At 41.2% G+C, this 71,504-nt stretch overlaps 5 protein-coding genes across 6 annotated transcripts in view; 1 reads left to right on the forward strand and 4 right to left on the reverse strand.

The window, feature by feature from the left end:
- Window positions 1-13,704: 13,704 nt before the first annotated feature.
- LOC117488594 lies at window positions 13,705-15,448 on the forward strand. Its single transcript, XM_034137592.1, has 2 exons — window positions 13,705-14,406; window positions 14,588-15,448. Exons 1-2 carry the CDS (start codon window positions 13,705-13,707, stop codon window positions 15,446-15,448), a joined length of 1,563 nt encoding a protein of 520 aa, XP_033993483.1.
- A 2,086-nt stretch (window positions 15,449-17,534) lies between these two features.
- LOC117488410 (sodium- and chloride-dependent GABA transporter 2-like) lies at window positions 17,535-29,958 on the reverse strand. Its single transcript, XM_034137283.1, has 15 exons — window positions 29,747-29,958; window positions 28,737-28,871; window positions 28,480-28,620; window positions 28,222-28,306; window positions 28,013-28,145; window positions 27,756-27,890; window positions 23,404-23,507; window positions 23,182-23,306; window positions 22,406-22,518; window positions 21,551-21,688; window positions 21,304-21,406; window positions 20,703-20,803; window positions 19,601-19,771; window positions 18,895-19,030; window positions 17,535-18,055 (listed from the first exon to the last, which is right to left on the reverse strand). Exons 1-14 carry the CDS (start codon window positions 29,946-29,948, stop codon window positions 18,920-18,922), a joined length of 1,797 nt encoding a protein of 598 aa, XP_033993174.1. The 5' UTR covers window positions 29,949-29,958; the 3' UTR covers window positions 17,535-18,055; window positions 18,895-18,919.
- Window positions 29,959-41,956: 11,998 nt separating this feature from the next.
- Window positions 41,957-45,467, reverse strand: LOC117488411 (sodium- and chloride-dependent GABA transporter 2-like). 2 transcript variants are annotated; one of them, XM_034137284.1, is made up of 6 exons: window positions 45,374-45,467; window positions 45,127-45,229; window positions 44,512-44,612; window positions 43,407-43,577; window positions 42,701-42,836; window positions 41,957-42,267 (listed from the first exon to the last, which is right to left on the reverse strand). In XM_034137284.1, exons 1-5 carry the CDS (start codon window positions 45,383-45,385, stop codon window positions 42,726-42,728), a joined length of 498 nt encoding a protein of 165 aa, XP_033993175.1. In that variant the 5' UTR covers window positions 45,386-45,467; the 3' UTR covers window positions 41,957-42,267; window positions 42,701-42,725. The 2 variants fall into 2 exon arrangements, 1 of the variants encoding a protein (XP_033993175.1); XR_004556521.1 differs by lacking the exon at window positions 44,512-44,612.
- Window positions 45,468-54,938: 9,471 nt separating this feature from the next.
- Window positions 54,939-57,863, reverse strand: LOC117488596. Its single transcript, XM_034137594.1, has 4 exons — window positions 57,135-57,863; window positions 56,852-57,013; window positions 55,750-55,842; window positions 54,939-55,256 (listed from the first exon to the last, which is right to left on the reverse strand). Exons 1-4 carry the CDS (start codon window positions 57,645-57,647, stop codon window positions 54,939-54,941), a joined length of 1,086 nt encoding a protein of 361 aa, XP_033993485.1. The 5' UTR covers window positions 57,648-57,863.
- A 9,310-nt stretch (window positions 57,864-67,173) lies between these two features.
- The window catches only part of LOC117488598 (sodium- and chloride-dependent GABA transporter 2-like), a 6,673-nt gene continuing 2,342 nt past the window's right edge, over window positions 67,174-71,504 (reverse strand). Inside the window, 3 exon segments of the mRNA XM_034137595.1 lie at window positions 67,174-67,397; window positions 67,498-67,622; window positions 67,720-67,823. Of these exon segments, the coding sequence (XP_033993486.1) occupies window positions 67,174-67,397; window positions 67,498-67,622; window positions 67,720-67,823 (453 nt within the window).

Raw genomic sequence — 71,504 nt, forward strand, 5'->3', positions numbered from 1 at the left:
ACTTTCCCCCTATGAAAGTATGTACTCTTAATATTTTATTCATCAAATAACATTATTCAACAAAAATAACATTATTCAACAAAAATAATTAAATAACGTGCTTTAACCACTAGGCGGTGCACACAAGGTACACACAGTATACTAATAATAACTTTGTATTATTAGTGTAGGACACTTATGTATGTATAACATCTGAAGATGTGTAGTTGTATTCATGTTTTTACATAATTGTACAGGATATTGCTATATTATTTCTCATGTTTACTTCTACACATTAATATCTGATTTGTAAAACATCACAGACAGAAAGGTATATCCGTCATTTAATGGTAAGCTATTGAAATTGTGATTCCATAGATGTGTCTCCTATCACCCAAATCCCCTGACTATTCTCTCAACTCAGTATTTACATTCTTATATTCAAAGAAAATCAGTAATATCTTTAAAAACTACAAGTCCTTTTCTATCAGCTGTGCACCGTTATGGTGTAAATATAACCTATCTACCAATTGGATCAAATATAAAAGTCAGCCGAATTAGTATTGATACTGCAAGGAGACGTATTTTGTGAAAAGAAATGTAAGATGTTGTTTAATTGTTGATATATTTATGATCCACGTCACGTATTCAGTTTCGGCGGCAGTTCTTCCTGTTTGTCCAGAAGTCTTCTCATCAGGGCTCTATAAATAAAGAACTATGGCAGATGTGTAATATTTAATGCAGCCGAACCGTGTATTACAATGCCGTTATGTGATGACTTTCAAAGAGAAAAGCAAGAACACTCGGAATAAAGTATTATTATTATTTTTTTTAATGTTTTCGGATTTCACATCGCATAAACACCATATCCCAACGTGCATTACGCCTAAAACATCCAATCAGCGAGCTGAGGATCTTTCCTACGTCTGTTTTCGGTATTGTTCCTGGAATGAGAGTTCACATTTATGCTACATTGAAGGGTGGAATTGACTACACATCTTCAGAAACATAATTTGCTTCAGATATATTGTAACTCATAGCAATATTGTAACCATTAAGAAAAGCCAACTGCATTAAAAACCCAGTTAACAAACACAAGGTAAAGTATTTTTCCTTCAGTAATGAAGATGTAATTCCAATGTAGACACACCTGGGGTCGCTGTTCAGTCTGTTACGCTGAGCCATGCATTGTCTGGAACGTAAAAGGGACGAAGAAGACAAAGTGAAGTGACGTACTTCCGGTTCAATGTGAAAACATTCCCAGTTAAACCATAGATATATATAAAAACATATGTTTATATATATCTATGAGTTAAACAACAGAAACAAATCGCTTAATAAAAAGATAAAACACTGGCATGTAATTTACGTTAGAATAAATAGAATGGTTTTGAATAATAGATGAGAGTAAAATCTACGTCACTTTACAGCCCCACCCACTTTTGGGGAAACCAACGCTGTCATTTGAACGGCGATCAAGCCTGAAGCCACAGAGCTCTTCTGCTGTCCTTAGAGGAAGTTTGAGGTGTTTGAGGTGCAATAAACGACACAGCAGCTTTTTGGGATGTTAAAACTCTGCCTCCAGCTGGCGAAATTACAGCCTCGCCTACTCATTTTAATTTAACCATAGGATATCAAGCCCGATCGTCGATTTCAAATGTGTGCTCTAAAATTATATTAATAAATTACTATTATCATTATTATAAGCTAGAAAAGAAATGTCAAAGATAGGTAGAAAGCAAACGTATTTAAGATATGTTCAGAACAAACGTAACGTGGGACAAAATACGTTTCTTGTTAAACGTAATTGAGAATGCTGTATGAAACGACTACAAACAATATTGTGATTATTAACCATTAACCAGCATAATAACGGATTTGGTAAACTGAACAGTGAGCCGCCAGCCAGCGCGAAAATAAGTTTGCTCTAAAATGATATTAATAAATTACTATTATCATTATTATAAGCTAGAAAAGAAATGGCAAATATAGGTAGAAAGCAAACGTATTTGAGATACGTTCATAACAAACGTCATGTGGGAGAAAATAGGTTTCTAGAAGATATGTAGAAAATAAACGTATTTAAGATATGTTCATAACAAACGTAACGTGGAAGGAAATACGTTTCTTGCGAAACGTATTTGAGAATGCAGTTTAGTTTTGTGGGAACGTAATTTCTAGGAGACAGGGTTGGTCAGGAGGAAGTTGCTTGAGAGGCGGGGGGGGCTTATGGATATACAGAGTTGAAGAGATGGGTTTTGAGGCGGGAACAGGGTGAGGGACTCAGACTCACGGAGGTCCTGGGGGAGGGAGTTCCAGAGCTTCGGGGCTGCCACAGAGAAGGCTCTGTCCCCAAAGCTCCGGAGTTTGGCCTTGGGGATGGAGAGCAAACCGGCTGAGGTGGATCTGAGGGACCGGGGTGGTTGGTAGAGGATGAGGAGGTCAGTGAGGTAGGGGGGGGGGGCAGGTGGTGGAGGGCTTTGTAGGTGAGGACCAGGAGTTCGTATTGGATGCGGTGTGAAACGGGGAGCCAGTGGAGTTCTTTGAGGTATGATGCTATGATTTGGTGTGGGTGAGAAGTCTGGCGGCTGGACACGCTGAAGTCTATTGAGGGATGTAGTGCTGATGCCGTAGAGGAGTGAGTTGCAATAGTCCAGGCGGGAGGAGATGAAGGCGTGAATGAGTCGTTCGGCTGCGGGGCGGGTGAGAGAGGGACGGAGTTTGTCAATATTGCGGAGGTGGAAAAATTTGGTTTTTACAACTTGGCGGATGTGGGGCTCGAGGAAGAGGGTGGGGTCAAATATAACGCCAAGGTTGCGTGCCTGGGTGGATGGGGAAACAGGGGTCCCATCGATGGTGAGTGTCAGGTTGGGGGTTTTGCTGAGGGTGGATTTGGAGCCGATGAGGAGGAGTTCAGTTTTATTGCTGTTGAGTTTGAGGAAGTTGTGTGCCATCCAGGATTGTATTGCAGTCAGACAGGATTCGATGTGGGTGAGGGGGGCTTGTGGGGGGGATTTGGTGCTGAGGTAAATCTGTGTGTCATCAGCGTAACAGTGAAAGTCCAGGTTGTAGTGGCGGAGAATCTGACCAAGGGGGAGGATGTAGATGATGAAGAGGAGGGGGCCGAGTACTGAACCTTGGGGAACACCTTGGGTGACTGAAGCTGTGGCAGAGGAGTGGTTGTTGAGGGAGATGAAGTGGGATCTGTCAGAGAGGTAGGACTGGAGCCACCTGAGTGCAGACCTTCGATACCGATATCCTGGTGTCGGGTAAGCAGGATGGTGTGGCTCACGGTATCGAAGGCTGCACTCAGGTCGAGGAGGATGAGGATGTTAAGGGAACCGGTGTCAGCAGAGGTGAGGAGGTCATTGAGGACTTTGATGAGTGCCGTTTCTGTGCTGTGGTGAGGACGAAAACCAGACTGAAGGGGTTCAAAAAGGTGATTTGTTTGGAGATGGCGGTGGAGTTGTTTGCAGATGATGCGTTCTATTGTTTTTGAGAGAAAGGGGAGGTTGGAGATGGGGCGGTAATTACTGAGGGAGGAGGGATCCAGACCGGGTTTCTTGAGGATGGGAGTGACAGCAGCAGTTTTGAAGGCAGAGGGAACGGTTCCTTGGGACAGGGAGGAGTTGAAAAGGTTGACAAGGTAGGGGCAGAGGACGGGGAGGCAGGACTTCAGTAGAGGGGTGGGTAAAGGGTCAAGCGAGCAGGTTGTGGGTTTCGAGGAGCTGATCAGTTTGAGTATTTCAGGGGGGTAACCAGTAATCTATCTACGGTCACTTTTCACATTGAACATGTGCTCTTTTATTAAAGTGGACCTATCATGCTATATTTAAATGATATATTGTAGGGCCATACCTATACAAGGTATATTTATACGTTTCTGTTTTCAAAATACCAAACAGATCATGCATTTTAGCCATGCCTCATTTCGCTCTATTTGCTGTTCTCCAGCCCTGTTTTTGCAGGGGGCTGATTCTGTGAGCTGCAGCTGACCACGCCCCCCTGCAGGAGAGGGGAGCCGCTCTGATCAAGTCAGAAGAGGGGGAGAAAAATAGATCTCCGTCCTCCGTGTTTTATTATAGCCTATTATTATATAGAGTCGTTATTCATTTGTTTTAAAGCTCAATAAATAACAAAGAAGACCTTTGACCGGCACTTTTCTAATTTTGTCCGGAAGATTTAAACTTTAACGGACATCTTGACCGGCGAAAGAAAACCTAACTGAAACTCTGCCGCACGGTCCCCTCGTTCCTTGGAAGAGGCGGACAGGTGGGTGTTTGTCATCTGCTGGTGGACTAACCGGAGAGAATTACTGTGCTTGCCTCGACGGGGAGGGATTGCATTGAATTAAAGCAGCAGGAGCAAACGCTTGCCTCGGGGAGGGAGAAAAAAAGCCACAGCGGAGAATAAACAGAAGGGTAACCATGGTAACCATGCGCGGGAAGTCTTCTTCGCTACTTTTGTGGCAGACTACAGCGCCACTTACAGGCCTGGCATATGTACTATAGCGTCTCCAGCGCTTTCGAGCGGCAATGGCCGGCCGCGGCCCAACCCCACATTCCCCTGATAGGTGGAGAGTTGGCCCAATAGCCATAGCGCCACCGTCCTGACGTCAGGACAGTGTTCAACTCTGGATCAGTTTTTATCAGATCCGTTGCAGCCCCTTTTTTAGAGATTTGGGTATGGAGGAAAATAGAGAGGGTTGTGTTTTCTAACACTTGGTGAGTTCACTGGAACACCGGGGACACATATTCATGTATAAAAGACGTACAAAAGTGCATTTTGCATGATAGGTCCCCTTTAAATAAACTAAACGCCTATGTTATTTATCCAATGTTAGTGCATGTTTCAGTGTCCACTGCTTTGCGTATTCACATTCTCCCTTCGCCCCCACACACACACACACACACACACACACACACACACACACACACACACACACACACACACACACACACACACACACACACACACACACACACACACACACACACACACACACACACACACACAAACGTGCATGATGGCTGAGAGAAAGAGGAGCGTTGTGTGGAGCTATTTCACTACTGTCAATTAAAACTTAGCGAACTGTGATGTGTGTAAGAAGGCAGTTCGCTACTGTGGCCACTTTGTATTGTTATTTTTCATGTTTGCACTTTAAATTTGCAAAAGTAAAATGTTTATTTGTCTATAAAAACTGTCCTGTCTTTAATCATGAAAATGAATTCAGATTTAGGGAACTCACCAAGTGTCAGAAAACACTACCCTCTCTCTTTTCCTCCATACCCAAATCTCTAAAAACGGAGCTGCAATGGAGCTGATACAGATTTGAATTTTTCTGACGTCAGAAAAGGGGTGCTCCGCCTATATGGGTAATAATAATAATAATAAATTGTATTTTTATAGCGCTTTTCACAAACCCAAAGACGCTTTACATTTGGGGAAGGGTAGACAAACAAGGACAGGCAATAAAACAAAAAACAAAACAGAAAAATTGGTGCTGAGGTAAATCTGTGTGTCATCAGCGTAACAGTGAAAGTCCAGGTTGTAGTGGCGGAGAATCTGACCAAGGGGGAGGATGTAGATGAACCTTGGGGAACACCTTGGGTGACTGAAGCTGTGGCAGAGGAGTGGTTGTTGAGGGAGATGAAGTGGGATCTGTCGGAGAGGTAGGACTGGAGCCACCTGAGTGCAGTACCTTCGATACCGATATCCTGGAGTCGGGTAAGCAGGATGGTGTGGCTCACGGTATCGAAGGCTGCACTCAGGTCGAGGAGGATGAGGATGTTAAGGGAACCGGTGTCAGCAGAGGTGAGGAGGTCATTGAGGACTTTGATGAGTTCCGTTTCTGTGCTGTGGTGAGGACGAAAACCAGACTGAAGGGGTTCAAAAAGGTGATTTGTTTGGAGATGGCGGTGGAGTTGTTTGGAGATGATGCGTTCTATTGTTTTTGAGAGAAAGGGGAGGTTGGAGATGGGGCGGTAATTACTGAGGGAGGAGGGATCCAGACCGGGTTTCTTGAGGATGGGAGTGACAGCAGCAGTTTTGAAGGCAGAGGGAACGGTTCCTTGGGACAGGGAGGAGTTGAAAAGGTTGACAAGGTAGGGGCAGAGGACGGGGAGGCAGGACTTCAGTAGAGGGGTGGGTAAAGGGTCAAGCGAGCAGGTTGTGGGTTTGGAGGAGCTGATCAGTTTGAGTATTTCAGGGGGGGTAACCAGAGTGAACTGGGAGAGGCGGCCGTGGGGAGGAGGGCTCGGGAGGTCCAGGGAGATGGAGGGAGAAATTGTGGCGGTGGGTGTTGGGGGAGATGTTTGTGTGTCAGATTCAGTGGATAGGGAGTGATTAATGGCAGTGATTTTGTCAGAGAAAAACTGGAGGAATGAACTGCATAAAGTGGAAGCGGATGAAGAGAGGGTGTCAGCACGGGGTTTGAGGAGCTTGTTGACGGTGGAGAAGAGGGTCCTGGGGTTACGGGAGGGGTCGGTAAAGATGGTGGAGAAGTAAGCAGATTTTGCGGCAGTGAGGGCGTCTCTGTAGGTAGTGAGATGGAGTTTGTAGGATTCGTGGTGAACTGTGAGGGATGATTTCATGGTTAGGCGTTCAAGCTGGCGGCCGGTTTGCTTCAACTTACGGAGTGCACGGGTGAACCAGGGTGAGGAGGTTTTGAAAGTGACATTTTTCCTTTTGAGGGGGGGCCAGGCTGTTGAGGGAGGTGAGTAGGGTGGAATTAAGGTGGTTGAGTTGTTCATCGGGTGAGCTGAGGTTCGAGTCCAGGGGGAGAGTAGAGGATAGCAGGTCGGAGAGGTGCTGGGGATCGACAGAGCGTAAATTACGGAAGATGATGTTCCTGGATGGGGGGGGGGGGGGGGGGGGGGGTGGCGGACGGGGGAGGCGATGGTGAACTGTATGAGTTTGTGGTCAGAGAGGGGAAAGGGGCAGGGGTGGAGGTTGAGTACTGGGAGGTTGGTGGAGCAGACAAGGTCAAGGATGTGTCCTTTATCATGGGTGGGGAAGGTGACATGTTGGGTAAATGAGAAATTGTCCAAAAGGGAGGAGAATTCAGAAGCGAGTTTGCAGGTGGGGGAGTCCATGTGGATGTTGAGGTCGCCGAGGAGTAACAGACGTGGGGAGAGGGATGAAGCAATGGTGAGGAGTTCAGTGAGATCAGAGAGGAAGGAGGGCTGTGGTTTGGGGGGGCGGTAAATGAGGATAACTGTCAGTGAGGGAGGGGTTTTGAAGGTGAGGAATTCGAAGGATGATACTGAGGGGAGGGTGAGTTCTGTAGTCCGGATGTTCTGGTTGTAGATGACAGCCAGCCCACCACCACGGCGTGAGGGGCGGGGTTTAGTGATGTAATTAAAACCAGGGGGGGATGTTTGATTGAGGGAGAAGAAGTAATTGGGTTGTTGCCAGGTTTCAGTGAGCAGAAGGAAGTCGATGGATTTGTCCAGAATAAGTTTGTGGAGGATGTGGGCTTTATTGTTGAGTGACCGGATATTGTGGGGGGTTGGAGGGGTGGTGGCAGGCTGGAGAGGTATGAGGTTGTCTAGGTTAGCAGCGCGGATGTGGGCACGAGAGGGGAGGCAGTGGGACAGAGGAGGGGGGCTTGATGGTGGGGAGAAATGGCTTGTTATATGTGTTGGGAGGCGGAGGGGCGTGGGATCCGCTCCGGGTATTTCATGCAGCTGGAACTGTACAGATGGAGCATCTTATTTCAGACTCCAGCTTACTGCTTCCTGCCTACTACCTGCCAGTTACCTGCCTAAGACCTGCCAAAGACCAGTATCTGGGAATGTTAAGCCCTCCCGCGTTGCCAGATTTTCAATTTCAGGATTTAACCAGGAGATGGCGCTTCCTTCACAGAAACAGGAAGACAGCTTTTCATGGACTTTCAGTTTTGTTTAGAAGAGCATTTGAACACATCAATATTTTAGATCAAATAAATTATATCTAATCTTGTAATTCAATAATATATAGTCTTTATATATTAAATAACTATGGCCAAACTAAGACTTCGTTTTTCACAAGAGAAAATGCAGATATTATATAAAAACTAAAGTTAAAATCTTGTTTTTAATGCCCCAAGAGCAATAAAAACACTTGGTAAAAAAATCCTGAGTGAGGCTTTCATAAATTGCATTTAGCTGACGCTTTTATCCAAAGCGACTTACTATTTAATAAATGATAAATGATTATTCATAACAAATATGAGTGATGTGTGATTATTATTCATGCTATATACTGATATAGGGCTAAATAAGCAATCAATCCTGCAAATTAACCCTTAGTTGTTCAATATATTTATTCAGACAATGTGAGTAGAAATACAGAAATTCTGCTCCCTCCCACCTAAGGCCAACGTTGCAATATTACAACATTTCCCTAAAAACTTACCAAAACGTAAACATTTTTAAAACTCTTTCATTTCTGCTCCAGAGGCCAGGGGTTAAATTGGGATTTGATATGTGGGGGGGGGGGCTCTGTTAGAAGGTGCGACGGGGGGGGGGGGGGGGGGGGGGGGGGAGAGAGTTAGACGCTCATGAATTGTCAACGGGGGGGGGTGTTGTCGGCCGTAAGCGAACCGGGCCGTTGGCGTCCGGCCGTTCTGTGATTCTCCAGAACTCACAGCTGGCCAGGGATAAGTCAAAAATCAACATACAGTAGGGGGGGTGGGGATGGTGAACGGTATGTGGGTATGTGGGACACTGAAAAGTCTATGTTAAAAAGCCTCAGTCACCTTAATTCATGTAATAAAAACATCTCAGGTCAGTAACACTGAAAGCTAAATGTGCAATACCATGTTCAGCTATGTTACTATTTATAATGTTATTGTTGTTACAACAGAAGATGTTTTTCTTTATATTGAAGTTAAATGCATCAATCTGGTGCACTTTGAGGTCAAAATTAAGAGATTTATGGATACCGCTGGAAAAAGCTGCATATGCCGAGCCTGTACGTAGCGCTGTAACTTCCTCCACAAAAGCAGCCTTCTGTTTATTCAACGTGGTGGGGGCCGAGGGAACCGGGCAGAGTTTTTCGCCGGTCAACGTGTGTGAAAGTTTAAATCTTCCTTATTGAGCTTTAAAACAAATTAATAACGACTATATATAATAATAAAATAAACACCGGCTGTTGTTATGCCTGCTGTAACGTTAAATTACTCCGTTCTCCGCTTAAGTAATTATGCCGTTACAAGCTTCATAGTTGTATTTATCATCTAAATTTGCCGAAACAAGTTTAATATTCTGAAAGCCAAGACTTTGTTTCAGGGGAATGGGGGGTTGGGCCACTGCCACGGCCATTACCGCTCGAAAGCGCTGGAGACGCTGTAGTACATATGCCAGGCCTGTAAGTGGCGCTGTAGTCTGCCACAAAAGCAGCGAAGAAGACTTCTCACAGAATCAGCCCTTACAAAAACAGGGCTGGAAAAGAGCAAATAGAGCGAAATGAGGCATGGCTAAAATGCATGATCTGTTTGGTATTTTGGAAAAAAACCTTCACAGACATGTTTTATATAGGTATGGCCCTACAATATATTATTGAAATATAGCATGATAGGTCCACTTTAAAAGAAACAGGAGGGCAGATGAGGGAGATCCAGAACATGTCTCATCTGAGATTTGATATCAGCCCCATGTGCAACCATGCCCACAATCTGTAGCAGACTTGATGGAATGGCCTCCTCAATACATCCCTCATGAAAAGTCCCATCAAATGTGGATCTGTGGTTAAGCATTTGCCTTCGTAATATTTTGTCTGCCTTACCAAGGATGATTGCGTCACTGTAGTCAGAGGCTTGTGATAATTCTAAGCCGACATTGTTATTGAAAGCCAGAAGTACATCCCTACCCTGCTTGTGAGCTTCCTTCTTGTGAGCTTCCAGTTCTGGTGTTTCAGCAAGCAGCTTCTCCTTTAGTCTGGTGGAATTGACCTCAGGTACCTCAACCCCTAGCTACTGTAACCGTTGCCGGGGCAGTTTAACCATGACTGCAAGTCGAAAGACTGCAGGACCTTCTGTGCTTGATTTTGTCTCCACTAAGTAAATTATTAGTTCAGAAAATGCTAGTTGGTAGGCATTCTGTCCTGGTGTCTGTTCCCGTTCCTTTCTTTGGATTGTTTTGCTATAGGTTCTCTCTCTGTTGTACAGGTCTGCTAAGCATTCAACATGGTACCTACATTCCAGTGCAATGGCATGTCCAGCACTTAGCTTTGAAATAAGTTTTCCATCACAAAGCTTTTTGGCACACTCATTCAACCTTTTGTTAAGAGACATTGTCATGACTTGTCTGAATTCAGATACTGGAGCTTCTTTTTCACAGAGAAAGCACTTAGGGTTTGTTCACACCGGATGCGATGCGATCTTGGGGCGCATCGCGATTAAATGTAAAGTCAATGCAAAGACACGGCGAGACGTGAATTTGCTCCAGGCGACGAACATGACGGGGCGCACGCATGACGGGGCGCACGCATGACGCGGCGTACGCATGACGCGGCGTACGCATGGCGCGGCGTAAGCATGACGCGGCGTAAGCATGACACGGCGTAAGCATGACGCATGACGTGGCTGACGCATGCGCGCGAATGACGCGATTGAAGGGGTCTGTGGCAATTGCGAGAGTTCAATTTGTTCAACTTCAGCTCCAAATTCGCGTGATGTGTTCTCGCGTAAGCCAATCAGCGGTAAGTATCTCAGCCTGCCGTCACCGATGTTGAATCAGAAAACCAAAACATCAGCCGTTAGCACACAAAGCTCACAGTTCCTCATATCTATCAAGAAACTGGTGAAAAGTTTAACATGTACAAACAACAGACTCAATTCAATTCAATTCAAAACCTTTATTTATCCAGGGGAAATCCCATTGAGATCATTGATCTCTTTTTCAAGGGAGACCTGCAGCAGTAGGTTCCACATGAAGACATAAAAACATAAACAACAGAACAACAAAAGGACATCATACTGTCTATGGCATGGTGAATACAGTCCCTGCTTTATTTCTGTCTGTATGACGTTGTTGTGAGTGTGGACGGAGCAGCTACATTGTTAGCTTAGCCTGATCGATCCGATCTCCATTCAGAAAACACACATTTTAAAAGTGTTTTGCCTGCCGTCTTGTCTGCACATTTGTCAAAGCATTAACTCGTATATTTTACAAACCGGTATCACTATGTTGTTATTTCGGCTTCATTTTGAAACGTTAAAACGTTAAAATATGTTCATCCGTGTTGTCGTTGGTATCTATCAATGACAACACAGATAGTAACGACATGGAGATAAGCCCCGCCCCCTTGCCAGCGCGTCTTGTTTGGCGGACTTGAGTAAACATAGCTGACAGCCGCTGTGTGTACGCAGCATTAGACTCTTGACCTTCATGGCTGGTTCTTCGCAGCTTAGTTTGGCCTTCTGCTGTCTCAATACTCTGTGCATCAACTCTTCTCTTTCTCACCCTTTCAAGTTTTGGTGTTATTGAACTGAAGGTAACAGCTCTGGTATTACTTGGCCTTGTTCCTTCTCAGTGTTTCCTCTATTCCACCACCCTCATCCAGTCTTGCCAGATCCAGAACAATGGGTAGGCAGTGGCGAGCCGTCAGGGCCCTCTAGGCCCTCTGTGAGGGCCTAAGATATTCCAAAAAATAATATTTAAAAACATTAAAAAAAATAATATTTTTTTTAAATATATATTTTTTTAATATTATTTTTGTTATCTTTTTCATTAGTTTTACCGAAAAAAAACTTGATTTAATTGTATTTAAAATAACATTTCCAAAGAAATAAATCCTTCGAATCTGCCTGTTCATTCTCTGTTTGAATGTAGGGGTTACATGAAAGAAGCTGTCTGGCCCTCTCTGCGATTCACAGAGGGCCCGCTATAGTAACTGAACGAGAGAGTAATGTCAAATGACAGTACAATTGACCAATCATATCTTCCCTCTAAATGGGTGGGTTTTATTATCGCGGACATTATGACAAGTTCCGCCCGCTGTGAAACTTTTATTGTTTCCATAGCAACAACAACTTCCTGTCAACAGCGTGAACTCGCCTTCAAAATAAAAGCATGCCAAATTACACTTAAGACATACAACGGCAACGAAAGTAAGAAACACAATGCAATATCATTTTCAATGTCAAAGAACACAAATTGGGTTCACAGGTGTTGTTTTGTGTGTCGCTGTCATTGATGCGTTTTGCACCCTGGGCCGTTGTTTTGATATTCCGCTGAAGTATACGCTGTGACGTAATAACTATTTTTTTTTCTTTTTTCGAGGGTGGGGTGGGGATCAGAGGGCCTAGGTATAAAGCTCACGGCTCGCCACTGTGGGTAGGTCAATCAGGGCGTAAAACAGAAGAACATTGGTTGCAATAATTTTGTAGGCATCATATTCATGAGTATGATTTGTGTTGATTTGAGATCTTCATTTTCTTTTTTTCGGCATAAACAACATTTCTTCCAGTCAGTTTAACATTGAGATGAAACTGGAACTGAATTTGCCATCTTGAGTGCCAATTAAGTCCTGTGTGATTTTTGCAGGCCTCGGGCCTAGGGGAGCCTGGGCCAGCAGCAGACTCCACCTCTCTCTATGAGAAAAGAGGCAGAAAATGTTAGCTTTATGTTGAGCTCCACAAGTCACTCCAAAACAAAAGCACTCAAAACTATGCTCATTACAGCATCAGGCAAAAGCATTTTCAAATATGTAAAAGTATTCTAAGATACAATACAAATTTACATTGAGTAACCATTGAATTTAGGACTCATATTATTCCTAGCTAACTCCATTGCCTAGTCAAAAGTACTGTGTGTGCGCCTTTTCCAAGATATTTAAATCAAATGTAACATATACCATATGCATAAACACTTAATATTTCTCACAGTCAATTAACATAACACAATAAGCACACATTTATCTAATTAGCATTTCCATTGTACTGTGTTACCTTAAAGGGGACCTATCATGCAAAATGCACTTTTTGATGTCTTTTATACATAAATATGTGGAACTCACACGAGAGAGAAAAGCAACTAGATCAGCGCCATATAGATTATTATAGCCTACTATTATACTATTATTATTATATACTATTATAATTATACTATTATACGGCTCTGACCAAGATGAACAAATCGAATCCATCCCATTTGCCAACGAACATTTCTGCAAAAGACCGGGCTAAGCAGTACGCAGATGTCTTGCACGAAAGTGGGGGGAAACTATTCTGCACCCCGTGCAACTGTGTGTTGGAACATAAAAGAAAATCGACGGTGACGACCCACTTCGGTTCATTAAAACATTCTAAAATGCTTTCTGCTGCTGCGGCCAAGAAAATAAAACAACTCACGTTCACCGAGGCATCAACCTCCAAAACCGTTTCGAGGGCCACAAGAAACGAGGTGAGTAGCCTACAAGATTGAAGCTGGTCAGATAACGAACGGGTAAATGAAAACAGAATGAGGCGGAGGTGTGTGTGTGTGTGTGTGTGTGTGTGTGTGTGTGTGTGTATGTGTGTGTGTGTGCGCCCAATTGCTTTTACAATAAATAAACATTGAATGTGTTTAATTGAATAGTAAAGGGGTTTAACGGTAGTGGCAGGTTGTGTGTGAGAGAGAATAAATAAGACAGCCCAATATTTAAAAAAAAAATCTATTCTTTTTTTGGTAGATTTGTGAGACCTGGGTCGCCACCTGCACTGCTGTCAACATTCCACTGTCTAAGAGCGACCATCCTGCAATGAGGAAATTCCTGAATGAAAAAGTAATCAATGGTGGAGCCATTCCAGGATTTCACCAACTTCAAGAGAAATACTTGGGAGTAGTATATGAGAAGGAAAAAGAACAGTTGAAGACACTTCTTGCAGGAAAACCTGTTGCTGTGATATTTGATGAGACTCCAGATGTAGAGGGCAGATGCGTGCTGAACATCCTGCTTGCACCACTCAAGAAGGATCATTCTGGTCGGATCTTGGCCTACCTTGCAGACACCGTGTTCCTTGAGCAGTGCAATCACTCCACTGTATCTGTGGCTGTCGTGAAGTGCCTACAAGAATACAGCATTCAAAATGAGGATGTGATTGTGTTTGACACAGATAATGCAGCCTACATGAAGAAGGCATTCAAATCTGCTCTGCAGGCGCTGTACCCCAACTCACTGCACATCACGTGCATGGCACACATAATGAACCTCATCGGTAATGCCTTCCGCAAACCTTTTATTCAGTTGAACAGCTTCATGATGAGTTTCTCCCAGATGTTCTACAATGCTGGATCACGCAAGAGAAGATATCTCTGCTTCATGACAAACAAGCTGGCAAGAAAAAAGGTGACCATGCCTCCAAACCCCTGTGCAACACGGTGGAACTCCTGGTTCTTTGCAGTACAATACCACAGAGAATACTTTGGACTGTACAAGGAGTTCATCGAGATGGAAACACAGGTAAATAAATGTGTAACTTCACATAACAGTAATTATCCCTTTCTCCACCAATTAGGCCCCTTACACGTACACACACAAACATGAATGTGTTCATTATATAAACGTAAAATGTAGTAACATTTAAGCCTTACTGTATGTTTGACCTAATCACTTTCTTTCTCTTTGTGATTTTTATTCACAGGTGTGTGGCAGAAGTGTACCACATTCTGTGGAGAGACTCCAGGACATGCTTCAAGACCCAAACCTGACTCAGTCCCTGAATGTGCAGATCAATATCATGGCTGACAAGTGCAAACACATCCTCAATCTACTAGACATCTTCGAGAGCAGACGCCCAGTGACGACAAAGATCTTCAATTATCTGGAGGATCTGCAGGTGGTCATTGCTGCCAACAAAGAGATGCAGTATGAGGTATGTGAGGAATACTTCAAGGAGTTTGACCTGCCACACCGCACGAAGACCGAGATCCTCCGCACAGTTGGCGAGGCATACGTCAATGCTGAAGAAAAGCTCACCAAGTACATGTCAGATGGGCAGCCAGCCATAGAGTTTCTCCAGGAGGTCAGGGTGTTTGATCCTCGTCACATCGCATTCCTAGATGACTCTGTAGAAAGCTACAAGGCCATTCCAGGTTTCACTCACGTGCCAAGACATGAATTTGATTCTTATTTCACAGCCCTGGGTCCAGCAGCACTCAGAGTTGCACTGTCTGGCGTGGTGGATTTGGATGTGTTCTGGGATGGCGTACAGGAGAGACTTCCTGTACGGTCTTCCTTGGCCCACCGATACAAAGATGCTGTCTCCAACTCAGCCGATGCTGAACGAAGCAACAGCATCTACAAGCTGGTGTTGTCCAGCCGAAGGAGATCAACGACCAACCAAAACCTCAAAGCCTTGGTCTTCTTATGCCATAACCAACGGATCCTCAGTGGAGCGTTTGAGAGGGACGAGAAGGAAAAGGGAAAGGTGATAGAGGGGGAGGATATGGAGGAGTGGGAGGACATGGATAGTGAGGGAGAGGGGATGGAGGATGATGAATGATTGGACAGTGACACAGACTATGCAGTCGTTTTCAAACACAGTGGACTCTCATTTAATGCAGGAATTAATACAACTTGAGAGTTGTAAGATTGCTCTTGAAAAAATGTTGGTAATCTGTGTTCATTTTTCATACACTGAACTATTGTTAATGCATTCAGTAGTTAATACAACTTTTAAGTTGTAAAATTGCACTATTTCTTGTGTGTGTTACAGTTGTGAGAGATTATTGCACTTTGTTTTGTTTTCTTATTGCATAGCAATACAGTATTGTGTTACCTACGTTTTATAGAACCATTCAATGGTCAAGTAGGTTTGCCTCATTGAGAGATATGTTATTTTCAAAATCCTGTGATTTTGGCGAGTTGATGTTCAACAGTTACTCAGTTTCTGTCTTTCTGTCTTTGTAAATATTATTGTAGCATAACAGATGGTCTGTTCTACCTCACTTTTATAAAGCAGGAAGCATTTATTTTATTTTTTGAAAATGTTGTGACTCAGGAATGTTTAAGCCATGCTTAAGAAAATAATAAAAAAGAACTAAAACATTACCAGCACTTTCTGTGATGTAGCTTGCTTCTAGTATGCTTGTTTATCATAGGAACTCTTTAAAAGGGCTTCCTTTCATTCAGTAGTAGCCTAGTAACAGGGTGTGGGAGAAGAATCACCTTTTTTCCGCCTCCCGCATATTTCGCAACTTTTCGCATATTTCGCACATTTCCGCATATTTCGCAACTTCTCCGCATATTTCGCATAAAAACCCTGCATGTTTAATCGCATAATCAAGGATTTTAGCCCGCATAATCAAGGATTTTAGCCCGCATAATCAAGGATTTTAGCCCGCGTTTTTCTGGAGGGTCTAATTATACTGGGCTACAATTGTGAGATTTTAAGGACTTTAAACCTACCTGTTTAAGAACACGAAGAGACAGAAGATGTTTCTTTGTGTTGAGCTTGACTGCAGTGTTTATTCTGCAGCGCCTGCCTTTATAGTGTTTGGTTCCACCCGAGCGCTATCGCCCTCTAGTGATCAGTCTGCATATCGCACAATATAGTTACAATGAAATTGGTATTTTAATTATTTTTTAAGACTCATATAAATAAATAAATATGAGGGGGTGAAACTTTGTCGACTCTGTTGCTAAGCTTTAATAATAATACAATTTTTGTTTTTAATCCAGTTTCTACGTGGTCCAAAAAGTGTGATTTGACCCCAAAATCATTTATACAGTATAGGGCAAGTGAAAGAGATTTTATAGCAAATAAATGATATTCTCAAGCCATCAGTGGCGGCCCTCTTGAAAAATGGTGGAAAACACAGGGGCAGCAGGTGAACATAATGAGACCATCAGGCACAGGAGGTAAATCACAGGAAGTAAGACACCAAGAGAAAATAAATGTCAAAATAAAACAGGAAAACAGACAGACTGTGATACATTTTCCCTTTGGCATGATTTACAAGCATTTGCCTTGAAAACATCACTAGTTACTTTTAGAATATAGCAGATTTAGAATATCAGCATTTTATCAACAAATATAAACATTTTATGAACGAATCAAATATACTGTATGATTCATTACTATCAGCAGTATATTAAGTAATCATCTCAATGGACTGATACAGCAATTGATCTTGGCTTTATTAAAATGTCAGATTTCAGTTATGGAAATATATGCTAATTAGCACACATTCAATGAGCTAATGCCTTATTTGAATATTCAAGAAATAATTGTCTAATTGTAAATGATCCACTGGGTTAGCTTTTTGGTGAGATGTATTCTTTAAACCTTACTATATTCACCTGTAATGTCTTCCCTCAAACATGATTAGTCACTTTTTAAACAGTTTTAACATTAAAGAAAAGGATTAAAGAAAAGGATTTCCTTTTGGCTGCATCCCAATGCCTATAGCATGAGCATTCTATGGTTGGTAGGCTTGGTGAAGGTGGCTTTCTGCCTCGACCTTTTACAGCACCCTGCCGCCCAGACCTCGCTGCTTTCCGTAGCGAGCTGTCCTCAGTGCCAGGGGGCTGAGGTGGTGTCCTCAAACCACCCGACCGTCTTTAAACATGGAGACCCTCTCGTTAAGCATGCTTTGTAGGTGTCTACTTTATGATGTATTATGATCATTTCTACACCAAATCAATTTGGGATTGATTTGTTTACTGCACCATATTGTCTTTCCTTTATTTGTCACTTTATCAAATGCAGTATACGATCATTTTGGGTAACACTTTGGATAAAAAAACAGCATGGGTATACTGAGGGGTTATTGATTACATAGAAGTCGATGGCAAAGTTAACATGGAGTTTCAATCAAGATTCATTTATTTGCACAACCAAAACCCGTATAGTTTAAAAGGAACAATTCAATTAATAATATCCACCACCAAAAGTTATATAAGATGATAAGGTCTTTTTACAATTGTAACTTTTTAATACGGCTGTCCACAAAGTATTCATTTTAAGTCAAGGGTTGGACTTTTTAAAATAAGAACATTCAGACACCAAGGATGTAAAGATCTCCTGCGTTGAGTTTGTAACTGGCTGTAGACTCTTCTTTGGTGATGCATTCATCAGGTAATAAGGGATTAAAAATCCAATCAGTTTCTGTGAGGATGGAGATACAAAGCAATTGTTACTATACTGGTCAATTAATTTACTACATGTACTGGAATTTCAGTTTCAGGGTATTTAATAATCAGAACAAAATTATATAACACTGATCCCAGGGTAGGAACAAAATAATTCAGTTTTTTCATTCACTAGATCTATGCTTAAAGGTGGGGTAGGTAAGTTTAAGAAACCGGCTTGAGATACACTTTTTGTTATATTCCATGGAATGCTCTTAACATCCCGATAGCAATGAATATCTTAAGTGCTTTGACAAAAACTCCATAAAAAAAATTCATCTGTGGAAGCCGTAGTACTGTCAAAAGCACGACCAATCATTTTAGCCGGCCCGGCTAAAATAACTGGATGGCCGACCTGCCTGTCAGCCTTCCATCTGTGCACACACTTATCTCGTGTCCTCATTGGTCATGTGCGCGTTCGTGTGTGTTGGAGGAGGGGCTCTGTAAGGAAGTGGCAGATTTTTTCCGGCTGTGTATTTTCAAATCCTAGCGCACTCGAGCTGGTTTCTCCAACAGGACCTACTGTACCCCACCTTTAAGCGTCAATAAATATATACTGTAAGACATAACATGGGCATGCAAAATCGAGATTCGATCATCATGTGTGGATCAACTCAAATTGCAGGATGGTTATTTTACTGTCCCAGTGTTCAAGTTGTGTTTAGATGAGTGTCAGCATAGTACATTAGAAGCGTAAGTGTACTAAGAAACAATGAAGGTCCTGAAACATAAAAGCTGAAATGTTCAGTCCCCAACACCATGGTGGTTTAATCTGAGAACATCAATCACTGTTGTCTCTGATTAAAGGTGGCTTACCTTCAGTACTGCCATGTTTTAGTTTTTAAGTTAAAGCATGCAGCTCTGTATCAGGAGTAGGGGTTTCAGGGTAAAGAGTCTTCTTTGGTGGAGAAGATTGCAGATCGGATGCAGGAGTGCATAACGTTTTCAGTCTCTATGGAAAGAAAATAAATTGCCAGATAATTGCCTAAAAAGCATAAACTACAACATAACAGTACCCCACTGAAATCCACCAAGTTAGCTTCTGTAATGATTCAAATTTCGGTCAGTCCATTCACATATAACATACTGTATATATCGACAGAGTATCGAAGTAGACCTTAATGAAATAAACCTAAACCTAGACTGTTAAGCAGGTCTCTGTAATAAATCACTCAGAAAACTGCAACTGATCCAGAACGCCAGAGTCCTGACAAAAACCAGAAGAGTAGAACACATCACCCCAGTTCTTAGATCTCTGCACTGGCTACCAATAACTTACATAATCGATTTTAAAATTGTATTACTAACTTACAGTATAAAGCACTAATTGGTTTGGGACCCTAATATAAATTGGACATGCTGCTCTGTTACGAGCCACCCAGAGCTCTCAGATCTTTGGGGACGGGCTTACTCATTGTTCCCTGGATCAGAACCAAACATGCCGATGCTGCATATAGTTTTTACGTGCCTTTGTATCTGAAAATGTGCTATATAAATAAACTAACCTTAACCTTAACCTTACCTGTCTTAGTGTTCCCGGGGTTACAGCCATACGATAGATAATCCACAGAGGAGTCAGGAGAACTGAAGATAAAGCAAGACCCATCCCAATGGCAAAGCCCCACCAGGGGTACTCGTAGGTGTTGTTGTATTTCAGCGGGGTGAACTTGACCAGAGAGAATATCAGTGTTCCCTATGACAAAACAAGTGGAATAAAAAGAAAATCAGAGGAGCAGCTTACATTTTCATCAATGGATATATATATATATTTATATTTGTCTTATTGTCATTCTGATATTTTTCCGGTGAATGTCTTAAAGGTCCCATGACATGGCCATTTCTACTGATCATAATTCCATTGTTGAGGTCTACTAGAATAGATTTACATTGTTCAATGTTCCAAAATCACATTGGTTTCTCATACAGCATCTCTGTATAGTATGTGTATTCACTCTCTGTCCTAAACGGCTTGTTGGAGCTCCTGCCCCCCCCTCCCCATGAGCCCACTGTGCTCTGATTGGTCAGCTCGCCCACTCTGTTCTGATGAATCCACCACCGTTACAGCGGAACATCAGTGTTATGTGTTACAATGCCGTTTGTTAGCAACCAGAAAATGACACCAGTAATGACAAACAGATGAGAATGCTGCGTGGGGTCTGGGTGCCGTGTTGGCAGGACGTTGCGGGGCTCGCTGCTGCGCCCTTTGAGGCTCGAGGAGCGGCCAGTGTGAGCTGGATTACTGGTGTCGTTTCCTGGTTGCTGCGTGGGGTCTGCGAGACAGCGAGACACCGCGGAACTCAGCCTGAGCACACACACACACACTCACAGCCTGCGGAAATCCGTGGAGCTGCATTACGTCACTATGACCGTTACGTCACTATACTCAGGAAGAAAAAAATGGAAAAAGAAAAATCTCCAACGAGGCGTTCTGGGGCAGCATAGACAGGTCTTTTCTGTGTTAGAGTTTTACTCGCTACAGGGTGTACTTTGAGGGTTTGTGACTTTGCAGACCATTTACATGCATAAAAAGATGCATAACACACAAGGGGACGGGTAATAACCAGAAAATCATGTCATGGGACCTTTGAAAAATAGATACACCAATACTCAATACATTTACTTACAACACAGAGACATGGTGTGATGAACTTCCAACAATATTTCATAAGCGATGAGGGGTAGTAGCCAATCATTTCCTTTATATTGTCATAATAACGATCAGCACCTTGTAGTCAGGGAGTCATTCAAGAATATGATCAAACACTGGGATTCATCTACATCACGATATAACAGGGCAAGGTCTGATGCCTGGCCACGTGCTCATAAGGACAAGGGGGAAGAATTTCAGCACTACTACTGAGTCCATTACATTCCTGAGAACGGTCTCTAGTCTTTCTTCTTTTGGTCCAAGAGGAATGAAAGCTAAGTTATGTGTAAGATAGTACTGGCCTCACAGATAGGCGGGAAATGTTCTGCCCTCCAGGCAGTTGTTCAAATGTTTTAATGGCTTTAGCAGTGCCCTCTGGTTACTTATGCAGTGCAGATGAAAAAAAACTTGATAAGTGAGTAAAATTAGCAAATATCAATACAATGATTTGTAATATTTTACAGTATCACTGTTATTCATAATGGTATAGTTTTAGGGGCTAACATTACTTAACATATATATACTGTATGTCTGTTGGACTCCTAATTTTCCTTGCTTAAAATGATCTTGTTGCTTACCATATATCCATCCCACACAGACGCACTCCAAAATGGCAAAAATCATTAATGGTATTCCACTGCAAGCATAGTAATCAAACAGCAGAAATACATAAAGTCCTCCCTACAGCACATGACAGAGAAGACAGAAACAGGAACACAAAATAGATTGTTTTGTTAAATGCACAAGATATTTAACACGGAAAGAGAGACTTAATGGTACAGCCTTTAATTCTTAATGTTATAGATTAAAAAAGTAGACTCTCACCTCAGTCACCATAAACAGGCCAATAACAAAGGAAACACCACAGATGATCAACAGAAGTAGTTTACGTCGATGACCAATGAGAAAGAAGGATGGAAACATGTCTGATATGGCTGTCACCAGGCCTTCCAGACACACAAACTGTGGGTAAAAGATAAATGTCACATTTACATTTTCTACACTGATTATAACAATTACGTTTCTAACCATTCTCAGGTCTTAAAGGTCTCCTATTATGCTATTTTTAGGCATATATTATGGGTCTCAGATATATAAAAATATATAAAAAACATGTCTATGATGTGTTTTGCTCAAAATACCAAACAGATCATGCATTTTAGACATCCCTCATATCCCTCTTTTTCAGCCCTGTTAGAGAAGTGCTGATTCTGGGTCAGTAGCTGCTGGTTGTCTGACACTTGGTGAGTTCCCTTACACACCTCGGACACATATTTATGTATGAAATACATCAAAAAGTGCATTTTGCATGATAGGAGACCTTTAAGACTTTTGGAAATGTTTTAGTCTTCATGACTTCAACCAACAAGGCAGTGCATATTCTGTCCAAGCATTTACTGTAACTTAAGCCTGATTGCTTATATCTTTTATGTATTTGGATACTTAATATCTCTAGATCTAGATATCACAAGACACAACCATTGAAAATATCTTATGGAATATTTGCACATGAAAAGCAATACAAATCAATCAAAAGTAAAAGGAAATAGAGATATATTGATGTTGTCTTTTCATGCAGGGATTTAATTATAATTAAAGTATCAGGGGGGCTTATAACCAAATGTTATACAATTCTTATGTACAGTATATTTTAAATACAGCTGAATGTGAAAACTTTACCTCACTGTCCAATCCAAGAAGGATAATCATGATGAAGAAGAAGGCAGCCCAGAGTTGAGGTAAAGGCATCATGGATAAAGCCCGAGGGTAAGCAATGAATGCCAGGCCAGGACCTGCAAGTAGATAGCCAAATGTCTTAGGAATTAGTACACTTATAATTTCTATATATAGCACCTGATTTTAAGGTTGGAATTAGACCAGAACCTGCTTAGTTTGAGTGATGATGAGTTATTCAAACTAAATCTTTTATTTCCGGCCCCATGTACACCAGCTGGTATTCAGTAGGTTGCAATATGCAATCTAACCACGAGATGGCACTATCATACACACTGGTCGTAAAAAAGGTGATAATATTTCTGTGTTGTGTTTACAGCGAGTTTCTGCTGCCGCCAATGGGTCAAAATATCAGGTGCTGCAGGATTTGATTTATTAATAGATTTTATCTTGGATTATGTTTAGGAAATAAGGAATACATTTAGAGAGTAGAGGGTCCTCATAAGTACTTTACAGGTACAAGAATTATGTTCTTGTGAATTATAATTGAAAGAACCCTGCAGCACACATTGATGTGAGGTCCCACATGACATATGGGGACCAAAATCCAAGTGTTTCTTCTCACATGTTATTGTGAGACTTGAATTTGTTAAGTTTTGAATTATATATTTGTTCTCTTCATCTGAAAAAATCAAAACAATTTATTCATCACTTAATATTTTTCATAGGAACACAACAAAGCTAATATACACCACAATGTTTTTCCTCAAACCATCCCATACCTGATTCAGCTACTGTTGAGATGTCAACACCCAATTCATGCGACATGAAGCCAAGAACAGAGAAGACTGCAAAGCCAGCAACAAAGCTGGTTAAACTGTTCAGTGTGCACAAGGCGAAAGTGTCTCTGGAAATTAAAAAGGCCGATTATCTATTTTATCCTGCATGACATAAACCGTTAAATGCATATAATGTACAAACATAGGATACAATGTTTTCCTTACTTGTAGCAGTTGTTGTTGTATTTGTTGTAGCTTCCCATCGCTTGCAAAGTGCCTACGCAAATGCCATAGGAGTATAATACCTGGCTCCCAGCATCCATCCACACCTTAAATCAGTTAAATGTGCAGTGCCAGTGATTTTTAAATGCTTTCAAATATTGATACATATGATGTTTATACTTGTATAATATACAACTATACTTTGTTATACTGTGTACTTGGTTCAGCCATTTAGAATTCTACCTTTCTGTCCCTCTCTTAAGCCACATTTCCACTTCCATGCATGACTTAGAAACTCTCTAACACAATTTGTATCTTTCTTCCGGATGTACTCAGACTTTCCCACATGTCCTATCTGACTCCTACATCCTCCTGCTCACATGTTCCTCTTTCCCTATTACTCCCAATAGTATGTTCACCTTCTCCACCTTCTCATTGGCAGATCATCAATTTTGCTTTTTTCCTCTGGTAGACCTGAAACCTAACTTGTACCTGCTTGTATTCCATGTTAATGTGTCTGTCTGTCTGATTGGTCAATTCTCCGCCTCTGGGCCCTGACGGCAAATACCCTGTTCCCTTTCGTTTTCAGCCAAGCCTTTATAATAGACAAAAACACTTCTGGTCATTAATTTATGGGTACAGCACGTAATGGTGAATACAAAGGTGTCAAAGATAAAAGCATCAGCAATATTCTAAAATATTTTCTTTAACATATTTGGAGCCATCAAAGACGGAAAAACAGGATTGATCCGAGTCCTGCAGTCAATAGATACATTTTTTGTCTGGGCAAGGAAAAACTATTTTTCCCGTTGCAGATGTGGCCAGATGAAGGCGTTTTAAATAGTCTCTGTGTCTTTAAAATCTAAGATACATATTCCTAAATTCCTAAAAACATGATTTAAAACTTAAAATGTTTGTCATGATCCAATGGGAAAACAGCATATTTCAGAATATCTCTGTTTTGACATCACAAGGACAGTCATTCGTTGAATACAGCATTCCAGGGTTTGTGAATCTTAGGGCAGGTACATCTGCATATAATCAGCATCAAATATAATAAAAAAAACATATTTATAAATAGTGTGCCAACGGGGGAAAGCTTGTATAAAGAAAACATAATTGGTACCAAAACCAACCCCTGAGGTACACCAAACTTAAAAGGGACCTATCATGCAAAATGCACTTTTGTACGTCTTTTATACATGAATATGTGTCCCCGGTGTTCCAGGGAACTCACCAAGTGTCAGAAAACACAACCCTCTCTCTTTTCCTCCATACCCAAATCTCTAAAAACGGGGCTGCAACGGATCTGATACAGACCGATACAGATTTGAAATTCCTCTGACGTCAGGAACGAGGAGCTCCGCCTATATGGCCAACTCTCCACCTATCAGGGGAATGTGGGGTTGGGCCACGGCCGGCCATTGCCGCTCGAAAGCACTGGAGACGCTGTAGTACATATGCCAGGCCTGTAAGTGGCGCTGTAGTCTGCCACAAAAGCAGCGAAGAAGACTTCCCGCGCATGGTTGCCAAGGTTGCCATGGTTGCCCTTCTGTTTATTCTCCGCTGTGGCTCTTTTTCTCCCTCCCCGAGGCAAGCGTTTGCTCCTCCTGCTGCTGTAATTCAATGCAATCCCTCCCCGTCGAGGCAAGCACTGTAATTCTCTCCGGTAGTCCACCAGCAGATGACAAACACCCACCTCTCGCGTCGGGCCGAACCACGCCCCTTAGCTGTGATATAATGAGCATATACCACGGCCTGAAGTGAGCTATTGCTTTTATAAATTGGTTACCAAGTGTGGCAATATGAAAGAAAAATACACACTCTAATTTAAATAGTTTTATTAGTAAATTATGATGTTCAAAATAAAATAGTCCCTCCGTTGCCTTCTGCACGAAACATAGTGCGAGGTGGTTGCTATGCAACAACACTAAAGCGAACATATTAGACAGAGAGCGTTGATCAATAATTTGGCTATTTATTTACATTAATGTGTATGTTGCCGTTTATTGTGCACCCACTGAAAAACTGTCCAGCATCAGTAGAATGGCTTACGTGGTTACTTGTATAGGTTGAGGTTATTCTAGGCTGTTGCTTGGCGTGGCGAGAATATTGCTCCACTTTCTCCGGTCCCCGAGATTCGGCTTCCAGTAGCTCTGGAGAGAGCTTTCGCACCTGTGGCCACTAACGGTCATAATTGCTCTGCTTTCAAGATATTTTCTGCATCAGAAAGCTTTTGAATGGGGGTACTTTTCCAGTTGGTCTACCTCAGGGCTATTCAATTAGTTTGGAATGGGGGCCGGTTGATGAAAATGATCCAAAGCAAGGGGCCGGGAAAAAGATGGCTTGAAACATGAGCAATCATATTTAAGAGCTTCAGATACAGTAAATACTACAACAGCATAGTGGAGTGCATATATTGTGTTTAATTCAATCAAACAACATAGCCCCAAGGCCTTTATAGATCTAAATGGCAAGTTCAGAACTCAGTAGGCCTACATGTTTCATTTGATTTCATTTAGGTGAAATGATCTAATCATTCACGCAGGATGCAATCAATGACAGGAGTTGTCACTACAGTATAGTAGGTGGGTTCGAAACCCAAGCCCGTCGAAGTTTTCAGGCATTGTCTACCCCTCTATCTCTCAATGTAACACCCTCTCTGGAATAAAGGCACTATGGCACAAAAAAAAAAAAAAAAAAAAAATCTTAAAAAAAAAAAATTGATTACCTTTTAACATTATACTCAAAGGGCCAGTAAATATCACCCCGGGGCCGGATTTGGCCCGCGGGCCGCCAATTGAATAGCCCTGCCCTACATGTTTCATTTGATTTCATTTAGGTGAAATGATCTAATCATTCACGCAGGATGCAATCAATGACAGGAGTTGTCACTACAGTATAGTAGGTGGGTTCGAAACCCAAGCCCGTCGAAATTTTCAGGCATTGTCTACCCCTCTATCTCTCAATGTAACACCCTCTCTGGAATAAAGGCACTATGGCACAAAAAAAAAAAAAAAAAAAAATCTTAAAAAAAAAAAATTGATTACCTTTTAACATTATACTCAAAGGGCCAGTAAATATCACCCCGGGGCCGGATTTGGCCCGCGGGCCGCCAATTGAATAGCCCTGGTATCTACCTGCTCTTCACGTAGCTCTGCATGTCGTCGTTTAGGTGCTTTTTTTTCTGGAGATAGGCACTCCTCAATCCACTCCTCCATAGTAAGACCCCCCCGGAGGTCGAAGTTAATCTTAAATGTTTCCATCTTATGCTTTGTAAGTTTGTTTCGTAACAGAAGAAATGTAAATATATTTATAAAACGGACAAGTCAAATCAAGCTATCTGATTGGTCGATAGCGTTTTTGCGGACCTTTTTGATTACAGATTTGAAAACATCGTTGCTTGCTTTAAAAGTAGCACAATTCATTATGTCAAACCTTGGAAAGTATCTAAATATCCCTGCCCTAATGCCAAAGGAACTGCACACTGAATATGTTTTGCCGTTTGATGTCTATGTCTGGACCGCTGCGTAAAAAGGAGGGTTTCTGCCCCGTTACTTCTCCGCTGTTTTCTTGTCCCAGTCTGAAAAGCATTTGCTTTTCAGCCCAACTGTATACAGTTTTTCTCAGACGCGGAGGGATACTGACTTGTTGTGAAAAGTAACTACAATTCTACCCGTGGTATATGCTCAGTATATCACGGCTAAGAACCAATCAGATTGCTTGATTTGACTTGTCCGTTTTATAATGTTCAAATATAGCATGATAGGTCCACTTTAACAAAAGAACTATAAAATACATTGTTTTCCCCAGAAACAACGAACCTCCTATTAAAAAGCTGTGTCAAATGCTGCGTTAATGTCCAGAATTACAATGACTTGGCCATGTGATTAGGTGAGAGGCTGAATTACACAGATTGGTTGAAAATAAAAACAATTCATGGCTGCTCTGCCCACACCTTTGTACTGTGTCTTTAAGGGACCAAAAGTTTGTTGAGCTCTGGTGGGCTTTGAAGTGAATTCAACTTTGCAAAGTGAATTTAAAATAAATGGCACAACTTAGTACAAAAACGGCTTGCACACTTGTATGATGACCTTCCTTTTGAACTGATCACCTAGAGCCATCTGAAAGTGGCATGCTTATCTTCCATCTAGTGTCTCTAATCCAAGGGTAAAACCGGAGCTATTTAATATCAGCCTTTGGCTTCACAAGTAACATTTGCTAGTATGATTAACCAATATTTAGTTTTGGTCTAAGTTAAAGTCCATACATTTTAGTATTGCAAGTGTTAGCCAAGTATTGTTCTGTGCAGTGTGTCACTTACACATCACTCATTAGTCACACAAAAACCTCACCTGAGGATCAGTCAGACGGGTCAGATCAGGATAAAGGTAATATCTAATTCCAGTTAAAGCTCCTGGCAATGTCAGCCCACGGATCAGCATCACAATCAACATCACAACTGGAAAAGTGGCTGTGACGTACACAACCTGAAAGAGGAGCACCAATACATACTGTTATTAATCGTGGTCAATAAGCCCATTCATTTTTAGGTTTTAATTATAATTTTAGGTTTAAATTACCCATTTAATAATAAGCGTATACATCTCACCTTTCCTGTCGCCTTGATTCCTTTCCAGATACAGAAGTAACAGATGATCCAGCTTAGCAGAAGACATCCAGCCAGGTCCCAGCGGATACTGCCCATCTCTTCAATTCCTCCAGACAAGCCCAAGACTCTCCTCCTGAGTGCAAGAAGAAAGTTATGTCAAGAGACATTTTAGTGACTCTAAAAACTGTTTTGCGAATGTGAGTACTTACTGCCAGAATTCTTTCACTGATGATGTTGCGTTTTCATTGATGTGGCGATAAACTGAATCATTCTGTCCACAATCAATGCAGTTATCTTGAAGCGAAAGAGTAAAATGAAACAAGTTGACATTTTCAGAATGTGCAACCATGTTGATATTAAGGGTTCTCCATACATAATTGAGCATGCATTAATTGCCTCCATATGGCCACTCACAGTCATTCTGTACCTACATAAGGCCTTTGCACTAACATCAGTGCGATGTTTACCTGTGTTCCAGGTGTTGTTGCAGCTGGCCCAGGGAAGTACAGTGTGGAAGGAGGAGAAGAGGTAGAGGAAGGCCCAAGCCATGATGACAATGTAATACACCACACTGTATAACAATGTAACTTGACTGCCGTAGCCTAAACCTTTGAAAAAAATAGAACTGCCATTTTAACATTTGATACACAAAAGTAATGTAACAATATACACATATTTCAAATACTTTGGCACTCTATGGAATATGTAGTTATGTTAGTAGTACCTCCAAATATGGGACATATTTTCCTCCAACATGTGATCCCACCCTGAGCCGTTAACTGCCCCAGAGATACCTCTAGAAAGAAGATGGGGATTCCACACGTGAACAGGAACACCACATAGGGGATCAGGAAAGCTCCTAAAAGGAAATAATGTATCCAAGTAATAAACTATAGTGACAAAAATACAAAGAATAAATGATTCAACCCTTTCACGCATAGAGGTCACTACAGTGGACAACTATTCAAAAGGTGTTTTTTTTTTATATGCATGGGTTTTGATGGCATAGTTGAACACCAGCCACTACATACTGTAGGACCCTATTGCATCATCCCACACACTGCCACTCAGTGCCAAGTCAGTGTAAGTGCATGATACATTTCTCTAAACCAAGATGGACGACAGAAAGCCAGATGGACCGAATCACTCGTCGATATCTTGCCAATCCTTTTATGGAAAGTGCCCCCTGCAGGTATAACAATGTTGGTGACATCAAGGAACAACTAAGGAATCATATAATTCATAAATTGTCAAAGTATTGATTTTATGTTTGCAGGAAATTATGATTGATCACCTGTCCACTAAAGTGGACGTCTCTAGTGTTACTGGCTATATTTCAACTACAATTCATACTGTTACTGCTATTGTTCTTGAAAATACTTCATCTGCAATATCTTTGTGGGCCGTAAATCAATATACTTATGTTAATATAATGTAATTTTAAGTTTGCACATCTTTATTTATAATTTTTTTTTAAATGTACATGTCTTAAACTTAAACGCATACTGTCCACCTGAGTATAAAAAATCTTTTTTTCAAAATTTTAAAAAACTAGATATAAAAAAAATAAAGTTCAAATCTTGTTTTTCATGCCCCAAGAGCAATAAAAACACTTGGTAAAAAAATCCTGACTGAGGTTTTCATAATTCATGCATGAACGGGTATACATTTTCCAGCTTTTACTTATCTAACTTACTCCTGGGCAGTACAATAAGATGTTTTAAATGCTCTTACCACCTCCATTTTTGAAGCACAGATATGGAAATCTCCAAACATTGCCCAGACCAATGATCTGTCCGGATACTGACAAAATGAACTCCCTCTTGTTGGCCCACTGACCTCTCTTTGCACTGTAAGATGGAGCATGATTTTGATTGTTTTCATCTTTCATTCTTATTTTATTCTTTAGATTCCCTGGATAACTTGCTGGCTCCATCAGGACACATCTGTTGAAATGTAAGTACAAATATTCAGTTTAGCTGTTTTTTGGGCGTGTTATACTTAAAGGTAGGGTAGGTAAGTTTGAGAAACCGGCTCGAGATACACTTTTTGTTATATTCCATGGAATGCTCTTAACATCCCGATAGCAATGAATATCTTAAGTGCTTTGACAAAAAATCCATAAAAAAATCTCATCTGTGGAAGCCGTAATACTGTAAACAGCACGACCAATCATTTTAGCCAGCCCGGCTAAAAAAACTGGATGGCCTACCTGCCTGTCAGCCTTCCATCTGTGCACAAACTTATCTCGTGCCCTCATTGGTCATGTGCACGTTTGTGTGTGTTGGAGGAGGGGCTCTGTAAGGAAGTGGCAGATTTTCTCCGGTTGTGTATTTTCAAATTCTAGCGATCTCGAGCCGGTTTCTCAAACTTCCCTACCCTACCTTTAATGTGCATGTTCAAAAGTATCTTTTTGTGCAAAGTCTTCAGAACACTAAACACATCTAAAGCACCAGATTAGATCTTAGGGTAATGCTGTTTCTTATTGTTCATCTTAAATAGCTATGGTGCTGACCAATTCATTTGAAAGATTTGGTACCTTCAAGTTGATAGATGTAAAGGTATCAAAACCTTTTAAAGTGTTGATTCATCTTGCTAAATATGGTGTTGGTGCCTCTGTGAAACTCCGTTGATGTACATGCAAGTTCAACAGCCTGCGCTGCCTATCCCACAAATAATTTTCTCTAAAATGAATTATTACATTAGTTTTCACGGCTCGCCGGATTTGTTTGCTTTACTCTTTGTACTCATGAATTTGAAACAGGTCTAACGTGTAATTTAAATGCTCTGAGTGTCATTGGTGTTTCTTGGAACCAAGGTAGACACGATAGGTTTAATAAGCAGCTGCTCTTTGTGCTGAAAAAAAGGCCCAGGGACAGTGTTGCAGTGGAACACGGCCAAAACCAGAGGCGTCGGGTAATGAAGGTTAGAGAAGGTGAAGCCTTCCCTGAATTATTAGTCCTGTTTCTGTTGTGCACAACAATGTTCCCTAAACAGGCTACTGCTACGATCCATTATGTTTAGCGGCTCCAAATATCAGGCTGTAGTATAAGGCTAGGTTTTTTATAATCAACACATTTAGTGAATGATGAGATAATAATAATGTATCACTGTCAGGGCACTAACTATGTCAGAAGGATCAGGGGGACGCGTTTAGAAACTGTAACAGCATGTCGCGTGTGGCGTACTAGCCTAACGTTACTCATAAAATGCTGCCTTAGAAACTTGTCTTTGTCTCATGAGCTGCATCAACACTGTCAGTTAGTGCCGCAGGGTCAACAAATATTTCTCAAGTTCTCTCATGTGCTGTGTGCCTAGGGCTGCATATTAGTCCGGCATTGTAGAATCTCATCTTTCTGTATCCTAGTAAGCTATTATATAATATTATTATTGCTGTTATTTGTGTCAAAATGCCTTAGCTCCTGCAAAAAACATCCAGTCCCCTGTCGCTCCAGTGCTGTCCCTTATTGGGTCAGCAGCTGCATTTAATTGCTGTTATAAACATAAAAACATCTTCTGTTCCGTTGTAAGATGTTGTAACAAGTAGTTGGTCAACAGCGACGTGCAGTCAGGGGAGGCAGGGGAGGCAGAGCCTCACCTGTCATACTCCAATGTAACGGAAAAAACAACTAAAGAAAAACTAAATAGTAATAATAATAAAATGTCTCCACTGATCTGTGTTGTAAGTGTGATTTATGTATGATTCCAATCGCTTTTTATAGTCAAAATCAGCAAATTTGCCAAGCTCCGCTACGGGAGCGATGAGAAGTGAGGCAGGGACGAGCTCTGCCTCACGTAAGCCCACAGTAACGTGCTGGAGCATGGGCACTAATTTAGCGCGGGCACTTATATTGTGAGCGCGCTCAAGCCATTTACTGTGGGGCGAGGTGAGGCACAGATGAGCTCTGCCTCATCTCAGAATGCGTCACCCCACAGAAACTGTCTGGAAAGCGGGCCCTAAGCGCATGCCTGTTACCCTCTCACTGTATGTCACCAATGTAATGTTTGGAGATCCCTTTATTACATTTATCCTCGCCATCCATAGTCTCTAAATAACTTATTTCACGTATAGATATTTAGGCTCGCTGGTCTCATCATACAACGGCAATGAAAAAAGCACCAGGGGAGGCAGCCATAACCTCTGCCGCACTGAAGGGGGCGCACGTGAGCCCACAGGTTCTTGTTGCTACTGTTATTCTACACAGAGACAGTAGACGCAAACAACAAACTAGACTTTTGAAACTAGAGGAAGATAAGGAGGACTTTTACAAAACAGTAATAGAGATTGTTGTCCAGAAGGATAGCACTTCTTCAAGTCAAGGTAAGACCACATTTCTAATGAAAATGGGATCTTACTAAGAAAGAACAATCCAATATTTAGATTTTGGGTATCCTTTTGTTGAATGGTCTGTTTAAAATGAATCGAAGCATCAGACTAAAAAAGCTTTTGAAAATAACCGAATATTTCGATTAAGGTCAAAATATAATATTTGTAAATCTGACTCAGTGAGTCAGTGCCTCACCAGCCATGAACCTCACCGCACGTCACTGTTGGTCAAATAATAGCCTACCCTATCTTGAGCTCCACTCGCCGCCTATGGCCAAAACCCATGTCACAAAACATTCCCTAAATTGATGCAGCCTTGCTTAAAGTAACCTATTGTAGCTGTGGATTATTTATGAGTATTAGCAGAAGGCTACACATGTATTCATTTGAGTAATTTCTACATATAGTATATAGTTTAAGCTTACATTCCCAATACATACAAATTGTACCAGTTATTGTAACAGTTAAGCAGGAGATTTGTAACAGTGAAGCTGATGTCAGAATACTCACAGAACTGAATGAATGACAGCAAATATCCACTGGACCTGTAACTGAAGGTTTTCACGTGTCTCGGCACATGTCGACTGAAACTTTTCCTGCCAAGGTTAAGATTATGGTTATAAATGGTAATGTAGAGAGCAGAATTGACACCTCCTCCTGAAGCAATCATGCATTTCACAAGTTTGATTTACAATATTTACTTTATCCTCTTGGCTGGCAGTTGATACTAATGATTTAATCTGGGACACTGGCTTGAGATTATTTAATGTTTAAAATGTTTCCAAGTCCACTTGTTTGGCCTGTGTGCGATTCAATATAACATTCAACCAATTATGTCACAGTGAGGGTAAGGATGCAGGACAAAAACATTGGATATAGGAATACAAACAAAAAGCGAGCTTTTATTCAGGCGGATGGCCGGAGAAGGTGGTTTCGGGCAGACGGCCCGGGGAAAGGCTGAGAAGGGGGTCTCGGGCGGACAGCCCGGGGGCAAGGCAGAGGCAGAGAAGGGGGTCTAATGGCGCATTTCCACTACAGTGCGGAGCTCGCTTTAAGCATGCCGTGCCGTGCCCGGCCCGTTTTTGGTTGCGTTTCCACTTGGCGTAGTTCCGGCTAGTGGGTACTATTTCACAGTTTTTCTGGCCCCATAAAATCGAGTGTGTGTGTGTCGCACGAAATGATGGCCATTTATAACTGCCTGATGCTGTATCCCACTGCCCCACACACACACACACACACACACACACACACACACACACACACACACACACACACACACACACACACACACACACACACACACACACACACACACACACACACACACACACACACACACACACACACACACACACACACACACACACGTGCATGATGGCTGAGAGAAAGAGGAGCGTTGTGTGGAGCTATTTCACTACTGTCAATTAAAACTTAGCGAACTGTGATGTGTGCAAGAAGGCAGTTCGCTACTGTGGCCACTTTGTATTGTTATTTTTCATGTTTGCACTTTAAATTTGCAAAAGTAAAACGTTTATTTGTCTATAAAAACTGTCCTGTCTTTAATCATGAAAATGAATTCAGATTTAGTCTATTTATGATGCATTCAGCTAACAAATCATGTCATGCAGCTCTCCCCTACATGAAAGTACATAAGACGCTTTTCATTAAAAAAAAGTATCGGTATCGGCGGTACTGGCCCTGAAATACTTGGTATCGGATCGAATCCAGATTTTGTGGTATCGCCCACCCCTAGTTTGTACTTGTTTAACTTTTGTCTAGTTTCTGAACAGATATGAGGAGCTGTGAGCTTGAGTGCTAACAGCTAACGGCTGATGTTGTTTTTCTGTGGTTCTCATTGAAAATGACGTCACGGCTCCGCCAACACTGCGTTACTGCACTTTTGTACGTCTTTTATACATGAATATGTGTCCCCGGTGTGTCAGGGAACTCACCAAGTGTCAGAAAACACAACCCTCTCTCTTTTCTTCCATACCCAAATCTCTAAAAACGGGGCTGCAATGGAGCTGATACAGATTTGAATTTTTCTGACGTCAGAAAAGGGGTGCTCCGCCTATATGGGTAATAATAATAATAATAAATTGTATTTTTATAGCGCTTTTCACGAACCCAAAGACGCTTTACATTTGGGGAAGGGTAGACAAACAAGGACAGGCAATAAAAAAAGAAAAAGAAAAAAAAAAACAGAAAAAAAAGAAAAAGAAAGCAGTCAGGAGGAAGTTGGTTGAGAGGGGGGGGGCTTATGGATATACAGAGTTGAAGAGATGGGTTTTGAGGCGGGACTGGAACAGGGTGAGGGACTCAGACTCACGGAGGTCCTGGGGGAGGGAGTTCCAGAGCTTCGGGGCTGCCACAGAGAAGGCTCTGTCCCCAAAGCTCCGGAGTTTGGCCTTGGGGATGGAGAGCAAACCGGCTGAGGTGGATCTGAGGGACCGGGGTGGTTGGTAGAGGATGAGGAGGTCAGTGAGGTAGGGCGGGGCCAGGTGGTGGAGGGCTTTGTAGGTGAGGACCAGGAGTTTGTATTGGATGCGGTGTGAAACGGGGAGCCAGTGCAGTTCTTTGAGGACCGGGGTGATATGATGCCATGATTTGGTGTGGGTGAGAAGTCTGGCAGCTGCGTTCTGGACACGCTGAAGTCTGTTGAGGGATGTAGTGCTGATGCCGTAGAGGAGTGAGTTGCAATAGTCCAGGCGGGAGGAGATGAAGGCGTGAACGAGTCGTTCGGCTGCAGGGCGGTTTGAGAGAGGGACGGAGTTTGGCAATATTGCGGAGGTGGAAGAATGAGGTTTTTACAACTTGGCGGATGTGGGGCTTGAGGAAGAGGGTGGGGTCAAATATAACGCCAAGGTTGCGTGCCTGGGTGGATGGGGAAACAGGGGTGCCATCGATGGTGAGTGTCAGGTTGGGGGTTTTGCTGAGGGTGGATTTGGAGCCGATGAGGAGTTCAGTTTTATTGATGTTGAGTTTGAGGAAGTTGTGTGCCATCCAGAATTTTATTGCAGTCAGACAGGATTCGATGTGGGTGAGGGGGGGGGGTTGTGGGGGGATTTGGTGCTGATGTAAATCTGTGTGTCATCAGCGTAACAGTGAAAGTCCAGGTTGTAGTGGTGGAGAATCTGACCAAGGGGGAGGATGTAGATGATGAAGAGGAGGGGGCCGAATACTGAACCTTGGGGAACACCTTGGGTGACTGAAGCTGTGGCAGAGGAGTGGTTGTTGAGGGAGATGAAGTGGGATCTGTCGGAGAGGTAGGACTGGAGCCACCTGAGTGCAGTACCTTCGATACCGATATCCTGGAGTCGGGTAAGCAGGATGGTGTGGCTCACGGTATCGAAGGCTACACTCAGGTCGAGGAGGATGAGGATGTTAAGGGAACCGGTGTCAGCAGAGGTGAGGAGGTCATTGAGGACTTTGATGAGTGCCGTTTCTGTGCTGTGGTGAGGACGAAAACCAGACTGAAGGGGTTCAAAAAGGTGATTTGTTTGGAGATGGCGGTGGAGTTGTTTGGAGATGATGCGTTCTATTGTTTTTGAGAGAAAGGGACCTCCCCTTTCTCTCAAAAACGAGATGGAGATGGGGCGGTAATTACTGAGGGAGGAGGGATCCAGACCGGGTTTCTTGAGGATGGGAGTGACAGCAGCAGTTTTGAAGGCAGAGGGAACGGTTCCTTGGGACAGGGAGGAGTTAAAAAGGTTGACAAGGTAGGGGCAGAGGACGGGGAGGCAGGACTTCAGTAGAGGGGTGGGTAAAGGGTCAAGCGAGCAGGTTGTGTGTTTGGAGGAGCTGATCAGTTTGAGTATTTCAGGAAGGTTAACCAGAGTGAACTGGGAGAGGCGGCCGTGGGGGGGAGGGCTCGGGAGGTCCAGGGAGATGGAGGGAGAAATTGTGGCGGTGGGTGTTGGGGGAGATGTTTGTGTGTCAGATGCAGTGGATAGGGAGTGATTAATGGCAGTGATTTTGTCAGAGAAAAACTGGAGGAATGAACTGCATAAAGTGGAAGCGGATGAAGAGAGGGTGTCAGCACGGGGTTTGAGGAGCTTGTTGACGGTGGAGAAGAGGGTCCTGGGGTTACGGGTGGGGTCGGTAAAGATGGTGGAGAAGTAAGCAGATTTTGCGGCAGTGAGGGCGTCTCTGTAGGTAGTGAGATGGAGTTTGTAGGATTCGTGGTGAACTGTGAGGGATGATTTCATGGTTAGGCGTTCAAGCTGGCGGCCGGTTTGCTTCAACTTACGGAGCGCAGGGGTGAACCAGGGTGAGGAGGTTTTGAAAGTGACATTTTTCCTGTTGAGGGGGGCCAGGCTGTTGAGGGAGGTGAGTAGGGTGGAATTAAGGTGGTTGAGTTGTTCATCGGGTGAGCTGAGGTTCGAGTCCAGGGGGAGAGTAGAGGATAGCAGGTCGGAGAGGTGCTGGGGATCGACAGAGCGTAAATTACGAAAGATGATGTTCCTGGATGGAGGGGGGGGGGGTGGCGGACGGGGGAGGCGATGGTGAACTGTATGAGTTTGTGGTCAGAGAGGGGAAAGGGGCAGGGGTTGAGGTCGAGTACTGGGAGGTTGGTGGAGCAGACAAGGTCAAGGATGTGTCCTTTATCATGGGTGGGGAAGGTGACATGTTGGGTAAATGAGAAATTGTCCAGAAGGGAGGAGAATTCAGAAGCGAGTTTGCAGGTGGGGGAGTCCATGTGGATGTTGAGGTCGCCGAGGAGTAACAGACGTGGGGAGAGGGATGAAGCAATGGTGAGGAGTTCAGTGAGATCAGAGAGGAAGGAGGGCTGTGGTTTGGGGGGGCGGTAAATGAGGATAACTGTCAGTGAGGGAGGGGTTTTGAAGGCGAGGAATTCGAAGGATGATACTGAGGGGAGGGTGAGTTCTGTAGTCCGGATGTTCTGGTTGTAGATGACAGCCAGCCCACCACCACGGCTTGAGGGGCGGGGTTTAGTGATGTAATTAAAACCAGAGGGGGATGTTTGATTGAGGGAGAAGAAGTCATTGGGTTGTTGCCAGGTTTCAGTGAGCAGAAGGAAGTCGATGGATTTGTCCAAAATAAGTTTGTGGAGGATGTGGGCTTTATTGTTGAGTGACCGGATATTGAGGAGGGCAAGATTGGTCAAGTGGGGGGTTGGAGGGGTGGTGGCAGACTGGAGAGGTATGAGGTTGTCTAGGTTAGCAGCGCGGGTGTGGGCACGAGAGGGGAGGCTGTGGGGCAGACGAGGGGGGCTTGATGGTGGGGAGAAATGGCTTGTTATATGTGTTGGGAGGCGGAGGGGAGTGGGATCCGCTCCGGGTATTTCATGCAGCTGGGAGTGTAGGTGAGCAGGGGAGAGTGTAAGAGGAGCAGTAGGAGTTGCATTCTGATGACGCGTCAGGTGTGCGTTGGGTAGAGCAGATGGATGGTATGGATTGTCCGTGCTGAAAGTAAACAAAACTGCGGCGGGTGCTTCAGTGAATGTAGCGGGGTCGACGAAGGAGTCCAAGATGTCTGATGACTGAGATGGAAGACGGGGTGGAGGAGTTGGTGAATGACAGAAGCTGTGAGATGGAGTATTTCAGCATGATGACAGGCGGAAAGGCTGGGAGCAGTGTGTTAGCAGCGATAGCGGCTAGCAGGCTAGGTGCACAGAGGTGGAGGATTGTTGTGGAGACGAGGAAGATCCACGACATGGCAGGAGGATGTGAACAGCGGGACGGGTCAGATGCACCCCAGAGATGAAGACAGGAGGCAGAGAGAGTCCACGGTTGTTGCGTGGGATGGAGACAGACAAGTAGACGATGTAGCAGATAGCAATAGCCACCCGGCACTTTGATGGCTGAGTGAGGGCAGCCGACTACAGCCAGCAACGGAGGCAGAAGGTAAGCTCATCAGCATTAAAAGCACAGTTCACATCTAATTTACAGATCGGAGAAGCATTAAAAACATCAGAGAACTGTGAGGCAGTCAAGGGGTTAATCGAACGCAGACGACGCGCCGGGGCACGTGATTCGACTCCTGCGGAAGTGATGGAGGTTGTAAACAGAACCGGTAAATGGTCTGAGATACGCGTTGCTGCACATATTTCATCCACAGATACAGACAGTCCAAACGATAATACTAAGTCCAAAGTGTGTCCTTTTTCGTGTGTTGGGCCAGCCACGGACTGAACGAGACCAACAGAATCAAGGAGATTTAAAAAGTCCCTAACCAGAGGTTTGGACTCGCAACACACATGGACATTGAAGTCTCCGGAGATCAAAACACGATCATATTTCACCATGATCCCGGACAGGAAGTCAGAAAAGTCATTTATGAAATCCTTATTGCACTTTGGCGGACGATACACGACTGCGCAGAGTATAGGCGAGGCCGGGTTCAGTTAAAAAAGCTGCAACTCAAAGCTAGCATAGCTAGTTACAGGGTGAAGCAATCGGCATTGGAGGCTAGCTCTAAACACTTATGCTATGCCCCCACCATGGCCGGTGGCACGGGGGGAGCTGAAGAATGTACAGTCAGGAGGAAGAAGTTCAGAGAACGGTGTATACTCGCCAGCGTGGACCCAGGTCTCCGTCAGGAACATAAAATCCAGTTCACGAGAGGTGAAGAAGTCGTTTAGCAGGAACGTTTTGTTTGCTATCGACCTAGCATTTAGCAAAGCCATGCAAAGTTTTCGCTCCGGGCTTGCCGAAGGTGTAGTGCGTCTCAGCTGACGAAGATGTGCGTGTTGAACGCCGCGCGGGCCGGGAGCAGTCAGTCGGGCAGGAGGAGCTGCCAGCGGGCACAGCAGAGTCCGCAGCTCCGGAAAAACAGGGCGAATCCACCGATCCCTCACATGGCGTGCAGCGGGAGGGCCATGACATCCGAGGCGTGGATAAGTCCCAGAAGAAGCCGTCAGGTATGCCTTAAGATGGACCAGTGCACCACCACGCTTTCCCCATTGTCTAAAGCGCTTTCGGCGAGGCAGGATGCAGGGCAACCGGCGCAGGTAGGTGGGAATATTCGACAGTAGAGGGGGGGGGACGATTTATGGTTGCCAGATGTAGGTTTGGGCAGTGTTAGAAATTAAAATCAATGTTTAATAGCGTAATTTAGTCTAAAACATATCGTCAGTTTAAAAGCTGTTTTATTGTGAAAAAACCCGGAAGTTCTCAGGAAATCTCAATGCCAAGCTTTTATTCTGAAAATCCTTCATATCCGGTTAGCAGTTAGCATGTGGCTAATAATAATACGTTATCTGAATGTAAAGTGAAAATGACATGGAGTGTTGCACACCAAAACCTACGGACTTTAACACTACATCTATAGACGTCGAGATATTATTACTGCTGAATATGAAATGAAGGTACAGTTGATCGTAGAGTGTTTTCACATACGTGAGTAGCTATGACGTCAGAGGGAGTTACCGTAAATGAGAACTGTGCCGTAGAGGTGTTTCTAGGATTTCTAAACTAACTATTACAGCTGTTTATAAGGTATTAAATAGAAAGTCATGACAGAGATAAGGAGGAGAAAAGGCTTAAGGAAGTAGGCAGGGAATACAGAATGTCGAAATCCTCTGTTTCACGCGATGTCGAACCATGCAGAGGAGGAGGGCGGTCCCCCTATCTGCACAGCGGGAGAGAACAAGAAAAGTATAAAGGAGATCGGAAAGTACAACCCGGCCTCTTTCCTACGCTGCAGCCCCCCCCAGAGACAACACCGGCTTTTGTCTCTTCCTTACCTTATGCTTGTTCTTTAACCACGTTACTTAATTAAAGTACCAATTTGAACCTTTTAAGAGACTCCATTAGTCTCATTATTTTAAGTTTCTTTCCTGGGAGCGAGAAGATCACAATTTATCAACAGCAGCAATATCAACTCCAGTGAGGGTCTGAGGTGGAGGAGAGCTTGGCGATCATAAACGAGCAGAGCAGAGACATTCTGACAAACATAAAACAAAAACAGGATAGCTAAAGGTAGAGAGCTGAGGGAGCGGCGAGCCGACACAGGCGCCATCTTGAATCACGTCACGTCACGTCACCAGTGCTATGCAGGATGCACCGACATTGACAGAGGATTACTCAAAATCCATTGAGTAGCGCCACCGTCCTGACGTCAGGACAGTGTTCAAATCTGGATCAGTTTTTATCATTTATCATATATTCGTAACACTGTTATTCATTATACTGGGCTACAATTGTGAGATTTTAAGGACTTTAAACCTACCTGTTTAAGAACACGAAGAGACAGAAGATGTTTCTTTGTGTTGAGTTTGACTGCAGTGTTTATTCTGCAGCGCCTGCCTTTATAGAGTTTTTGGTTCCACCCGAGCGCGATCGCCCTCTAGTGATCAGTCTGCATATCGCACAATATAGTTACAATGAAATTGGTATTTTAATTATTTTTTAAGACTCATATAAATAAATAAATATGAGGGGGTGAAACTTTGTCGACTCTGTTGCTAAGCTTTAATAATAATACCATTTTTGTTTTTAATCCAGTTTCTACGTGGTCCAAAAAGTGTGATTTGACCCCAAAATCATTTATATAGGGCAAGTGAAAGAGATTTTATAGCAAATAAATGATATTCTCAAGCCATCAGTGGCGGCCCTCTTGAAAAATGGTGGCAAACACAGGGGCAGCAGGTGAACATAATGAGACCATCAGGCACAGGAGGTAAATCACAGGAAGTAAGACACCAAGAGAAAATAAATGTCAAAATAAAACAGGAAAACAGACAGACTGTGATACATTTTCCCTTTGGCATGATTTACAAGCATTTGCCTTGAAAACATCACTAGTTACTTTTAGAATATAGCAGATTTAGAATATCAGCATTTTATCAACAAATATAAACATTTTATGAACGAATCAAATATACTGTATGATTCATTACTATCAGCAGTATATTAAGTAATTATCTCAATGGATTGATACAGCAATTTTGATCTTGGCTTTATTAAATGTTCAGATTTCAGTTATGGAAATATACGCTAATTAGCACACATTCAATGAGCTAATGCCTTATTTGAATATTCAAACATGACATTTTATAAAACGTAGTATAATATAAAGAAATAATTGTCTAATTGTAAATGATCCACTGGGTTAGCTTTTTGGTGAAATGTATTCTTTAAACCTTACTATATTCACCTGTAATGTCTTCCCTCAAACATGATTAGTCGCTTTTTAAACAGTTTTAACATTAAAGAAAAGGATTAAAGAAAAGGATTTCCTTTTGGCTGCATCCCAATGCCTATAGCATGAGCATTCTATGGTTGGTAGGCTTGGTGAAGGTGGCTTTCTGCCTCGACCTTTTACAGCACCCTGCCGCCCAGACCTCGCTGCTTTCCGTAGCGAGCTGTCCTCAGTGCCAGGGGGCTGAGGCGGTGTCCTCAAACCACCCGACCGTCTTTAAACATGGAGACCCTCTCGTTAAGCATGCTTTGTAGGTGTCTACTTTATGATGTATTATGATCATTTCTACACCAAATCAATTTGGGATTGATTTGTTTACTGCACCATATTGTCTTTCCTTTATTTGTCACTTTATTAAATGCAGTATACGATCATTTTGGGTAACACTTTGGATAAAAAAACAGCATGGGTATACTGAGGGGTTATTGATTACATAGAAGTCGATGGCAAAGTTAACATGGAGTTTCAATCAAGATTCATTTATTTGCACAACCAAAACCCGTATAGTTTAAAAGGAACAATTCAAGTAATAATATCCACCACCAAAAGTTATATAAGATGATAAGGTCTTTTTACAATTGTAACTTTTTAACACAGCTGTCCATAAAGTATTCATTTTAAGTCAAGGGTTGGACTTTTTAAAATAAGAACATTCAGACACCAAGGATGTAAAGATCTCCTGCGTTGAGTTTGTAACTGGCTGTAGACTCTTCTTTGGTGATGCATTCATCAGCTAATAAGGGATTACAAATCCAATCAGTTTCTGTGAGGATGGAGATACAAAGCAATTGTTACTACACTGGTCAATTAATTTACTACATGTACTGGAATTTCAGTTTCAGGGTGTTTAATAATCAGAACAAAATTATATAACACTGATCCCAGGGTAGGAACAAAATAATTCTGTTTTTTCATTCACTAGCTCTATGCTTAAGCGTCAATAAATATATACTGTAAGACATAACATGGGCATGCAAAATCGAAATTCGATCATCATGTGTGGATCAACTCAAATTGCAGGATGGTTATTTTACTGTCCCAGTGTTCAAGTTGTGTTTAGATGAGTGTCAGCATAGTACATTAGAAGCGTAAGTGTACTAAGAAACAATAAAAGCTAAAATGTTCAGTCCCCAACTGAACTGGTGGTTTAATCTGAGAACATCAATCACTGTTGTCTCTGATTAAAGGTGGCTTACCTTCAGTACTGCCATGTTTTAGTTTTTAAGTTAAAGCATGCAGCTCTGTATCAGGAGTAGGGGTTTCAGGGTAAAGAGTCTTCTTTGGTGGAGAAGATTGCAGATCGGATGCAGGAGTGCATAACGTTTTCAGTCTCTATGGAAAGAAAATAAATTGCCAGATAATTGCCTACAAAGCATAAACTACAACATAACAGTACCCACTGAAATCCACCAAGTTAGCTTCTGTAATGATTCAAATTTCGGTCAGTCCATTCACATATAACATACTGTATATATCGACAGAGTATCGAAGTAGACCTTAATGAAATAAACCTAAACCTAGACTGTTAAGCAGGTCTCTGTAATAAATCACTCAGAAAACTACAACTGATCCAGAACGCTGCGGCCAGAGTCCTGACAAAAACCAGAAGAGTAGAACACATCACCCCAGTTCTTAGATCTCTGCACTGGCTACCAATAACTTACATAATCGATTTTAAAATTGTATTACTAACTTATAAAGCACTAATTGGTTTGGGACCCTAATATAAATTGGACATGCTGCTCTGTTACGAGCCACCCAGAGCTCTCAGATCTTTGGGGACGGGCTTACTCATTGTTCCCTGGATCAGAACCAAACATGCCGATGCTGCATATAGTTTTTACGTGCCTTTGTATCTGAAAATGTGCTATATAAATAAACTAACCTTAACCTTAACCTTACCTGTCTCAGTGTTCCCGGGGTTACAGCCATACGATAGATAATCCACAGAGGAGTCAGGAGAACTGAAGATAAAGCAAGAACCATCCCAATGGCAAAGCCCCACCAGGGGTACTCGTAGGTGTTGTTGTATTTCAGCGGGGTGAACTTGACCAGAGAGAATATCAGTGTTCCCTATGACAAAACAAGTGGAATAAAAAGAAAATCAGAGGAGCAGCTTACATTTTCATCAATGGATATATATATATATATTTATATTTGTCTTATTGTCATTTTGATATTTTTCCGGTGAATGTCTTAAAGGTCCCATGACATGGCCATTTCTACTGATCATAATTCCATTGTTGAGGTCTACTAGAATAGATTTACATTGTTCAATGTTCCAAAATCACATTGGTTTCTCATACAGCATCTCTGTATAGTATGTGTATTCACTCTCTGTCCTAAACGGCTTGTTGGAGCTCCTGCCCCCCCCCCCTCCCTATGAGCCTACTGTGCTCTGATTGGTCAGCTCGCCCACTCTGTTCTGATGAGTCCACCACCGTTACAGCGGAACATCAGTGTTATGTGTTACAATGGCGTTTGTTAGCAACCAGAAAATGACACCAGTAATGACAAACAGATGAGAATGCTGCGTGGGGTCTGGGTGCCGTGTTGGCAGGACGTTGCGGGGCGAGCTGCTGCGCCCTTTGAGGCTCGAGGAGCGGCCGGTGTGAGCTGGATTACTGGTGTCGTTTCCTGGTTGCTGCGTGGGGTCTGCGAGACAGCGAGACACCGCGGAACTCAGCCTGAGCACACACACACACTCACAGCCTGCGGAAATCCGTGGAGCTGCATTACGTCACTATGACCGTTACGTCACTATACTCGGGAAGAAAAAAATGGAAAAAGAAAAATCTCCAACGAGGCGTTCTGGGGCAGCACAGACAGGTATTTTCTGCGTTAGAGTTGTACTCGCTACAGGGTGTACTTTGAGGGTTTGTGACTTTGCAGACCGTTTACATGCATAAAAAGATGCATAACACACAAGGGGACGGGTAATAACCGGAAAATCATGTCATGGGATCTTTGAAAATTAGATACACCAATACTCAATACATTTACTTACAACACAGAGACATGGTGTGATGAACTTCCAACAATATTTCATAAGCGATGTGGGGTAGTAGCCAATCATTTCCTTTATATTGTCATAATAACGATCAGCACCTTGTAGTCAGGGAGTCATTCAAGAATATGATCAAACACTGGGATTCATCTACATCACGATATAACAGGGCAAGGTCTGATGCCTGGCCACGTGCTCATAAGGACAAGGGGGAAGAATTTCAGCACTACTACTGAGTCCATTACATTCCTGAGAACGGTCTCAAGTCTTTCTTCTTTTGGTCCAAGAGGAATGAAAGCTAAGTTAATGTGTAAGATAGTACTGGCCTCACAGATAGGCGGGAAATGTTCTGCCCTCCAGGCAGTTGTTCAAATGTTTTAATGGCTTTAGCAGTGCCCTCTGGTTACTTATGCAGTGCAGATGAAAAAAAACTTGATAAGTGAGTAAAATTAGCAAATGTCAATACAATGTTTTGTTAACATGATTTGTAATATTTTACAGTATCACTGTTATTCATAATGGTATAGTTTTAGGGGCTAACATTACTTAACATATATATACTGTATGTCTGTTGGACTCCTAATTTTCCTTGCTTAAAATGATCTTGTTGCTTACCATATATCCATCCCACACAGACGCACTCCAAAATGGCAAAAATCATTAATGGTATTCCACTGCAAGCATAGTAATCAAACAGCAGAAATACATAAAGTCCTCCCTACAGCACATGACAGAGAAGACAGAAACAGGAACACAAAATAGATTGTTTTGTTAAATGCACAAGATATTTAGCACGGAAAGAGAGACTTAATGGTACAGCCTTTAATTCTTAATGTTATAGATTAAAAAAGTAGACTCTCACCTCAGTCACCATAAACAGGCCAATAACAAAGGAAACACCACAGATGATCAACAGAAGTAGTTTACGTCGATGACCAATGAGAAAGAAGGATGGACACATGTCTGATATGGCTGTCACCAGGCCTTCCAGACACACAAACTGTGGGTAAAAGATAAATGTCACATTTACATTTTCTACACTGATTATAACAATTACGTTTCTAACCATTCTCAGGTCTTAAAGGTCTCCTATTATGCTATTTTTAGGCATATATTATGGGTCTCAGATATATGAAAATATATAAAAAACATGTCTATGATGTGTTTTGCTCAAAATACCAAACAGATCATGCATTTTAGACATCCCTCATATCCCTCTTTTTCAGCCCTGTTAGAGAAGTGCTGATTCTGGGTCAGTAGCTGCTGGTTGTCTGACACTTGGTGAGTTCCCTTACACACCTCGGACACATATTTATGTATGAAATACATCAAAAAGTGCATTTTGCATGATAGGAGACCTTTAAGACTTTTGGCAATGTTTTAGTCTTCATGACTTCAACCAACAAGGCAGTGCATATTCTGTCCAAGCATTTACTGTAACTTAAGCCTGATTGCTTATAAGTAGTAGTACATATCCCGCTTCAATCTCATTAGTATGCATAAAAAAGTGACAGGTCACACCTTCTAAGTCCCGCCCCCTAATTATGTTAATGACCCCCCTTTGATATGCTAATGAGCCCCTTTGTTCGAGGTGTTATCGCGTACAGGTGTTACATCCTCACCGGTAGCCCCCACCCCCCTCAGCCCACCCCCCTCCCCCTCACATACAGGTGTTACATCCTCTCAGGTAGCCCCCCACCCCGCTCAGCCCCCACCCCTCTCAACCACCCCCTCCTTACAGCAGGTTTCACATCCTCCCTGTCGCCCCCCATCCCCTCCTCAGCCCCCACCCCTCTCAACCCCCTCCTCCTCCCCCCTCCTGTCTGGTCAGCATGTTCGTTACAGTTTAAATCTTCCGTGGCAAAATTAGAAAAGTGCCGGCTAAAGGTCTTCTATGTTATTTAATGAGCTTTGAAACAAACTGATATGATTCGATATTAAACCAACTAGTTATAGTAGATTAATTAACTATTCAAAACGTGTACAGTAATTTACAATAACACGGGAATAATAAACGGACTGCTCTCCCCCCTCCTGACAACACGCCAGTATCATGCAGCTCGCGGGTCCAATAATGAGTGACTCGACAGTAAAACTAAAACAAACTTTAACTAGTTTAGGTAGTTTGAGAGGTAATTAAAATAGCTACGTGTGTTATCTACGAGTGTGTTTTGTTCCGCTCACCGCATGCAGAGATGCATGTCGAATAGTCCGCAGCACCGGGGTCTCCCTCCGTCAGCAACAGCGGGTATCCCCCGTCAGATTAGACGTTACTAGCGTTTATGTCCATGCATAATCAGCCCCTATAGGACATCTTTTGTCTGTCACACACTATTCTTGTATGTCACATAAGAGGTGCAACTGATGCGGTATTGCGCTAAAGGGGATATCACTCTGGCCGGAGAGATTTCCATCCACACACACACACACACACACACACACACACACACACACACACACACACACACACACACACACACACACACACACACACACACACACACACACACACACACACACACACACACACACACACACACACACACACACACACCCATACCCGTATTCCCCTCCTACCCCGCCTTTTTCTTTTTAAATAAGAGTTGGGTTAATAACTAAGGAGGCTCTCTTGAAGTGTACGGATGGTGAACTAATGTTTAATTACTATACTAACTATAAGGGCCTCTCTTTGTTGAAAGGAGGGGTAATCTGGTAATAAATGCAACAAAGTCTCTCTGAAGAGGTTGGCAATAAATTAAAGATCTTAATGACCCCATGGCGTTTTGGTTTTTTTCTTTATGTTTAATTACATCAAATCCACTAATAAAATAATCCCTATATGAAGTTATATGTGTCATCTTTCCTGAAACTGAAGTGCTGTCCGTTTTACAAACAAGTTATCTTTCTGCTTCTTCACCCCTGAATTTTCCTCCCCCGTCCCTATTACTTCAGCCATCACATCAAGTCAGATCTGTGAAATTAAACACCTCTTCTCAAAGCGTGACTTCCCTATTGGGGGAGTGGGGCAGTAGGGCCTAACCCGATTTGGCCAAATATACTAACATGCAGAACATATGGTATGTTTTGAAAAAAGACTAACCATCTATCCAGTTCAAGCTGTCTTTAAGATGTGACATTGCGCTCAGACTTTTTCCCGTAAAATCGTGACAAACTATTACTTATTAAATTTGACCTCATACTGCTTGGTTGAAAATGATAGATGAGCATTTTACCAACAGATCAACGCGCAATCAACCCATACAGGACATCTCTTTCTACACATTATGTGTTATCACTATAATATCATGTCATTATTTAATGTTGTTTTGTTTGTGTGTGTGTGTGTACAACGAAGTCTCTTTGAGAGGAAAATTATAATTTAAAGATCTTATTACCCCCTTATTGTTTAACTACTTCACACAACTATTAAAGAATCCCTATATGAAGTTAAATGAGGCTACATTTACTGGTGTGCTTCCCTAGATGATGTAAATAGTCTAAGTGTCATGTTAGGGGGGGCATTACGGACCTCAGGAGTCCGCCCTTGGAGGCTTGGAGAGCGGATAAAGAGAGGTGTAGAACTAACAAAAAATAATTAAGTATTTGCAATGCATAAACATAGAAGTTATCACTGTCATATTATGATCACTTAATGTAAGTAAGTTTAAGTAAAACTAACACAAGTCAATATTATTCACCTAGGCATTAGTGGGCTTGAGGGTCTCAGGGAGCGTGGACAAAGTGACTTGTCTCTGTATTTGAGGATTCTCAGTGCAGGCACTAACAGGAAGCTGCTGTGCATTAGTGGAGAGTCCTCTGAAGGCAGCTGTTATTTCATTCACACACTCATCTGTTACCTGCTGACTCCTCATAGTAAGTCTAGCCAAGTCAGCTGTTAAGTTGTCCATACCATCGCTTGATAACTGGTAACTTTTGATTGACAGTCCAGCCATGGCAGCTGCCAACTTGTCCATATAATTCTTAAGAACGTGGTGACAATACTACAAAAAAGTATATATATTAGGTCAGTTAACCTTGAAGAGCTAAACAGTTCAAGTGGTAAGTAACTAAGTATTTGCAATGAATAAACATAGAAATGATCACTGTCATATTATATAATCACTTAATATGGAGATAAGTAAAACTGACACAGACAGTTTAAACTGCTTGTTAAAACGCTATTGCTTATTGTGTTTTCTCAGCACACTAACATAAATAAGGATGTATAATATAAAAAACTAGAAAACGATATAGTATTTTCAAGTCTTACTTTAGTATGGTAAAATTAAGAATAAGTCACATTAAAGTGTGTCATGATTTTCCGTAAAAAAGTCAAGTATAGTTTGTCAAAAGAATATGAAAAAATCATTTTGTAGAGTAGTATGTTGAAAATCTCAGTGTTTAACTGAACACACCTACATATGATAACGCCTCGAACAAAGAGGTAATTAGCATACAAAGGGGGGTCACTAGCATCAGTGGGGGAAAGGTGCTACGGGAATGAACTTTGAGGAGGGGGAACTTGTAAGAATTTCCAGCTTTTGAAGACAATTATGTGGTACCCGTCCTTACAGCTAAACAAATCCTATGCCAGGTATTCAACAGACCACAAGAAGCACAAGAAGCCCCAGAAAGGATTACATTCAGAGCTAATAATGGTGAAACCGAAGAAGAAGCAAAGCAGATTATAATCGTTGCGGGTGAAAGGATAGAGAATTTGCAAGTGATGTTAATGCACTTATCTGATATAAAAAATGCATTCATTTACTTCCAAGAGACCCCTAAACATCTAGTTGGGCAATGTGAATTGAACGATAAACCGATCACTGTAAATGAAACGCGGAGAGAGGCAGCAGTGCAAATCGTTAAGTCTATTACCTTGTATGCACTACGACATTAACTTGGTCAAATGTAATATGTCTTTCCGAAGATGTGGCGAATGGTGTGTTTTTCAATTAAACAACCATAACAAATGAAAATGTGTTTTATTTTTGCTTTCATATATAGTAATAGTATTAACTCCTCTGACTAGACTGTACTAAAATAAGACGTTTCACTGTTAAATAAAAATGGAAGTAGAAAATCGAGATAATGATGAGGCTCGTTATGTATCCAGTAACTATGAACAGCAGTTTGAAAATGTTATTTAACCCTTTAACTCTAATTGACAAATCTAAAATAGCCTCTAGCTTATCTATAAGTTTGTGATTTTAACACTTATTCACTGACACAAGGCAGATTATGGCTTTTTTTCTCTTGCCAAGATACTTTTAGACACACTCTGAGGTATGCAAAACCTTAAAACTAGAAAATGAAGTACATTGTCTGATTAGATTTTTTCGTAAAGACTGTTTCTCTAAAAGGCAAGTTTGTGATTTTTAACACTTATTTACTGACACAAGGCAGATTTTGACTTTTTTCTCTTTTCATGTGTTACCAAGATACTTTTTAGATACACTTTTATGTATGCAACACTTAACAAAGGGGTATAATATGAAGTACTTTGTAAGGGAATGGGGGTTTCTTTAATACCCCTTTTTTTATTTCTAAAAAACACTTGTACAGTTAAATAATGTAGGTTTTTCTCTGATATTCTAGTTATTTTCAGCTACCAAGATACTTTTGTTGATACACTTTTATGTAGGAACATTTGGCAACTGGTAGAATGTCAATTATTTTGTAACAAAAATGTATTTTCTTAAAGACTGTGACTCTAAAAGGGAAGTTGGTGATTTTAACACTTATTCACTGACACAAGGCACATTATGGCTTTTTTCTCTTGCCAAGATACTTTTAGACACACTCCGAGGTATGCAAAACCTTAAAACTAGAAAATGAAGTACATTGTCTGATTAGATTTTTTCGTAAAGACTGTTTCTCTAAAAGGCAAGTTTGTGATTTTTAACACTTATTTACTGACACAAGGCAGATTTTGACTTTTTTTTTCTCTTTTCATGTGTTACCAAGATACTTTTTAGATACACTTTTATGTATGCAACACTTAACAAAGGGGTATAATATGAAGTACTTTGTAAGGGAATGGGGGTTTCTTTAATACCCCTTTTTTTTATTTCTAAAAAACACTTGTACAGTTAAATAATGTAGGTTTTCTCTGATATTCTAGTTATTTTCAGCTACCAAGATATTTTTTGTTGATACACTTTTATGTAGGAACATTTGGCAACTGGTAGAATGTCAATTATTTTGTAACAAAAATGTATTTTCTTAAAGACTGTGACTCTAAAAGGGAAGTTGGTGATTTTAACACTTCTATTTTTCCCCCGTTGTCTTTCACTTACTGTTTTGATACAGTTTTATGTATGACAACTTTACAACTGGTAGAAAGTTAAGTACTTTTTCTTTCATATTATTTTAACACAACATTACTTTTTTCATATTTTTCAACATACTGTGATATATATATATATATATATATTTTTTTTCCTCTCCATTATATTTTTGAATATACAACAAACTACTGGACTACTATCGTCACCACCATTGTGGACACCCACATATTGCAGTACTACTGCTGCTGATGTTACTCCTGGGGCCAAGACGTCTCTGTTTCTGAACATAGTGAAATCGGAGTTGGTTGATATTCTGGAGAGGGTGCTGCATCGGTACAGAGAAGAAATCTGCAATGGATGTCGAGTCAGCCACCCCAGCCAGAGGCAACACGATTGTCTGAATGACATTCCAGAATATGTCTTCAGAAACAATTACAACGCGTTAATGAAAAGACTTTGGCTCCCCGACTTCATTACTGTGATTGACCAGAGGCTTAATGATAAAAACATTTACACGGCTGAATGGAGGATCCAAGGCGCTTCGGAGGCTTTTATGCACAATCTCAAAAACTGCAGACGCCTCAAGGAGAGACTTGAAAAGATCCATGCCGAGCTGGATGGAGAAGAAGAAGACTAATAACCAGCGGTTGATTGAAGCCAGGGATTTTTATTTTATTTTTTTTCCGATACTTTGACTTTTCTTTAAGGCGAGACACGGCAGGCAAAAACATAGTTTTTCCTGCACTGGTCAATTTTGAGATTTTGTGCTATTTTGATTCCATAACATGTTTTCTTTCAGGCTTTTGGAAGGAAAACGTACAAAATACACATTTAAGTGTTTATTTTACTATAGTTTGTCTATTTGCGTCTGTAGATTTCTCCTACATTCACCAAAAGTTAGCATTCTAACGTAACATAAAGTACTGCGACCGCTGTTTGCACCATGTCTTCAGAGGTATCGTTGGAAAGCTCCGTTTCTCCTGCACAATCTCATCGGATCCAAATATGGTCATTTCCTTTGTATCAGCAACCAATCGTGAAAGTGCAAAGGGGTCTTAAACTAAGAAACGAAATCTCATTGGCTGGTGTCAATTTCTGACAACGTGATTCATTCAGATGCGTCACGTGGTGTGCTAAAGCACTTCCTGGTTAGCTTTCCGCTAGAAATTTAAATCTGAAAATGGCAAAATAACGGAGAAAAAAACATTCACAGAGAAGACGACAACAATTGTCACTTGCAAGGTTATACAAAAAACAAATGACCCCGAACATGAAATACCTTCACGGAGTGCGTCGATGCGCAAGCTATCATCCAGATAACAGGAGGGTTTAGCTAGCGTCACACTGCAATCTTTAAAGGTCGTTTTCTCAAAATGAGTTTTTTCTCCTACTCTGAGTTCGAAATTTCCACTTCAGTAGCAGTTACATACACCAAACCTTCCAGTTATATTCCTATCAATATTATGAAGGCTTTTACAGAAGGGTTTGGTCATATATAATTCATAGCCTGAATTATATAACATTTTATACCTAAAAACATGGTGAAAATTGATATTTTAGGGCTGTTGACAGTATTTTCTGATTTATGGAGTGATACAAAGAGATATCCAAAATCCCTTCTGTAAAAGCCTTAGATACTAATATGACTACAAAATGAAACAATAATTTTGATCCTGGCTTTATCCAAAGTTCAGATTTCGGTTCCTGAAATGTGTTAAAATATGCGCATATTTCATGAGATAATGGTTCATTTGCATATTTAAACATGCTATTTCAGAAAACTTGTAATACAAAAAACAATTGCCTTATTGTAAGTAATTAACTGGAGTCATTTTTAGCTGATATCTTTAAGTTAAAAAAATTACCCTATTCACCTGGGGTGTCTCGCCTTAAAGTAAAATAAAAAAAAAAAAAAGGGATAACTACTATGGAAAACAATCTGTATATATTTATCAGAATGCAGTCAATACCTGTTTAATAAGTGTGTTGTTGATGACGATTGAAAACAGAATGAGTAGTGACCCCCGTGTAAACAGAATGGCTGAAGTTTGTAAACTAGAAGACATTTTGGATATCGTTCATTCTGGCAGTACTATTCCGGGTCATGGGGAAACGATTACAAACGAAACATTTAAAGTGGTACAGGAATCTTCATTTTCCGAAACATTCTGTAACATTAGTCAAGTCATAGTATAGTTTGACAAAAAGATCTTGAAAAAGTCATGACATTGTGTGTTGAAATGGTTTTGAATAAACACATCAGTATTTAAAAAAAGTAAAATTGTATCAAGTGCATCAGACAACTCAAATTACTCCATTTGAACCATATTATAAATAAGTAAAGAATGGTCATAGTATATAGCAGGGCTGTTTAATAGTTTTCTGTGTTCTGTGTTTTGTGTGTCAGTGTGTCAGTGTTGCATTGTTTCAGTGTTTCAGTATTTCAGTGTTCTGTGTTTCAGTGTTGCAGTGTTTCAGTGTTTTGGGTGTCAGTGTGTCAGTGTTGCAGTGTTGCAGTGTTTCAGTGTTTTGTGTGTCAGTATTTCAGTGTGTCAGTGTTTCAGTGTTTTGTGTGTCAGTATTTCAGTGTGTCAGTGTTTCAGTGTTTCAGTGTTTTCAGTGTTTTCAGTGTTTTGTGTTTCAGTGTTTCAGTGTGTCAGTGTCTCAGTGTTTCAGTGTGTTTGTGTTTCAGTGTTTTGTGTTTCAGTGTTTCAGTGTTTTTGTGTTTTTGTGTTTCTGTGTTTCTGTGTTTCTGTGTTTTTTGTGTTACAGTGTTTCAGTGTTTTCAGTGTTTTGTGTTTCAGTGTTTCAGTGTTTTTTGTGTTTCAGTGTTTTTTGTGTGTCAGTGTTTTCAGTGTGTCAGTGTTTCAGTGTTGCAGTGTTTCAGTGTTTTCAGTGTTTTGTGTTTCAGTGTTTCTGTGTGTCAGTGTTTCAGTGTTTCAGTGTTGCAGTGTTGCAGTGTTTCAGTGTTTTGGGTGTCAGTGTGTCAGTGTTGCAGTGTTTCAGTGTTTTGTGTGTCAGTATTTCAGTGTCAGTGTTTCAGTGTTTCAGTGTTTATGTGTTTCAGTGTTTTCAGTGTTTTTTGTGTTTCAGTGTTTCAGTGTTTTTGTGCTTCAGTGTTTCAGTGTTTCAGTGTTTTGTGTATCAGAGTGTCAATGTTTACAGCCTTTCATTGCTCTGATCAATCCCCAGGGATCCTCCCCTGGAAGGAATATAGCAGGATGAGAGAAAAACATTTAAAAAAAAAAAAAAACGTATCTTAGAAGTGGCTATAACATTTGATGCAATTCTAAAAGATAGTCAGATTCCTAAAAAGTTACAAACGGATGCTGGAAAATAATTATTTGTTTCTTCAGCAAGGCTTCAAAAATCTTGTTAAATAATTATTTTCCAGCATCCGTTTGTAACTTTTTAGGAATCTGACTATCTTTTAGAATTGCATCAAATGTTATAGCCACTTCTAAGATAAGTTTTTTTTTTTGCTCAACTTTTATAATTTTAATTATTATAATTGCAATTATTATAATTTTTATTATAAAAGTAGGTAGACGTGGAGATTATCCGGCTGAACAAAATGTGCATTTATCAAACGGGTTCGTTTTCCACAGACCCACAGAGAAATCCCATTGCTTTTTTGTCGAGGGAACCCTTGCGCAGCTTACTTCAGGGTCGGCCTACACAAATACATCATCACTGCGCCACTCTATTAGGTATTAACACAGAAATGTTCAAATTCAACACCTTGCAACTTTTAAGAACATCACATTTGTCCATTGTAAACATTTCCAGACTAACTTTCACAGAGGAATCTCACGCATTGTAGCTTTTTAAGTGGCGAGTCCATGAGATGTTTATGGCGATAAAAAAAAAAGGGATCTCCATCGCTCGTTCTCATCTATTGCAACAACAAAAGATTATGCAATGTCATCGAAAAATTGACATGTTTAAGAACAGTTTTCTCCACCAAAATGGTCCATTAAAGTTCAAACAAAATGAATGTGCCAAAAAATAACTGTCCCAGAGTTTAATATATAATATACTTCAACCGCCTTAAGTAGTATGTAGTAATCAAACGTATATTGTCCAACAAGAACAATTATTGTCACAGCTTGATTGTCCAGCCCTGAAATTATGGGCTCACTGAAGCATCTTGATTTTCAGGCTTTGGACCTTTGGTGACAGCTTGTTGCCATCCAAGTTCATCAACACTTTCTGTAAAAACTCGAAAGTGAACTTGAGTTCCTGTGGATAGCTCAAGTTGAGAGTGTAAATCAACCCAAAAAGCATGGCCCATCCTAGCGAAATACTTCGCAGATTGGATAGCAGTTCCACACCTTCGATGATCACTCCGACATCCTCTGGCCCGTCCTCTTCCTGAGCGCCCTCATTGCGGATCACATAAAGTCCCATGGTAGTCTGTGGGATTGCACTCTCGGCTTCCTCACTCCTGACATTCTAAAAAAAAGGTGGAAGACAAGATCATTGACTATTTTGAAAAAGTAGACCTAGTAAGTTTAAAAGGTTCAGTGTGTAATATTGGCGATAGCAAAGCTCCCTTACTCCACCCTCCCTTTGAGAAAATGTTCAGAAAGTATGGTGGCCTTCAAGGACAGTAATTTAGTAACTGAAGATGGCATCATCCACCACTACCTCAAGCCTTTCAGTATCAAGTGTGCTGAAGATGGACTTCGTTATTTATCTATAGTACTATGTTATAGCTCAATAACTAAGGCTTTTCTAGCAGGCACCTACTATGTATAAAAACGTGTATGGCCATTAAGTTTGTCCGTTCTGTGCTACTGTAGAAACATGGTGGCACATACCCACTCCTATGTAGACAAAATAAATGATAATTCTAGGGTAATAAAAAACTTATATTTAAGCCATTATACACTTAACACATTGTTATGTACCTTTAATACAAAAATGTTACAGTCAAATTACTTACCAGGTATTCCTTGACGAGACTGTTGCTGTCCTCCTTCAGATAGGCACACAGACTTTTCAGGACAGAGTCTCTTTTGAGCTCAATGTCCTCACTCTATAAAAACAAGGCATATTAAATATTTCAAAAGGACATTACATTTTTACCAAGACTTTGCACAAAAAATGTATGCACAAGTATATTACTTATTGTTAATGCAAAAAACATGCGAGAAGAAGGTTGACACATGTAAGTCTGATCAAAATGCATGTGCTTTAAACTCAAATGTAGTTTTTAATATCAGAATGTTGTTACATTTATTCATATCATATACAAACCGCTTGGTATGTGTGAACTGTGTTTGTGTGTGGGTGTTTGAGAGTCACAAAAGCATTAATGTCAATTCTAATGTAAAGATTAGTAAAAGCACAGCACACCATTTAAAGAGTATTGAAAAGATCAAGCCTTTGGATAAATAACATTTCAGTTTAATTTGCTAAACAGACCACGCATGTACAGCATTGAATGTGTATAGCTATGTGATCACATTCAAATTGACCATTGCGTGCTGAAATAAATAAATTTGTGAAAAATTAATTTAGCCTTTACAAAGGATCCTATAACCACCCACATACGATAGCAATTGAGTTTAGATACGACAAACAATTTATTTATGTAGATTGAACATACTGAATACCTTTAAACAACATCCAAATAGTTTTAAGAAAACTGACATGATTGGGATTTATTATTAATGTGAAATCAATATTTTGCGTGCATTAGAAATATGTTCTATCTGAAAATACTTGGGACACCTTTCTCTCTACTCTTTCTACATTGAGCTTCCCTTTAATAGGACATACAAATATTACTTGATTGTGTTCATCTATTTTTAAAACTATCATCTCAAGAAACCTTCATGCTGTGGTAAAAATAAGGACAACTTTTAAAATGAGCTGCACTTCAGATTGCTCTTCATTGGTGGTGTGGCAGTGCTAACCCGTTTACATGAACTGTACAAAATAAATCTATATATTTTCAAGGATTTTTTTAAACCTGTTAAATTCAGTGTTGGATCGCAAAAAGATGCTCATATGGCTAAATAATGTAATGTAATGCACAATGCACTTACCCTAGCTGTCGGCGCCATGAGAAGCCGGATCTTCCTTCCAGCATCTCCTCCTCTATTGTGGAAGACCTTCAGTAGGTTAGGCGAGTATCTGTCAAGCTCTGCCAGGAACTTGGCTTGGAGTGGCAAAGTTGTGATTCGCATGAATTCTGCATTTATCTGAGACAAACAATGAAATGAACGTCATGTTCTTCAAGTATACTTGCACAAAACAGTGTGAGCAAGCTCTACATCAGCAGAGCAATATTAATATCAAAATATCATTATTAACAATACTCACTTCACTCACTGTAAACAAGGCAGGCCACTTGTTTACAAGTTCAGCCACCACAGGAGCATCCTGGACAACCTCTTGGCGTCTGTAGGCGAAGGTCTTCTGCATCTTCTTTTTGACTACAGCGTCGTTGTTTCTCTTTTTCACCTCGGTCAGGAGCACTACCCTTTCTTTCTCAAGACTGTCTCTTGTTTCACCTCTAGGGAGCGGTGGGAGGAAGTTAACTTCTGCCTTTCTTGGCTTTTTGATATTTGCAGCTGCTTGTTCTTGTCCTTTGCGCTTGTTCTTGAGAGAGTTTACACTGACCTCAGGGTGTCCAATCTTGTTTAGTTTTGTGCGGAAATTGGCAACCTTTGTTTTTAGATACTGCTTCCATCCCTCATGGCCAGCACGAGTTCCTCTCTCCTTCAAGCATGGATGGGTATGCACCAGGACTGTAGCAGCCTCTTCGATTTGGGAATCACTGGGATATGCTGTGTATTTGAATATTTCTTCAGCCATGCCTTCAAGGATATCCATTCGCAGTTTAGGTGAAGGGGTAAGAAGAGTGCCATTTGCTCTGAAATCAGCAGTTGCTCTTTGGAGCTGAAATTCAGCAAAATAAGAAAAGCGGGGAACAAAGAAGATTGGTGGCCAGGAGGAGGTTCTTGTCTCTGGAGCTGGATCTAGAATGACAGCGTCTCCACTGTCAAATAAGTGCTGAGAAGACAAGCCGTCTTCATCAGGGGATGTAGTACAAAGGGCATTTAGAGAGGTCAGCTCTAGGATCACAGAGCTGTTGCATGTCATGGGTGAAGTTATTGGTGTGCTGGTGCTGCAAGGTAGTGATGTCTCTGTTATGCTGGAGCTAGTTTCTTCACATGAAACAAATACCACTTTTACAGTAGCCTTGTCTTCAATGTCACTGATTGACTCAAGATTAAAATACTCATTTCCAAAGTCGAGATCCTTGTATTGGAGCCTGAACTCTTGTTCAAGTCCAAAATAAGTCTTTATCTCAAGGACAAGTTGATCCACAGATGATGGCATTCCTGACTTGAGGGTAAGTTTTCTCGCGTCATCTACACCAAGAACAACTCGCAGGTGGACAGGACATGACATCTTTCCCCTCAATGTACTCTAGGAAACAAATACAGGGAAACAAAGTTAGGACAAGTACTAAACCATCACTAAATATTAACTTGTAACATTTACGTAATTAATTGTTATTTTATGCTTGTGTTGTGCTTACACAGGGATAGCTGTAATGGCATGGAATAGTGGTTGTTACTTCTTTATATGCGCATGTGCTCATGTTTTACGCTTACATGTCGTGTTTTTGTATGCTTTCTAATGTTTTCTCAAATGCAATCATCCTGCTAGCGACTGCAGGTGAAATTTGGCACATATGGCTAAATCTGGCACCTTTACATGATGGACGTTGTTCATGTTAATGTGCATTGTCCCTTTTAAGGCGAGACACCCCAGGTGAATAGGGTAATTTTTTTAACTTAAAGATATCAGCTAGAAATTTCTCCAGTTAATTACTTACAATAAGGCAATTGTTTTTTGTATAACAAGTTTTCTGAAATAGCATGTTTAAATATGCAAATGATTCATTATCTCATGAAATATGCGCATATTTTAACACATTTCAGGAACCGAAATCTGAACTTTGGATAAAGCTAGGATCAAAATTATTGTTTCATTTTGTAGTCATATTAGTATCTAAGGCTTTTACAGAAGGGATTTTGGATATCTCTTTGTATCACTCCATAAATCAGAAAATACTGTCAACAGCCCTAAAATATCAATTTTCACCATGTTTTTAGGTATAAAATGTTATGTAATTCAGGCTATGAATTATATATATGACCAAACCCTTCTGTAAAAGCCTTCATAATATTGATAGGAATATAACTGGAAGGTTTGGTGTATGTAACTGCTACTGAAGTGGAAATTTCGAACTCAGAGTAGGAGAAAAAACTCATTTTGAGAAAACGACCTTTAAAGATTGCAGTGTGACGCTAGCTAAACCCTCCTGTTATCTGGATGATAGCTTGCGCATCGACGCACTCCGTGAAGGTATTTCATGTTCGGGGTCATTTGTTTTTTGTATAACCTTGCTTTGTGCAAGTGACAATTGTTGTCGTCTTCTCTGTGAACGTTTTTTTCACCGTTATTTTGCCATTTTCAGATTTAAATTTCTAGCGGAAAGCTAACCAGGAAGTGCTTTAGCACACCATGTGACGCATCTGAACGAATCACGTTGTCAGAAATTGACACCAGCCAATGAGATTTCGTTTCTTGGTTTAAGACCCCTTTGCACTTTCACGATTGGTTGCTGATACAAAGGAAATGACCATATTTGGATCCGATGAGATTGTGCAGGAGACACGGAGCTTTCAAACGATACCTCTGAAGACATGGTGCAAACAGCGGTCGCGGTACTTTATGTTACGTTAGAATGCTAACTTTTGATGAATTCAGGAGAAATCTACAGACGCAAATAGACAAACTATAGTAAAATAAACACTTAAATGTGTATTTTGTACGTTTTCCTTCCAAAAGCCTGAAAGAAAACATGTTATGGAATCAAAATAGCACAAAATCTCAAAATTGACCAGTGCAGGAAAAACGATGTTTTTGCCTGCCGTGTCTCGCCTTAAATAAAGACATATCAACAGAGTATTTAGCTTTCATTCACAGCTGTTTAAGTCACATTCAGACCAACCTTAAACAATGATATGCCTTTTCAGGGTAACCATTCGCCTTACACCGACAGTGTAGTCACAGAGTGGATAAGCATCGAGCAGGTGTTCAGCATCAACGACGGCAACCTCTCTATTCGGAGATATGGTCAACTCATACGCTCTGAAGTGCTCGTGATACCATGCACACAATACCCTTACAACAAAGCTCACACTGTTTTCAACAATGCATATTTGGATTATTTCAGCAAAATCAGGCAGACCACCAGTTGAGCCATAAGGAATGAGCATGCCAACTCTGTAGGAGATTCCTTTAAGGGTTGCGTGCTTTGCAAAATGTACCTCGTTAATAGTGGGGTGTTTTTGCCTGAGGTGTAACACTACTTCCTGGTTCAGTACATCCACAGGAAGCATGGAAACATTTGAAACTTCCAATGTGGATTTAAGGTGGGATGCAGTGATATGATATGCAATCATTTGCTGATGTTTGAATGCCAATGCGAGTGGTACATTCCTGAAGCAATTTGTGTGACGAGCAACTTGCTTGAAGAAACTGTGCTTTGCCTCAAACCTCATGGTCCATTGCCCAACTAAAGGTCCAAAACGTTCAATCATTTGATGATAATGTTCAATATAGTGATGTTTTGGTAACAGTTTTGTCGGGAAAAGCTCCAAAAATCTATCTCTGTGTTCTACGATTTTACAGTCCAGGTAGGCAATAGTTTCTTGATTATGAAGAGGGGCGACAGAGAGTTCAACAATTTCTTTTAAATCAAGCAAAACATGCCAAGCAGGCTCTGCCTCTGGTATCAAGTCTCCAATTATAAATGGCAACAACCTCAACAGATTCCAATTTTCGTGGGCGTTTCCTCCAATGGTCTTGGAAGTGGCAAAAGTGCGCGGTATGGTATGAGCGGTATGGTATGAGCGGTTAGTCAAATTATTCATCACCTCCTCCCTCCCTGAATCTCTGGACCCCCTGCAGTTTGCCTACAGAGCAAACAGGTCCACAGACGACGCCATAGCCCTCACCCTCCACACTGCCCTCTCACACCTGGACCCGAAGAAGAGGAACACATATGTGAGAATGCTGTTCATTGACTACAGTTCAGCATTCAACACCATTGTGCCCTCCAAGCTGGCCATCAAGCTCAGAGACCTCGGACTCAACAGCGCCCTCTGCGACTGGATCCTGAACTTCCTGACGGGCAGACCCCAGGCAGTGCGGGTGGGAAACATCACATCCTCCACCCTGATTCTTAACACCGGTGCCCCTCAAGGCTGCGTGCTCAGCCCTCTCCTCTACTCCCTGTTCACCCACGACTGCGTGGCCACACACAGCTCCAACACCATCGTGAAGTTTGCTGATGACACGACCGTCATCGGCCAGATCACAGACGATGACGAGACGGCATACAGAGAGGAGGTCGAAAACCTGACATCTTGGTGCCAGGAGAACAACCTCCATCTCAACATCAGCAAAACAAAGGAGCTGATTGTGGACTACAGGAAGCAGCAGGGAGAGGGACACGCCCCCATCGCCATCAATGGGACTACGGTGGAGAGAGTCAAAAGCTTCAGGTTCCTTGGGGTCCACATCACTGAGGACCTGACATGGTCTCTTCACACCACCACCATCACTAAGAAAGCTCGACAGCGGCTCTTCTTCCTCCGCAGGTTGAGGAGGTTCAAAATGGATTCCAGGATACTCTGCAACTTCTACAGGTGCACGATAGAGAGTATCCTCACTGGCAGCATGACGGCCTGGTACGGCAGCTGCACCGACCTCGATCGTAAGGCTTTACAGAGGGTGGTGAAAACTGCACAGCACATCACCAGGACGGAGCTGCCATCCATGGAGGACCTTTACTCCCAGCGGCTCAGGAAGAAATCACTACGGATTATCAAAGACCCCCATCACCCCAGCCACAAACTGTTCTTTCTGTTGCCGTCTGGCAGACGTTACCGCAGCATCCTGGCAAGGACAAGAAGATTCGGAGACAGTTTCTTCCCGCGGGCAGTGAGACTGTTAAAAAAATTGAACTGTTGAAACAACTTCAAACATTCAACTGCTACTCAGTAGTATGTATCTAATACCTAATATATATATATCATTCCAATAACTTGTATATAGACTCATACTGCACTATTCCACATCATAACTTTATTTCATTTTTATAACTATTATTATTTTTGTATTGCTCTTGCTCTTATTGTTATTATGTTATGTTATTATGTTGCATTGTTGGAGAAGCCTGTGACATAAGATTTTCAACTGCATAATTACTCTGTAGCTATGTCAGATTGACAATAAAGAACCTTGAACCTTGAACCTTGAGGTTTGTTAGTTCTGTCCCCCCACTTGTATGGAAAGCTCAGGATAAGCTCATTTAAAGTGTTAAGAGATAGATATTTCTTGGAAATAAACAAACCAATGCAAAGGGCAATCTCAACTGGAACAACACCCTCAAATAAGTCGTGTGCAATGTCAGGAGGGTAACCCCGAGTAACGTGAAAATAAGATAATCTTTTTGTAAAAACACACTCTCTCTTTACCCCACAACAGATGGTGGCATTCTCTCTTGCAAATGTAATGTGCGTGTGATGCAAGTCTTTTGTACGATTTTCAAAATAACCTGACTGAACCGTTTTAGTCTGAATGTCTGCTCTTGTACCTGTACAAAATCTGCAGAAGTAGACACCAGAAAAGCTTTCAATGAACCCTGCTATCCCGTGGGCTCCTAGGTTGTCTGCAATGACCGACTGGACAGTGCCTTTCACAGACGCTCCAAGACCTGAAATAAAAACACCATGTGTCTCTAGAATGACCAAGTCTTGTAAAAGGGGATCTAAAATGTGTTCATATCCGTACTCTTTCACATCAATAGTCTTGCATAATACAGCTAAGTAGATGGAAGAAAGAGCTGAGTGAGATCCAGGTGGTAAATTATTCAAAATCCAATACACACCACAAAGTTTATGAGTTTTTCTGGACGTACCTATGGGGTTGCACACCTCAAAGTCATCAACATATAGTGATAATGATAATTTCAAATCCTCCCCAGTAAAAAGGCCATTTTCTTTTGAGTAATTTCCATCCCTTATCGATTTATACTGCCCTAAACACTGTGTACTTTTCTGTGTCTCATGTGTGTGAATTACACTTTTTAGTATGTCACTGTTACTTAACAGATGCTGCAAAGAACGCAATATAGGAATATACTGATATGTTCTTTTACTCTTAGGATCAAGGATGTACTCAACTGGATTTACCACACTGAAATATTCTTTGTAATACTTTTTTCTTTTGAAAGATGTAGCCAGGGGGCCGTCTTTTGCAAAGGCTTTGGTCAAGGGATTAGATTTACACACTTCTTGAGCAAGCTCTTTGACAATGGACTCATCAATTTCAACACAGTGGTTTTTAAAAATGTCCGATAGGCCGTTAAAGGTTATCGGAACAGATGAGAAGCTTAACAAAAAGTGTAATTCCTGCAGTAATTCGTCAATTGCTGTTGCCGGTACAAACAAAATGTGTTCTAATTTCAGTAAAACAGAGGCAATTTTCTGCTCAATAACCTTGGGTAGATCTTCAGTATCAAAACAACCATGTGCATCTATACAAGTATCAGATTCTACATCTGCATCACCATCAATAACAGAATTGTCAGATTCAATTAATCCAACAACTACAGTAACAACCTCAGCTTTGAAATCACTTAAAATATGGGGATTATGTTTCCTGTATTTATGAGTATGAAATGTATTGTAGATGTTAGTTTTAAAAACACAATCTTTAAACATGCATGTTACAGTTTCATTTCTCCGTAGATGTTCATTTACATGACTGAAATAAGCTTGTTCATTTGAAAGCTCAGGACAAGCACACAACTGACATGAAAATGTAGACAACTCAGATGGCTTTGGGGATGTTTGGGTTTTATGACTACGGTATATATGACTCAGAAGACTGTTCCACAATCTAAATGTGCAGGGGCAATTAGTGTATGGGCAAGGATGCCGGAACCTGTTCCCATGATGTTTTAATTTGCCATGTTTAAGCAGCTCGTATCTACTTGCTACAGACTTTCCACACACCTTACATTGCCACACACCCATTCACATATTACACCTAAAAATAAATAAAAAAAGACAAGTTTCAAAAACTTCTCAATGCTATCAAGTATAAGAAATGAAATGATTGCATCACGTTCAAATTACTTACCTATATAGAGAGGTTGCCCATCCACAATGTTGATTTAGCTCCTAGATCTATAACAAAAATAGCACAAGGTTAGTTTCCAAAGGTGAGGAATAAGCTATTCCTTGGCATTGTAGAACAATGCAGCAAACTAGCCAGATATTGAAATATTATGTAAATAAATAAGGCCTCTGCTGGATTTCTGTGATGCAGAGCAGCAGCTTGATTTAAAAATGATGCTACTTGGTAGAAAATGTCGGTTTTTAATCACTAATTAGTATTATGTCTTATTACATGGCTTAGTTGAATACTCGATTCTGATTGGTCAATTCAGAACACGTGACACGTTGTTAATCCAGAACAGACAGACCGCTGTCAAGGATTTATTGACCGTTGTTAAGGACGCTCACATCTGCACAAAGAAGTCCGGTCGATTTATCTGTATACCGTTTGGCTGAAAAGCAAACTGCAGTTTGCTTTTAAGCTCTTGTCTTGTCAGTTCGAAAAGCATGCTTTTCGAACTGACAAGACAAGAGCGACAAGAAAACAGCGGAGGAGTAACGGGCAGAAAACCTCTTTTTTACGCAGCGGTCCAGACATAGACATCAAACGGCAAAACATATTCAGTGTGCAGTTCCTTTGGCATTAGAGCATGGATATCTAGATACTTACCAATTCATTTGACCTAATGAATTGTTTTCAAATCTGTAATCAAAAAGCTCCGCCTTCCTGCCGTTGCTACGTTTTTCAAACGGTAACAACGGACTATTTTCCTTAGCGGATGGATGTCAATTTAAATCAATACATACAACTATTTTTTAAATCAATAAAATCATTTTCTAAATCCATAAAAGCATTTCAATTAATATTGGGAGTCATATCGTTACTTTGTTGAGAATGTGGCCATGTAATAAGCGGGATAATGTGCAGCGACTTGGTCATTATGGGGAAAAGAACACCTTCATGCCGATATTAGATAGTGTTAGCTAAAAATACGGCACGAAAGGAACTCCAATGTAACTTGAATTACTAACTCTCACGAGGGCAACAAAGCACAAAAGGTGCTGCTGCCGGCTCTGGATCATGCTTAGTACAAGCAGCACCCAACTAGCTAGGCCTCGTTTCGCTAGCTGGCCTCGTTTCGCTAGCTAGACAGCCAGCATTGTGAAGCGCGAACCTAACTGCATGACGAATATACACATGCAGACAATTATATTCGTCTATGTATAGCATAAACACGTTAAAATAACTTTTCATCTTCAATAACGTATGGTTAAGCAGCGGAATATTAAACAATTAGACTTACCTAAAGTCCGTCGATCGACGGTGTAGGTTGAAACGCCAAGTCTACGTCCAGTGTGAACACTAGTCAACGTCAGTAATGTCATGCTTTGCGCATGCGCGTTACCTCCTTTCAGGGTCTGCCTTCCCTTTATGGGATTTAATAGAATAAACTGTACTAATTGTCTTACATTCAGTTTATATTCAACATATTCACGTTGTGTTCAATTGCTTGAACAAATCCACTTTATATTTGACAGATTTCAGTTATATTCAGTGGCGACTGGTCATTAGGGGCAGGTGGGGCACAGCCCCACCTAGTGTCAGCAGAAAGTATTACAAATAATGATTACAAAAATGCAAAAAAAAAAAAAAAATATATAAAATATATTTTAAGATCATGTTTAATCATCTGATTCGTCTGTACATTGCTGTTTTAGTCTGTGTTCTTCTAATTAGTGTGTCTACAGCAGGGTTCGAGTTATAAACTGAGCTCTATGGGGGTCTTTAAAACTAACGCACACACACACACACACACACACACACACACACAGCAGAAGCAGGCCTCTACTTGCTACAAACTTAAATATGAAAAGGTTCGACTACGCACACACACATCATCTCGGCTCGCGCAGCACGCTCACAGGCACAGATTGCGCAATAATGTATTGCAGTGCAGGCATATTGTCATTCAAGAGATGCGTTGTTCTTTTGGAAAACATGTTTTTCTTTTAGCCTATTTACCTCGTTAACGTAAATAATACTCATTACATTGACACATGCATTATTTGTGATTAAAATAATGGTTGTTGGTAATGTATTAGTGACCCCCACAGATGTATGATTTCACTGCGTCCGTGGGAGCTCAGACCCCTCCTTATGGGAGCTCAGCTCCCATTGGCTCCCACATAACTCAAACCCTGGTCTACAGTCACAGTGTGTGCCTATTGAGCTGTTTAGAGCCATGTGGGACAAAACCTGATTATGCCCCTCCCTCTCGCTGTGAAGTCAACGGTGACTGTAAAAACTACACTGCGCATGCTCAGAGTATTTTGTAATGAAATGTGTGTGGCAAAAAAATAATGACCAGAGGGGCATGGAGCTACCATCCCCACCATACGTCATCTCAAATCATTCAGAGCTGATTGGCTGTAAGTACGTGTGCCGCGAAAAGTGTGGTGTGTGAAGAGGAGACGAGAGAGCTGCAGTGACGCGTCCTAAAACCAGGAAGTAAGCTGCGCATGGCTTCCCTCGACAAAAAAGCAATGAGATTTCTCCAGAGGATTTTAGAAAATAGCTGGAAATAAGATCTGTGGGAAATGTACCTGTTAGATAAATGCACGTTTTGATCAGCCGGATAACATCCACATGTCTACCCTACTTTTATAATTTTTTTATCATAAATCTATGGATTAGATTTATGATAGACTTTTGAAACTACAAGAACATAAGGAGGACTTTTACAAAAAAGTTATAGACATTTTTGTCCAGAAGGATAGGCAAATGGACTTCATCTTCAAGTCAAGGTAAGACCGCAATTTGATTGAAAATGGGATCTTACTAAGAGAGAACAATTCAATATTTAAATGATAAAATTACATTTTTTGGGTATCCTTTTGTTGAACTGTCTGTTTAAAATTAATCGAAGCATCAGACAAAAAAAGCTTTTGAAAATAATATTATATTTTGGTTTAGGTCAAAATATAATATTTGTAAACCTGAAGAGTCAGTGCCAGTGCCTCACCAGCCATGAACCTCACTGCACGTCACTGCAGAAGCTTATATATAGACATCTACGTTTTTTGTGCCCCACCACTTTTGTACATATAAAAACGCCACTGGTTATATTATATCTGAAAATATTGCTTCATATTTATGTGGACCAAGAATCCGTTTTTTGAGTGTAGAGGGTCCTCATAAGTACTTTACAGGTACAAGAATGATGTTCTTGTGAATTATAATTGAAAGAACCCTGCAGCACACATTGATGTGAGGTCCCACATGACATATGGGGACCAAAATCCAAGTGTTTCTTCTCACATGTTATTGTGAGACTTGAATTTGTTAAGTTGTGAATTATATATTTGTTCTCTTCATCTGAAAAAAACAAAACAATTTATTCATCACTTAATATTTTTCATAGGAACACAACAAAGCTAATATACACCACAATGTTTTTCCTCAAACCATCCCATACCTGATTCAGCTACTGTTGAGATGTCAACACCCAATTCATGCGACATGAAGCCAAGAACAGAGAAGACTGCAAAGCCAGCAACAAAGCTGGTTAAACTGTTTAGTGTGCACAAGGCGAAAGTGTCTCTGGAAATTAAAAAGGACGATTATGTATTTTATCCTGCATGACATAAACCGTTAAATGCATATAATGTACAAACATAGGATACAATGTTTTCCTTACTTGTAGCAGTTGTTGTTGTATTTGTTGTAGCTTCCCATCGCTTGCAAAGTGCCTACGCAAATGCAATAGGAGAATAATACCTGGCTCCCAGCATCCATCCACACCTTAAATCAGTTAAATGTGCAGTGCCAGTGATTTTTAAATGCTTTTAAATATTGATACATATGATGTTTATACTTGTATAATATACAACTATACTTTGTTATACTGTGTACTTGGTTCAGCCATTTAGAATTCTACCTTTCTGTCCCTCTCTTAAGCCACATTTCCACTTCCATGCATGACTTAGAAACTCTCTAACACAATTTGTATCTTTCCTCCGGATGTACTCAGACTTTCCCACATGTCCTATCTGACTCCTACATCCTCCTGCTCACATGTTCCTCTTTCCCTATTACTCCCAATAGTATTTTCACCTTCTCCACCTTCTCATTGGCAGATCATCAATTTTGCTTTTTTCCTCTGGTAGACCTGAAACCTAACTTGTACCTGCTTGTATTCCATGTTAATGTGTCTGTCTGTCTGATTGGTCAATTCTCCGCCTCTGGGCCCTGACGGCAAATACCCTGTTCCCTTTCGTTTTCAGCCAAGCCTTTATAATAGACAAAAACACTTCTGGTCATTAATTTATGGGTACAGCACGTAATGGTGAATACAAAGGCGTCAAAGATAAAAGCATCAGCAATATTCTAAAATATTTTCTTTAACATATTTGGAGCCATCAAAGACGGAAAAACAGGATTGATCCGAGTCCTGCAGTCAATAGATACATTTTTTGTCTGGGCAAGGAAAAAATATTTTTCCCGTTGCAGATGTGGCCAGATGAAGGCGTTTTAAATAGTCTCTGTGTCTTTAAAATCAAAGATACATATTCCTAAATTCCTAAAAACATGATTTAAAACTTAAAATGTTTTCATGATCCAATGGGAAAACAGCATATTTCAGAATATCTCTGTTTTGACATCACAAGGACAGTCATTCGTTGAATACAGCATTCCAGGGTTTGTGAATCTTAGGGCAGGTACATCTGCATATAATCAGCATCAAATATAATTAAAAAAAACATATTTATAAATAGTGTGCCAACGGGGGAAAGCTTGTATAAAGAAAACATAATTGGTACCAAAACCAACCCCTGAGGTACACCAAACTTAAAGGGGACCTATCATGCAAAATGCACTTTTGTACGTCTTTTATACATGAATATGTGTCCCCGGTGTTCCAGGGAACTCACCAAGTGTCAGAAAACACAACCCTCTCTCTTTTCCTCCATACCCAAATCTCTAAAAACGGGGCTGCAACGGATCTGATACAGACCGATACAGATTTGAAATTCCTCTGACGTCAGGAACGAGGAGCTCCGCCTATATGGCCAACTCTCCACCTATCAGGGGAATGTGGGGTTGGGCCACGGCCGGCCATTGCCGCTCGAAAGCACTGGAGACGCTGTAGTACATATGCCAGGCCTGTAAGTGGCGCAGTAGTCTGCCACAAAAGCAGCGAAGAAGACTTCCCGTGCATGGTTGCCAAGGTTGCCATGGTTGCCCTTCTGTTTATTCTCCGCTGTGGCTCTTTTTCTCCCTCCCCGAGGCAAGCGTTTGCTCCTCCTGCTGCTGTAATTCAATGCAATCCCTCCCCGTCGAGGCAAGCACTGTAATTCTCTCCGGTAGTCCACCAGCAGATGACAAACACCCACCTCTCGCGTCGGGCCGAACCACGCCCCTTAGCTTTGATATAATGAGCATATACCACGGCCTGAAGTGAGCTATTGCTTTTATAAAACGGTTACCAAGTGTGGCAATATGAAAGAAAAATACACACTCTAATTTAAATAGTTTTATTAGTAAATTATGATGTTCAAAATAAAATAGTCCCTCCGTTGCCTTCTGCACGAAACATAGTGCGAGGTGGTTGCTATGCAACAACACTAAAGCGAACATATTAGACAGAGAGCGTTGATCAATAATTTGGCTATTTATTTACATTAATGTGTATGTTGCCGTTTATTGTGCACCCACTGAAAAACTGTCCAGCATCAGTAGAATGGCTTACGTGGTTACTTGTATAGGTTGAGGTTATTCTAGGCTGTTGCTTGGCGTGGCGAGAATATTGCCCGAGATTCGGCTTCCAGTAGCTCTGGAGAGAGCTTTCGCACCTGTGGCCACTAACGGTCATAATTGCTCTGCTTTCAAGATATTTTCTGCATCAGAAAGCTTTTGAATGGGGGTACTTTTCCAGTTGGTCTACCTCAGGGCTATTCAATTAGTTTGGAATGGGGGCCGGTTGATGAAAATGATCCAAAGCAAGGGGCCGGGAAAAAGATGGCTTGAAATATGAGCAATCATATTTAAGAGCTTCAGATACAGTAAATACTACAACAGCATAGTGGAGTGCATATATTGTCTTTAATTCAATCAAACAACATAGCCCCAAGGCCTTTATAGATCTAAATGGCAAGTTCAGAACTCAGTAGGCCTACATGTTTCATTTGATTTCATTTAGGTGAAATGATCTAATCATTCACGCAGAGATGCAATCAATGACAGGAGTTGTCACTACAGTATAGTAGGTGGGTTCGAAACCCGAGCCCGTCGAAGTTTTCAGGCATTGTCTACCCCTCTATCTCTCAATGTAACACCCTCTCTGGAATAAAGGCACTATGGCACAAAAAAAAAAAAAAAAAGAAATCTTAAAAAAAAAAGATTGATTACTCTTTAACATTATACTCAAAGGGCCAGTAAATATCACCCCGGGGCCAGATTTGGCCCGCGGGCCGCCAATTGAATAGCCCTGGTATCTACCTGCTCTTCACGTAGCTCTGCATGTCGTCGTTTAGGTGCTTTTTTTTCTGGAGATAGGCACTCCTCAATCCACTCCTCCATAGTAAGACCCCCCGGGAGGTCGAAGTTAATCTTAAATGTTTCCATCTTATGCTTTGTAAGTTTGTTTCGTAACAGAAGAAATGTAAATATATTTATAAAACGGACAAGTCAAATGAAGCTATCTGATTGGTCGATAGAGCTTTTTGCGGACCTTTTTGATTACAGATTTGAAAACATCGTTGCTTGCTTTAAAAGTAGCACAATTCATTATGTCAAACCTTGGAAAGTATCTAAATATCCCTGCCCTAATGCCAAAGGAACTGCACACTGAATATGTTTTGCCGTTTGATGTCTATGTCTGGACCGCTGCGTAAAAAGGAGGGTTTCTGCCCCGTTACTTCTCCGCTGTTTTCTTGTCCCAGTCTGAAAAGCATTTGCTTTTCAGCCCAACTGTATACAGTTTTTCTCAGATGCAGAGGGATACTGACTTGTTGTGAAAAGTAACTACAATTCTACCCGTGGTATATGCTCAGTATATCACGGCTAAGAACCAATCAGATTGCTTGATTTGACTTGTCCGTTTTATAATGTTCAAATATAGCATGATAGGTCCACTTTAACAAAAGAACTATAAAATACATTGTTTTCCCCAGAAACAACGAACCTCCTATTAAAAAGCTGTGTCAAATGCTGCGTTAATGTCCAGAATTACAATGACTTGGCCATGCGATTAGGTGAGAGGCTGAATTACACAGATTGGTTGAAAATAAAAACAATTCATGGCTGCTCTGCCCACACCTTTGTACTGTGTCTTTAAGGGACCAAAAGTTTGTTGAGCTCTGGTGGGCTTTGAAGTGAATTCAACTTTGCAAAGTGAATTTAAAATAAATGGCACAACTTAGTACAAAAACGGCTTGCACACTTGTATGATGACCTTCCTTTTGAACTGATCAATTAGAGCCA

Source organism: Trematomus bernacchii, unplaced genomic scaffold, assembly GCF_902827165.1.
Source record: "Trematomus bernacchii unplaced genomic scaffold, fTreBer1.1, whole genome shotgun sequence".
In the NCBI taxonomy this organism is placed as follows: Eukaryota; Metazoa; Chordata; class Actinopteri; order Perciformes; family Nototheniidae; genus Trematomus; species Trematomus bernacchii.

What these genes read in the sequence shown, in the direction of transcription:
- LOC117488594 (XM_034137592.1), top strand. Translation starts at nt 13,705, where the DNA reads ATGAGGAAATTCCTGAATGAAAAAGTAATCAATGGTGGAGCCATTCCA. An exon ending in TCATCGAGATGGAAACACAG is followed by an intron (nt 14,407 to 14,587) that starts GTAAATAAATGT and finishes TTTTATTCACAG; the next exon opens with GTGTGTGGCAGAAGTGTACC.
- LOC117488410 (XM_034137283.1), bottom strand. Translation starts at nt 29,948, where the DNA reads ATGGAGCCAGCAAGTTATCCAGGGAATCTAAAGAATAAAATAAGAATG. An exon ending in CCCGTCTGACTGATCCTCAG is followed by an intron (nt 23,508 to 27,755) that starts GTGAGGTTTTTG and finishes AACTGATTTAAG; the next exon opens with GTGTGGATGGATGCTGGGAG. An exon ending in CTGTGTGGGATGGATATATG is followed by an intron (nt 20,804 to 21,303) that starts GTAAGCAACAAG and finishes CCTGACTACAAG; the next exon opens with GTGCTGATCGTTATTATGAC.
- LOC117488411 (XM_034137284.1), bottom strand. An exon ending in CTGTGTGGGATGGATATATG is followed by an intron (nt 44,613 to 45,126) that starts GTAAGCAACAAG and finishes CCTGACTACAAG; the next exon opens with GTGCTGATCGTTATTATGAC. An exon ending in TCACACCATGTCTCTGTGTT is followed by an intron (nt 43,578 to 44,511) that starts GTAAGTAAATGT and finishes GTTTTGTCATAG; the next exon opens with GGAACACTGATATTCTCTCT.
- LOC117488596 (XM_034137594.1), bottom strand. Translation starts at nt 57,647, where the DNA reads ATGGATATCCTTGAAGGCATGGCTGAAGAAATATTCAAATACACAGCA. An exon ending in CCTTGTTTACAGTGAGTGAA is followed by an intron (nt 57,014 to 57,134) that starts GTGAGTATTGTT and finishes TGTTTGTCTCAG; the next exon opens with ATAAATGCAGAATTCATGCG. An exon ending in GTCTCGTCAAGGAATACCTG is followed by an intron (nt 55,257 to 55,749) that starts GTAAGTAATTTG and finishes CCTTTTTTTTAG; the next exon opens with AATGTCAGGAGTGAGGAAGC.